This window comes from Larimichthys crocea, chromosome VI (genome assembly GCF_000972845.2).
Source record: "Larimichthys crocea isolate SSNF chromosome VI, L_crocea_2.0, whole genome shotgun sequence".
Lineage (NCBI taxonomy): Eukaryota > Metazoa > Chordata > Actinopteri > Sciaenidae > Larimichthys > Larimichthys crocea.
In genome coordinates, this window is record NC_040016.1 from 289,567 (window position 1) to 359,769 (window position 70,203).

The 70,203-nt window shown below is 39.2% G+C and overlaps 8 protein-coding genes across 13 annotated transcripts in view; 2 read left to right on the forward strand and 6 right to left on the reverse strand.

The window, feature by feature from the left end:
* LOC104938780 (uromodulin) overlaps positions 1–6,856 on the forward strand; it is a 21,899-nt gene extending 15,043 nt beyond the window's left edge. Inside the window, exons 14-15 of the mRNA XM_027278848.1 lie at positions 4,690–4,782; positions 6,056–6,856. Coding sequence (XP_027134649.1) covers positions 4,690–4,782 — 93 coding nt within the window. The 3' untranslated portion in view covers positions 6,056–6,856. The remainder of the gene's footprint in view (positions 1–4,689; positions 4,783–6,055) is intronic.
* A 2,796-nt stretch (positions 6,857–9,652) lies between these two features.
* Positions 9,653–32,528, reverse strand: pxk (PX domain containing serine/threonine kinase). Of its 4 annotated transcripts, XM_019268344.2 has the most exons (19): positions 32,223–32,528; positions 29,185–29,235; positions 28,953–29,000; positions 27,082–27,268; positions 26,381–26,458; positions 25,749–25,822; positions 25,144–25,218; positions 24,255–24,359; positions 24,019–24,120; positions 23,753–23,914; positions 23,441–23,558; positions 23,252–23,330; positions 22,836–22,884; positions 22,626–22,703; positions 21,900–21,986; positions 21,371–21,434; positions 20,907–20,966; positions 19,468–19,496; positions 13,767–13,905 (listed from the first exon to the last, which is right to left on the reverse strand). In XM_019268344.2, exons 1-18 carry the CDS (start codon positions 32,322–32,324, stop codon positions 19,480–19,482), a joined length of 1,536 nt encoding a protein of 511 aa, XP_019123889.1. In that variant the 5' UTR covers positions 32,325–32,528; the 3' UTR covers positions 13,767–13,905; positions 19,468–19,479. The 4 variants fall into 4 exon arrangements, with proteins under 4 accessions (XP_019123884.1, XP_019123889.1, XP_027134961.1 ...); XM_019268339.2 differs by lacking the exon at positions 19,468–19,496 and having other exon boundaries at positions 9,653–13,905; XM_027279160.1 differs by lacking the exon at positions 13,767–13,905 and having other exon boundaries at positions 18,722–19,496.
* Positions 32,529–33,750: 1,222 nt separating this feature from the next.
* Positions 33,751–34,505, reverse strand: LOC113743987 (hydroxyacyl-thioester dehydratase type 2, mitochondrial). Its single transcript, XM_027279884.1, has one exon. The coding sequence runs from the start codon at positions 34,474–34,476 to the stop codon at positions 34,000–34,002; it is 477 nt and encodes a 158-aa protein (XP_027135685.1). The 5' UTR covers positions 34,477–34,505; the 3' UTR covers positions 33,751–33,999.
* On the reverse strand, positions 34,431–38,533 carry rpp14 (ribonuclease P/MRP 14 subunit). The gene is made up of 6 exons (XM_010756965.3): positions 38,408–38,533; positions 37,181–37,343; positions 36,855–36,939; positions 36,427–36,503; positions 36,265–36,343; positions 34,431–34,569 (listed from the first exon to the last, which is right to left on the reverse strand). Exons 2-6 carry the CDS (start codon positions 37,270–37,272, stop codon positions 34,513–34,515), a joined length of 390 nt encoding a protein of 129 aa, XP_010755267.1. The 5' UTR covers positions 37,273–37,343; positions 38,408–38,533; the 3' UTR covers positions 34,431–34,512.
* Positions 38,534–39,166: 633 nt separating this feature from the next.
* On the reverse strand, positions 39,167–47,468 carry LOC104940345 (abhydrolase domain containing 6, acylglycerol lipase). The gene is made up of 9 exons (XM_010756933.3): positions 47,359–47,468; positions 44,965–45,073; positions 43,159–43,318; positions 42,399–42,512; positions 41,608–41,740; positions 41,339–41,496; positions 41,167–41,221; positions 40,898–40,998; positions 39,167–39,952 (listed from the first exon to the last, which is right to left on the reverse strand). Exons 1-9 carry the CDS (start codon positions 47,450–47,452, stop codon positions 39,776–39,778), a joined length of 1,101 nt encoding a protein of 366 aa, XP_010755235.2. The 5' UTR covers positions 47,453–47,468; the 3' UTR covers positions 39,167–39,775.
* Positions 47,469–51,665: 4,197 nt separating this feature from the next.
* On the reverse strand, positions 51,666–68,135 carry lmcd1 (LIM and cysteine-rich domains 1). 3 transcript variants are annotated; one of them, XM_027279232.1, is made up of 8 exons: positions 64,476–65,664; positions 64,143–64,338; positions 58,270–58,355; positions 57,043–57,298; positions 55,050–55,199; positions 54,713–54,964; positions 53,864–54,082; positions 51,667–53,743 (listed from the first exon to the last, which is right to left on the reverse strand). In XM_027279232.1, exons 2-8 carry the CDS (start codon positions 64,167–64,169, stop codon positions 53,633–53,635), a joined length of 1,101 nt encoding a protein of 366 aa, XP_027135033.1. In that variant the 5' UTR covers positions 64,170–64,338; positions 64,476–65,664; the 3' UTR covers positions 51,667–53,632. The 3 variants fall into 3 exon arrangements, with proteins under 3 accessions (XP_027135034.1, XP_027135033.1, XP_019123794.2); XM_027279233.1 differs by lacking the exons at positions 64,143–64,338; positions 64,476–65,664 and adding an exon at positions 68,044–68,135 and having other exon boundaries at positions 51,666–53,743; XM_019268249.2 differs by having other exon boundaries at positions 64,143–65,664.
* Positions 66,299–69,877, forward strand: LOC104940310 (nuclear factor 7, ovary). The gene is made up of 2 exons (XM_027279231.1): positions 66,299–66,652; positions 66,747–69,877. The coding sequence occupies exon 2, from the start codon at positions 66,749–66,751 to the stop codon at positions 68,144–68,146; it is 1,398 nt and encodes a 465-aa protein (XP_027135032.1). The 5' UTR covers positions 66,299–66,652; positions 66,747–66,748; the 3' UTR covers positions 68,147–69,877.
* The window catches only part of gmppb (GDP-mannose pyrophosphorylase B), a 7,971-nt gene continuing 6,740 nt past the window's right edge, over positions 68,973–70,203 (reverse strand). Inside the window, exon 10 of the mRNA XM_010756902.3 lies at positions 68,973–70,203. This exon is cut by the window's right edge and continues 830 nt beyond it. The gene's annotated coding sequence lies outside the window, so the exon portion shown is untranslated.

Here is a 70,203-nt window from a genome sequence, read left to right on the forward strand (position 1 = left end):
ATGTAGAGATGACAGAACATGATAGGGTGTACCTGCTATTAGTAGATTAAAAAATGAAATCAAGTGCATATTAAGTGTATATTGAAACAACAGACAAGACACTTAGCAAAGTTGCATTGGAGATGAATTCATTCAATTCAATTCAATCAAGACATTTATCAATGTGTTAGCTGTGGAACACAAGTGAACTGGAATTATAAACAAACAAAAAAAATTCCTGACTAAAATGTTTTGACTAAAATACCCTGTGTTCACGTTTGACTAAAACTAGACTAAAATTTTGAGAATTTTAGTCGACTAAATATGACTAACAAAATGATTTGTGAACAAAGTGCTAGACTAAGAATGAACTTTGAAACAAGATTAAGACTAAGACTAATTAAAATGGGTGACAAAATTAACACTGATACAAAGGGCTATTTCTGCATTACTACATTTATTCATTTCTTTGTTTTTGTGCCTGTATGCTAATTAAGGAGGGAGCTGTAATTCAGTCTGAAGTAACTCATTGGGTTTTCTTTCATGTCTGACTCCTTGTGACCTTTCAGATGAACAATGAAACCAAACTATCAACAAGAATGGCGTCATCCTGGAGAGCACCGGTGGGAAGTGATGGACTTCACCTGTCCGTTTGTTATTCCAGAAATAACCATCGATTTTTCAATGGACATCAAAGTCAAAGGGATCCAGCAGGTAGGGTCCAACAACATGTCGTGGCACAGTATATCGCAAGACACAAAATGTGGCAGTCCTTTTAGCGTCCTCTTCTGTGGGGTGTATAACATTCGTCATTCAGACCTTCATGTAAACCAAACTTCTGATCCCTATGATAAAGTAAAACTTTGTTGTTAAAATAAGAATTTTTAAGATTATCATTATGATCACACTAATTTCCTTAAATAAAACATCAAAAACCTTTTATATGTTGCCTGGTTGTGCCATTTTGCACCTTACAACATAACAGAATCAGGCTTTACCTGACTCAATGTGCTACCCAACTCCTGACAGGCTGTGGTCATCTTGTGACTTGATTACTGTAATGCCCTCCTGACTGGCCTCCCAGCCTGCACAAATCAATTCAATAGGTCACATGTTACCTCGCTGCTCATCAAGCCCTAGTGTCTCTAAATGCTATAAAGCTTGACTACAAAGTAGTCTCCAGTTCTGCATCCACCTACTTGAATGTCTTTATACAGACACCTCCTCCAATGAACGACGCCTGTACGCTTAGGACAATCCAAACTTTTCTCGTCTGTTGTTCCCCGTTGGTGGAACGTCCTACCAGTTCCTACCAGATCAAGGGTGTCCCTCTCTACCTTCAAACCTCCTGAAGACCCAGCTCTTCAGAGAGTACCTCCTCTCAGAGCACAACCAACAACTGGACATGCTAAATCTATACACTCTAGAACCAGTAGTACTTATTGCTGCAGTAACATGTCCTTGTCGCACTGTACCTAGATTGTTTCCCTGTTTTGTAAGTTGCTTTGGATAAGTACTATAAAGATATTAAACAATTCAAATTATCAATACATCAGCTAATGTATTGTTACAATCAAAGTGTCACATTTTAGTTTAGGAAGTGTACCCAATGCACATGAATGTGAACAAAGAGATAACTTTAATAACTTAGTGAATAGGAAAACACAAAATAACAAAAAGCGACGACTGAAATGTCCAGGCAAAAATAAACAAATCCATAAATCCAAGAAAGTCCAAATCCACAATATACATATATAAAAATACAGCAAGAAGTAAGGTAACACATGACACACGGAGAGGGGACAAAATAAAACAGGAAACACTAAACCATGATGAATATTTGACTTAATTCATCAGCCTGATACAAATACAACTCCATTGGGTGTTGCTTTGTGTGTGCAGTGTGAGTATAAGAAGAGCTGATGTGTTTGCGTTTCTTCTGCAGCACTTCAGTTGCATTGTTCCCTTGGAATTGGACCTACACTCTGACCATGAAGGCCTTCATCGACTCGAGACGTACACAGCCTGTGGATTCTAACACCTTGCTTATCTGAACCAGAGGGTCTGGTTTGAGTTGAAGGCGGACATCATAGATTATGAGAAGGTTGCTTTGGTGACGCAGTCTTGCTATGCAACCAACGAACCATTTGCCAATTCGAGCTGAGATACAACCTCATTGTAAATGGGTGGTGAGAGACACAGTCAAGTGTGGTTTTGTGGGTTTCCAATCAAGCACTTTCACTGCCGATTTTAGCACTTGTTTTCATTGCTGTGATAGTTGGATCTGGTTCAGAGGCATCATTTTATATAGGAAATAATGAATTAAATTATTATAGAGATACCCACCTTATGTACGCTAAATACAAAGCTCGGCCAGCACCGGAGAGCTCAGCACAGCGTTGTTTGGTTTGGTACAAAGGTAACATGTTCATCTTCCGCAACTCAAAGCTATATTAACAATTAAAAAATGATTTATAAAACTATAAATATACGCTTAATTGGGAGCTATGTGCCCAACTATCTTTGAGTCAAGAACAATCATTTCCTGGATTCTTAAGAGTGGTGGCACAAACCAGAGCTTAAAAGGAGTGTGAATATTGGACCTAAATTCATCAGCTGGATACAAATGTAACAATGGGATGTTGCTTTGTGTCTGCAGGTTGTCGAAGTCGCGAACTGTTGGTTATGTGTTTACAGCTTGTTGTACTGCCCCCAACCGGACAAAATCTGAACTATTTTTAAAAATTTGCATTAGAGAACACACTATTTGGTGGTCATAACCTCTCAACTAATCCTTCGTACTACTGATGTTCGAGTAGCTAGTGAATTTCTCAGATTTAGTTAGATATGGTCAACCTAAATGGTTTTATTAATGATTTGAAGTTTGAAGTCAGCTTCATAGAAAGTTTTATGCTGGATTCAGATATGATAAAGTGCGAAACCTTAAAACTACTACAGTTAGTGTTGTGTGTTTTTCTCTTTCTGGGCAGCTGTCCGAGCTCTGCTGACCAAACCGTGATCATTGAGAGCAACGGAGAGTCAGCATCCAACTACTTCTCCTTCAGAATGTTCCGTTCACTGGGAAAAATGCAAACGTCTACCTGCATTGCCACCTGAGCCTGTGTTTGAATGGAACAACTCCTGCATCCCGGTACTTTCCAAAAATACTCACACAGACACAAATACATGCAAGCTACCCTTCATCCTATCCTGTTAATGTGGACAGTATATGTATATGGATGTCTTATCTGTGACTCACCAACAGGTTTCTGAGGAGGCATTGTGAAGCTTAGCGTGGTGGCTCTGGCTGCACAATCTTGGCACAGTCCCAACTTTGCCTCTGGGAAATTAGCTATAGAGACCAAAACTGTTTTTGTACCAGGCTGTAAACATGTTTATTTCTGCTGTGAAGTTGGACATTTTAACATGGAGGCTTATGGAGATTGAACGTTCTGTAGCCAGCCTCAGTGACCATTTGACTACAGTTTTTTCACTACCACACAGGCTTCATTTCACAGCCTGGATTTAAGGCAAAACATCAGTTTTCAGATCACTCAGGCTGTGCTTTCATTGACAATACGATCAGTCAGCAGTGTCCACATTTGATACACTAAATGACCAAAAGTACAGTCTATAAGCAACCAAAAAGGAAAGGGTCTTCCACAAACAGCCATAAGGGTCTAAGCCAGGGGTGGGCAAACTTTGTGACTTGCGGGCCACATTGGGTTCTAAAATTTGACAGAGGGGCCGGGCCGGGCCGGGCCAATTTTCGTTTTTTCGTTTTTTGTCAAAAACAAAAAAACAATGGTTTCAGCTTGTGTCCATTATGCCCAGAAAACAGAATAATAAAAAGTACCTTGGTCCTCTGGCTGCGCCTGTGGCTTGAAAACAAACAGCATGCAGGAGAAACATGGCGTATGGACAGCGCAATCTAGAGCATGAAACGGGCCTTAGAAGTCAGGCCCGACCCGGCCCGGGCCGGTAGAATTCGACCCGAGCCCAGCCCGGCCCGTTTTGATTGACAGCTTTGTAGAGCCCGAACCCGTTTGCAGCCCGACGTTATTAAAATGTGCGCATATGGCATAACAGTCAAGAATGAGTCTAGCCTCCCTATTTGTGCTAAACACTAACAGTGATTCATCTTAATTTTAACATTTTAGTATGCAACTGGCATAAAAATCAATTTATTTATATTGAAATTTAACAATTGATGATGATAGAACATAGGGTGTACCTGCTATTAGTAGATTAAAAAAATGAAATCAAGTGCATATTAAGTGTGTATCGAAACAACAGACAAGACACTTAGCAAAGTTGCATTGAAGATGAATTCATTCAATTCAATTCAATCAAAACAATATGTTAGCTGTGGAACACAAGTGAACTGGAATTAATAAACAAAAAAATATTCCTGAAATAAATAGAAGAAGGCTAAAATGTTTTGACTAAAACTGGACTAAAATACCCTGTGTTCATGTTTGACTAAAACTAGACTAAAAATTTGAGACTTTTAGTCGACTAAAATATGACTAACAAAAATGATTTGTGAAAGACTAAAAGTAACTAAGAATGAACTTTGAAACAAGACTAAGACTAAGACTAAATTGAACTAAATTTCTTTTGGCGGTTTTAGTCCGTGAAAGTTGCTTCTAAAGTATGTACTGACTGAACCTCTCTTAATCTCTCTCTATGTCTTTAACATTAACATAGAACTGCAGCCAGGATAAGAGGAGACGTAGATCTGCCATGTATAAACATGAAGACATAAACTCAGCACTTCTCGCCATGGCCTGGAGTACTTAGGTAAGACACATCTCTGATGCTGAATAATGAGTTTCCCCTCCATTTCTACTGAAAACCTTACAAACAACAAATTATGGCATTTTTTATGTACAAGCAAGTTAAAACTTTGACAATATATGTGAACTGAGGGTTTATTTAAGACTTACAGGCTTGTTGTGGTAGTTTTAAGAGGCAAAACTGGGTGGGGGTCAAGGCCATCAACCGGGAGTCACTGGACAGATGAGTAAGATAAAATAAGAGTTACCATCTCCTCGGACATACATCCACCTGTTATCACATCACCAAAGCTCCATCCTTGACAACGTACATACATGATCCCACAGGAATGTGTAACCCCAGAAATGGCATTATCATGATCAAAACTATTTTCCACTGCTGTTTGAAGTACAGAGATTAGCAAAGAAGAGCTTTAGGGTGATTTGAATCCTGAGATGGAACAAATGGAACCCCTCAATCAACATCACTAACGCAACAGTGAAACACAAGGCTGTGTTCCTACTTTCTGAGAATGCAGCTGAAAGAAACAAAAGAAAACAATCTGAACTTTTTCCGCAATAGAAACTCAAATAATGGATCTATCAACAAATAACCCAGCTGCATCTTTTGCTGCAGTGCTGATTAATGATGATGTCAAACTGACAACCGTTAAGGCGTACTTCTTGTAGACTACCATGAAGCCAGAGCAGCGTATGGACCCCATCTGAGCTCTGGAAGGCTGAACTACCCCAGATCAACTTCATTATCTAAGTTAGTTTATATGAACTTTATTTAATCAGGCAATCTCATTGGGATTAGGATCTGTTTTGCAAGAGGTTTAGGAAGATTTTGCTAGTCCACCCAACCTTTTCTAGGGTCTTGCAGAAACATACAGCCCACTGTACCAGAAACAGATGTCTTGTCTAAAGGCCCTTGCTCCAGGAAGCATCGTGACCAGATTCTGAGGGCAAACATCTACACAAGGCAGCAAAAAAACTACACCTAATAGGGAAGACAATCGACTTTGTCAGGAAGGGGGAAATGTCCAAGATGTCAAAAACAGCAAGCCAATTAGTCCTACTGGAATTACAGAACTCCAAGTAGGTAAGTACCGGAGATGGAGATGAAGGTAGACGCAATGTGTGCCCACTGAGGTTGGTTACAAAGCCTGTCTACCCTATGTCTTGTTCTGAGTTTATCAGGGCATTTACAATTCTATTGTTTATCTTACAATCTTTAAAATGGAGGAGAAATGTTTTCCTGCTGTAATAACTTACTACAAGAGATGTGTTCTCAGGTTGTTTCCATGATGCCCGGTCAACAAGGTCTCGATCTCCAGAATTATTCCAGATCAAGAGTCCGGACGGCTGAATATCTTCGATAATACTACTTTTGATTCTCTGTTCTCACAAAGTTGTGATTTGGTGGAGGGCTCAATTCTACAATTTATACTTGAACTATCCTAATACTGCTATGGTGAAACTTGGTTGATGATCATTACCACTCTCATATTTGAAATTGGTCCAGTACATTTGGCTGCAAAGTACAATCCTTTAGAGTAATTCCACACCATCAGTGTACATTCACTGTTTTGCTACTGAAAAACTCAGTGTCTAGCAACATCAAGGGAAAGGTACAACAGAGATAGATTGTTTGTTAAAGTATGATAATTTTTGTTTACCATGATATCGCTCTGTTCAAACCCACCAGACTGCACTGGAAAAAAACAGTAATTTTACAATGCAGAATACTGAAGCTGCTTGTCTAATGCTGCCTTGATTGGTTACTTTGTGTTATTTTGTGACTGGTGAGTTTGAACTAAAATGTTAAAACATCATAGCGAGTCATGCAGTAACACAACACAAAAAAGTGTGTACACATTGCAGTGTATTTTATAACTGCAGCTGCTGGACCAATTTCAAAAATTGTTAATAAACATTCAGTCACTAAAATATGGTTGAAAAATACCTATGTTTCCTTATAAAGATGAAGAAGAGTGAGATGAGAAAATACATTAAATAGAGGCCTGGAGTCAAGATATTACAGAAGCGTATTGCATTCACTTGAAAAAAAATTAGACACCTTTTCTCGTAATTACGAGATAAGGAAAGGTGCCTCATTGGCCACTGCACTTCGGTAAAGTTAGAAAGATATTGGCACTTCCGCTTTCAGGATCAATAACTCTTAATTGAAACGTTGTTAAAACACAAAACACATATATTTTCAACCGTAGTAAGACAGACAACGAGCTACAACCTAATGTTTATCAAAACGAGCTACAACCTAATGTTCATCACAACGAGCCATCCTCGGAGCCACTCCAATAACATTAGTGTTTACTAGCACTTTTCATAATTTCTGGGAATTTTTATTTATGACAACTCCACCTGATTCTTGTTCTAAAATGGTGAAATGAAACCCCATTCTAAAAAAGGTAAGAAGGAGAGTGAGAGACAGAAATGAGGGAATGTCACTGGACAAATGCCCAAATGAATGTACTGGAGTTATCAGAAGACAAATGCCCAAATGAATGTACTGGAGTTATCAGAAAACAAATGAAATTGTTTTGATGAATTTTCTAAATTTGCATATGTCACCATACATTGTATATGATTTCAACATCACATTATTAGAAAATGGTACAGTAAAAGAACTTAAAAAACACCCCAGAAGTAGCTGGGAACATGTAGAACAATAAATCAGGTGGAGTTGTCAGAAAACAATTTAATTTGTTTATTTAATGACTTTTCTAAATCTGCATATGTATCTTAGAAGAGATTATTATTTGATTTCTGGGTTTCCGAGGTGCACTTGAAGGCACCATGAAGGCGCTTTACCGTACAAACCGATGTTGTGAAGTTATTGATTAATATTCCTAATAAAAATTCCCAGAAATTATAAAAATTCCTAGTAAACATTAGGTTGTAGCTCGTTGACTATCTTACTATGGTTGAAAATATATGTGTTTTGTGTTTTAACAACGTTTTAATTAAGAGTTATTGACCCCGGAAGTGCCAATATCTTTCTAACTTTACCAAAGTGCAGTGGCCAATGAGGCACCTTTCCTTATCTCGTAATTATGAGATCCTGATCTGTTTCCTGTTTTCAGGAAAGCTAAGCTTATCATATCTTGACTCCAGCAGTCAATGTGAAGGACACACATCAGCACAACTTTACAATTCTTTATATTTCCTTTTTTAAATATCATTCTGCCTTTTTTCACGTACAGCAGGCAGGAGGCCCAGCTTATGACAGGAAATCATTGATCACAAGCTGGGTTACAAGAAGGTCAGTGGAAAACGTACATAAGTCTGATCTGCATGGTCATCATTATTAACTGATTCCTGACTTAAATAATAACACAACTCAAACTGTGGCCCTTGTGACACCAAGACGTGCTGTTCTGCTGTATCACTTTTATATTCTTGTTTCTGTGCATGCAAAAAGAAAAAAAAAAAGAAAGAAAAAGGGGAAGATGGGAAAAAGAGTGAGTGTGTTATTGATGCATCTGTTCCTGACTTTAAAGTTCAAATGTGGTTGAAGGTTTTGATAGTTGACACAGAGTCTAGAGTCATACTACACATATAATGAAGCCACCACTGTGACCTGTGATCTTAAAGCAGATTTCTATGCAACACAACAGTTGCTCTTTTCTATGGTAACACACTTATTGTTTGATTAGTTATGAACATTTAATGATATAGAGAATATTAAAGAAAATTAGTATTTTTGAGATTTTTGCGTGTGCAATACTAATAATTAACTAATTATAGACAGTTGTACACGAGTATTCATTATGAGTAGTTAATTGTGATCATAAACTAGTTAATCGACAACTTTGCTAACAGTCAAAATCAAGTAAGGTCATCAATACAAGACATAGCAGCCAGCTAATATTACTTACTAGTCCAACAGCAGAAGCCCAGTTTGGCGTCTGTCTTTCAGCCTTTTATTTCACCAAGCCCTCCAACGACTAAAAGTCAGTCCCAGATTTACACGTCTGGCAGCTTTTTGCTCGCTCACTCTCTCCTTTTCTGTTCTTAGCTTCTTCCATCAACGTCCTCTTCAGAGCAGCTGGTGGACATCAGAGGGAAAACCAGATTCTTTCAGACATTTTCTCCATAAAATATGATGCAGTTTCACCAAAATCAGTGAAATAGTTGGTGGTGTGTGACTTAGTGCCGTAAAGTGTTACGTACTTCTTGTGGGTGAGAAGTATAGGAGAAAAATTTGCTTTAATACTAATATTAGTTTTTGGGGGGTTGAAAAAAACCTGAGAGTTCAGATAAAGTTTGAATCCTCAACTACAATACTGTAAATGCATGGAGCTTAAACTAATATTATGCTTCTTTTAATATACATATAGACGTCTCTGTGGATGTACTTGTAGAAAAGTTTATTGGGTGGCAGAGGACCTCCCAAATCTGCAACATATTCAGGCATGCAATTCAAATTCAAAAGTACATGTTAAAGATAACCCATTTAACATTTAAAATGCCAAAATCTAAAATAGAAATAATGTAAAATTCAATATACATTGTAATATGGATTTAATTTTTATTTATGCATTCACTGCATCATAATTAACTGGAAAACAAATGCTTAAACTGATATTCGTTAGGACTTTTCCATGCCACATAAAAATCAAATCACAACACGGAAAACAAAGTGAGGAGGTGTATTGTGTTTCAGCATTGCCCTGTGGAGGTCCACAATAAAACACAAATCACTGTCATGAGTTTTTACAAGGAGGAGCACAAGCTGTATTTCCTTTTTACGTGAATCAAAACACATTACAATGTGTACCTATTTTTATTTCTTTGAAATGTTTTTATTTAGGCATTTTAAATCTTCTGTATTACTAAGGTGCGTTCAAAAACAGTTCAGCACAAGCATTTTTACTCAATTTTTAATCAAATATTCATTTGATGTTACATTAATATTCATTAAATGTAAACAGGACATTTGTATCTAAGGGTGACACTGGGTCAAAACATTTGATGCATGTAGTGTGTGGTAACTGTAAATGACCTGGAGAGTGAAGAGTGATTTTTATACCAATTAACTTTTAATCCAGCATCCACCATCTCTGGGACTCTGAACGCACCTCAGGACTTGTCCTCCGCCCCTCGTGGGTAAAGTGCTGCAGAGAAACATTCTGACACAATTTAAGGACCATTCAATACGTGAAGACCATCACATTGGACCGGATTGCACTGAATAACAAAAAACAAACGATTTTAGCATTGGGCGGTCTTTTAAAAACACGCTCCGAGTGCTGAAACTTGGATTGTGGTGATCAGAGTCATCAGGAGTCAATCTGCTCCAATAGCAGCTCTGTCCGTCCACAGAGGCTAACACTTTAGCACACAGGATGTCAGGTAATCACAGGTGAGAAGGATTAATGCAAAAGTCAGGAAGTGACAACTGAGGCACAAAACTTGCGTGACAGAAAACTTTAACTGTGCAGATTAATTACAGCTTACTGCTGCTCCTCTGTTATGTCTGTTAACGAGTAAAGTAGATACTTATGGTGTTGCGTTTCTAACCTGAGAGTCCATGGTAGCTCACACCCACTTTTAAAGGAATAATTTGACAATTGATATCTCTCTCATATCCGTCTGCTACACATAAGGCTACAGCCAGTGAGTGACTTTAGAGTGTTGCAAGGCTTCACAAAGGTCCATTTAGTAGTTGTTCCAGAGCTTTCTATTGTATCACACCATCATCCTCAGCAAATGGAGTTGCCCAGTTGCTTTCGCCATGAAAAATAGAAATTTGAATCTGTATAATCCCATGACAACAAGACAGAACTCAGTCTACTGAGGAAGTTCATGTGATACAACCAAAAGCTCCAGAAAAGCTACTAAATAGACAGCATAGAGAGAAGAACAGTACATATTTACGAGGAAACCAAAACCCATGAATCTGACATTTAATCCCAATTTAAACTTTAAGGGTTTGATTATTTCGGATCATACCAAATCAATCGTTAAAAGTAGTTAGGGTTAATTGATTAATTAATGATTAGTTGAATGGCAGAAAAAAAACTGTTAATCTGATAATTGATTGGTCATTTGAAGCCTTTGTTTCATCTTGTTTAATGTCAGGATTCGCTGCTTTACATCATTGTAAACTTAATATCTTTAAACAGTTTGCCTTTAAATATCTGGTTATGTTCTGACATTTTGATATTTGAAAATAAATATTAGTTATTTATTTAAGGATGTTGCTCTGATCTACACAAACTCTTCTGCCAGTAATAACACCCTGTGTGCTAAAGTGTTAATATCTTCATCAGACAGAGCTTTATATATATATATATATCTATATATCTACGATGTGGTTACAGATATTGACACATACAATATTTTAAACAAAAAAAAGAGACATTCAGATTCCCGTAGGCACAAAGTTCCATATGGCACAATAACATAAAACATATCTAAGCTCTGCGATGACAGCAAACATTAAAATACAACAGAATTAAAACAAAAAGCAAAAAAAAAAATTAAAAAAATAAACAGGGATAAGCACAATAAGGGTCTGAAATGAACCTTCAACGGTAAACTGAGTTCAGTGGAACAAAGTTAAAAGTGACTGCAGATTCAGCACACATTCTCTGACTGATGTCAGTCTTTCCAGGCTACCAACAACTTCAGGTCACTTCTATGAAAGGTGTGAAACTTTTAGCAGAGAGATACATTTCATATAAATTACTTTATCATCTGTGAGCAAGGACTGTTTCAAAATCATTCCTTGGTGATGCTGTTAATGATACTCTGACATATAATCCTGTTAATGAGTCGAGCTGTTTGCAAATCTTATGGCCGTACTTTCATCAATACACCTTACCGTGGCTCATGATTACTCAAGGTTTGACTTGGAGATCCTTGAGTGCTGATTTGAGTCTTCATTGTTTAGGGGTTAGATCTAAACACCAGCTGACAAAACTGAATCAGAGCGAGAAGAATGAGTGAAGATGGAGGCTATGACATGCAGAAATTGAAGGTGGTCATCTGTTGCATTACGAGAAGTTGCTGCTCAACAGATTACAATGATTGTCGATTATAACGATTGTTCATTACAGACCCTGCAAGCAACTTTGAGTGAATTAAATTATGTTCAGTAAAACTAAAGGTAACTAGATGTTGACTGTTCTGTTGATTTTCAGAATGACACTAGCGGCTGCCTGGAAGGATGTGATCAGCAGTGATGTGATTTGAAGTTGATGGACCCAAACATGCGAAAGCAGCAGTGTGGGTCATGCATGTGGAATAATAAAGTTTTATTCTGGTGCAAAGGAGCAAAATCATCAAAATCTTACAAATCAGTAATGATGTTGTCTTTTCATCTCATGCCACATAAGCTGGTAGAGAGAAAAAATTACTTCAGATTTATTTCAGACCCTAAATACAATCAGAGCTGAGCTCGTCGCTGTAGATCCACGTTGCTCTGATCTGCGACAGTACAGACATCTGACTAGTATCTGTATCTCTTACAGGCTTTCACACCGAAAGTGCAAAGAGCAGCTGTACCCAGAGTGGCAAGCTGCATGCTTTTTTTTCTGCCACGTTTAGCAGCCAAAGTTCAACACACGTCGGATGGTATGCTCCTAATAATGTGAGGCAGAAGTGACAGGACGTTGACGATCGTTTCGCTGTAGAGAGGGACGGTGGAAAAGTTTTGTGCATCTCAGTTTTCCAGCAGTTTTGTACCCTCCAGTCCGATCAGGACATAAGTGAAAAGAAAAATTCAGGATGAGGATACCAGAATTTATATTGTGATTGTTTACATCTGATATAGCCGAATCATCCAGATTTAGCACAAATAAATTGAGAAAATTGGCAAAAGAAAATGCAAATCAATTTGGGAGCCTCAAGATTAACCCAGTTGGTGGTGCCAATTCTTCAGCTGCCACATGCCTCATGTACGTCAGATTTACTTGGCACTTTAGCCAAGAGTACTCATTTTCTAGCAATCTTCAGCGTTTCCACTCAGTTCTTTATGTGCAAAAAAAAAACAAAAAACAAAAGATGGATGGAGACACACTTTGTTTATAGCGTTGTGATTAGCTGCTTTGTAGGATTATGTGCTGTTCTTGATGTTGCACTCGTGCAAACTGTTTGCTCTCACATGTTTGGAAGTCTCACAATCTTACGTGGACTGCGGTTAAGTTTACAGATGGACGCATTTCAACAAATATCCCTCTTTATCAAGTCATTTGTGTCTGAAATTTGAGTCTTATTTTCTTAAAACAAGTGAAAATAAATCTGTAATTCAAACTCTAGAGCAATGAGTTATCCTGCTTTGATGCAGACATCCCCAGAAAATTCTTAAACTGAGGAATTTAAATTTTCACTTTTTTCAAGAAAATTGTTTTTGGACTTAATTATACAGAGAAATAACTTATTGATGATCACTGTTTTTCAGTATAGCTCTATTGATTTTCTGGAGTTGTTTCTTTGTCACTGTCATCCTGCAGTGAAACAGTCCCAGTAGAGCCTGAAGGCTACATGTCAAAGTTCAGAGATGAATTCAAAGAGGGAAAGCTTGAGGTTGATGCTCCAGGACTAGTTTCAGTACAGCGCCATAACAGAGTTTGCTCATCATCCAGTGGGATGAAGCATCCACAGTGGCTTCCGAAAGTCCAAATTTCAAACGTTCAACTGCCACTTTTACAAGACCAAAGAGCAGAAAAAAAGCCATCTGGCTGTCTGCTGAAGCAGCAGGTCCCGTCTATCCTCCACTCCTCTAACCACAGCAACAGATTTAAAAAAAATTAAAAGCAGGAAAAGCAATAAAAACTAAAATGGTACTTGGATTTTTGTTTGTTAGTGATTCCTTTTCACATCGCAAGAAGTGATGATGTGAACCAGCCCATACCACAGTGCAGAACCAGCGAGTCGCGTTGCCTTAGTGATAGTTTTCCTACGTTGTGGTTGGGCCGGGGTCAGATGATGGGTTTGCTGTGGTCGACGGTCTCTGCCTTCTTCAGTTTGCCCTTACTGAAGGTCTGGATGGAGCTCAGCAAGGCGCTGCGACCTCCTCCCACTCCATCAGAGGAGGACAGAGGAGGAGGAGGAGGACGACGACAGGAGGAGTCCAGCATAGGAGGGGGAGGAGGCGGAGGAGGGGGAGGAGCTCCTGGATGAAAGAGAGAAGAAAGAAAGAAGGGAGCGTTAGAGAATAACACCACTGGTAATACTCAGTCTCTTTAGGAGCTGGTTGCACAAAGATGTGTTATTCTGGTCTACTGATTCACGTGAGTCGTGAGTCTGATGAGAGTCAAATAAAACTCTCACGCTACTTTCACTTCAATTCAAGCACTTACAGAAGGCGCTTAACATCACAGCAACTCACTGGAAGACTACACATGGAGGAGAGGTGTTGACTGTCAGTAGTTTGAATATAGACTATTACTACTTTCTTATAAGGCACCCTTTAAAAAGGGTTTTAACTAATGGCTTAGTTAATAGATAACCTGCTGATGCTTTGTAGATCAGTTATAAGCCATCAATATGAACCATGTTGGGTTGCCAGGTTGTCAAATATACCTAATTTACAGTCATTAATAAAAAGCAATAGCTAAAAGTTAAGTCAAGTCGTCTGCAGTTATAAATGGGAATAAGTTTGATGTTTATAAATGCAAAATCCATTTATTAAGATCAAACCTGTTATCATTTATAACTGCAGATGCATCCAAACACTACTTTTTGTTTTGTTTTTTCAGGTTTAATGCTAGAGGACATTAACCAAATGTTTTTATTTTGGCACCATTAAAAATATACCAAATTAGCTATTAGCATTTTCTTCTTGTAATGTGTATCACTGGATTAATTTGATCCTTAAGAAACATAAAAACTTTCTCAGGCAAGTTCTGGGGATAAAACAAGCCCCTTTTTCTGTGATTTCTGAACCACTTTATGGAAGTTTATACACAATGGACATGGGAGATGTGAGTCACACTCAGATTTGAACATAGACATGATACACATTTTAAGATTGAGTGATCATCTATAACGCCTTCTGGAAGAGGTGTGTGTCACAGTTGTGATTAATGGCTTAGATCTGATTTATAAAGCTTAAGCTTATTAGCTTATTACCCATTATTAAAGCTATTAGTTACAACCTGTGAACCCTTTATAGAGGCTGACTTCATACACAATCAGAGTAATGGAGACACTGACCCTGGAAAGAGTTTCTTTGTGAAACCAGCACCTGCAGATCAGTTTCCAGGCTGAACTCAGTCCACCATCAGTTTCAATCCAACTTTACAGCCAGGACTTAAAAAAATTGGTTCGATAACCAAGAATACAGCGTCGAAAGGCCCAGTGTATCTTTAAGTAAATACATTTGTATATAGTTATTTTAAAAGGTGTTGTCATATAGTGATCAGTTTAAAAAATGTGTTTTTCGGTTTGTGTAATATTTTTAAAAACTACAGTACCCATGAGCCTCAGTAGCCAGGAATCTATTTATCCAAGTCCAACAAGGCTCGACTTCTAACTTCACCTCACAGCAGCAGAATCTGAAGCTCTCTGATTGGATATTTCTTACAGCAATGCCCTCTGGGACATGTATTTCACAGCTCTGTACTAAATGAGCTACTGCGACATGCTTTGATAGACACATGATGAACTGATGGTGAATTGAACTTAAACCTGGCATGTCACTTTCCGTTTGTGCCATTTTGCATCCCAGACCAGTGAAACCCGTGACCACAGTGAGAAACAAAATGTTGGGAAGCTTCAACATGTACGTAGGTGAAGCAGAGGCTTAAAGCTGCGACTGGAGTCCAGACTCCACATTCTGTCTGACTGCACAGTGAATTTTCTGCAACGTAATGAAAGGACATCCATCAGTGTGACAGATGACAGTGACCAAACCTGGAGAAACTCGTCACTGCAGGAGACAGTTAGGATGTTTTGAGCCGATATTTACTATCTAAAAATCTGTTTATGGCTGCAGATGTAATTTGTTTTTGTAGATTAACAAATGCAGTAGCACTAAAGTCTGCAGTTGCTGACGGATCATCTCCAGGATGGATGTGGAACAAACTTCCATTACGTTTAGCGGCTGCAGTTACCTTTAACATTTCGACTGAGACTCTTCGGTCACGCCCAAAGTTACATGTTCACTGAGACCTCTGTGATCAGATGTGTCAGATCAGAGCTCAGATACGGCCATTGTTTTACAATCTAATGTGAAAATCTGCACTCAAATCTGTGATCAAACTCTCACACAATATCAGAGTGATCTGTTCAAAATGGCCCCTGCAAAATTAAACTTGAGAAAAAAATAATAAAGGTGACTAAATGTTGACAGTGATCGATGAAACCAGCCTGAAAGGAAGGAAATCAATCTGAAAACAAATGATCTGGTCCCGTATTTATCATACAGTTCAGAATATCTTCTACGAGTCATGAAAATTAAACTAGTTACTAAAGTTAGTTAGTTCAGTCAAGCAAATTGAGATATTGGCAAAGCTTCCTACACTGACTTTCAGCAGGGACTCCTGTGGCTGTATGTGACATCTTTATGTGTAGACTTTTTGTGCCTAGGAAATTTATCTAATATATACAAAACTAAAACATCAAAATAACTGCACAGCTTCACAAATAAATATCCACTTAGTCAGCCTATGTACATAAATGTATGTGTCATTTAAAAGAGGAAGATGTTCACGATATCTATATTAATGTCACAGCTTTTTCTGCAATATTTTACACAAAGTGATGATGTGAAAGAAGTCTACTGTCAAGTTTCTATTTCAACTACATACCTTATTAACGGGCAGTATGTGTCATTTACGGGTGGGGAAATATTGTATTTCTGTTATATTACTAAAACAATGAGAACATATCTCTCAAATTTTTCAGAAGAAGAATATTCAGTAAATAAATGAATAAACTATTGCATGCCTGAAGCTTGTTTTTCCATAATTTCATGCTGAATGGTGGACAAATGAATGATTCTATTATCTGACACAGTAAGTCAGTGTTTTTTTTTAATATTACTGCTGAAATTGTTGGTTGTGACAGAATCACATGATCACACGTCATCATCACATTTTCTTTGCTATCAAAGCGAGGTTGTGAGGATCTTTTCTGGTCTAGATGGTAGCCACAGATTTGCAAACCTCTCATGAGAGTTGTGTGCTTTGTTTCCGCTTTGAAATATTCTTGTCTTGCTTGTCTAGTTTGAAATGCATATGCAGTTGTATGAGGGGAGAACCAAGGATAAGTTTTCTGTTTTGAAACTGTTAAGCTAGACAAAGGCTTCAGGAAATCAGGTGAGGTACTATAACTCACTCACTGAAAGATGGTCACGGTGGATAAATGACAATGACAGGGATTTGCATCAAGTGTAAAACCACCAACAAGTTGATGCTGGATTTTTATATTTAGACTTGGTTTACTTATGATTTTCTGATGGGAAGTTATTTTTGTTTTTTTCTAAATTATTTTCAGTTTCTTAGCCGCAGTTTGACTCGATTTAGGCTACAAGTTGGTTAGGTTTAGGAGATGGATTAAAATAACACGTCAATGGCACACAAACAGCAGCTTTCTCATAGAGAGCCCTACTTCTGACACATGCATAACTTACAGGTACAAATCTCATGAGAGTTTCATATATCTACATGACCTACAATGTCAGTTTCAAAAACTGTTTCATTTTCTGTCAAAGTAGTATCTTTCACTGCCTTCACTGAACATCTCTCCTCCCACAGAATGATCTGCTTGAACGCTATCTGCTAGTCACTACAACATTAGGACACATCCTGAGTGCTCCTAAGCATTAACGGATATAGTCGCTAAGAAAGTCAGTGAAATAATTTCAACCCTCGCCCTAAAAATTGTTCTAAAAATGTGGAGTTAGGACTGATTTTCTACTTGAAGAAGCTTGATAAATACAGGCCCAGATCTAAAAAAGGGTGAAAAGGGTCACAAATTGTAAAGAAACCAAAAATGGTTGAAATCTTTGTGGACAAAATATTATGTGAAAGTGAAACAAAACAATAGAAAATCTGTGTAGAAGATTTAGTCAACTGTAGAAAAGCTCTGTAAGACTGGGAGGAAAACCTACAGGTACAAAAGAAAGTATTAATGAACGTTCAAAGATCTGACACGTCTTCACTGTGACACCCCGCCCCAAACACAGATACACAAGCAGACAAAAACAAACAAAAAACAGACACAGACATGCTTTAACCGACTGACCGAGCAGACAGACAGAACTGACAGATCACAATCTCCAATGAGAACAGCAGGTCTGAATCAGGGAGGAGTTGGACTGTCACTGCAGATTGTGAGGTTTTCATTAAAGATGTGCGTACACCCCCCGATCCAGGCAAGCAGCAACTTCAGATCACATCAGGCGTCTTCACACTGACAGATTTCTACTTTCAGTCTACTTAGTTCGAAAAAGAGGAATTCATCAAATTAACAGTCCTCAAGCTGTTTAGTTTGAGAGACGATGTTGGTATCATCTTCTGCATTTGTTTTTTAAGTTTGAGATTGCTGAATGAGAAAAGTAGAACAGTGTCACCGTTATTTAGTTTGTTTATTTTCATACTGTAGGATGTCCCACTAAGTGTAACACTTAGATATGACACAAAATCAAAAAGACACCAAAACAAGCAAACAATTCTACGGGATCTGTATCAAGATTTATGTTATGTGTTTTTTGATGGAGCTGAGCTTTGAAAACAGAGTTGGTGCAAAGTTCCTCAAACATCCACTTGAGGCTTCAGAATGAGTCAGTCTCCATAAGTCCCCATGTTAAAATGTCCAACTTCACAGCTGAAATAAACGATCACAGCCTGGTACTAAAAAACTGTTTTGGTCTCTATAACTAAATTTCCCTGTTTATGACAACTGTACTGTTCAAAATTATATTGAGGCTTAAAGTTGTACATAATTAACAGTGTGGTCGCTTTGATTGACAGGTGGGTGTCATTATTCACAGATAGCTTATTTGAGCAACCATGTGTCATTCGGTCAGCCGATGATCTCGATCTTTGCCAATTTTTAGTTTAGCCAGGAGGTGGCTGCCAACATGGCGGCTGCCAAAGCCACAAGATTTTGAGCTCTAAAACAACTCTTCAGAAACCTACAGTATGGGTGACGTCACACATACGCTGTCCAAATGTTTTTACTGCCAGTGCTTTAAACCCGTTTTTCTATCTAGAAATCACAAACTCAAAATGACACTTGTCCAGACTGAAAGAATTCTGGGTGTCAACCTTCAATGGATCCATATACACAAACAACTTGTCTTCTGACTCTATCCACTTCTTAATTTCTTTTTTGTGTAGCCTTTTGTAACTTCTCTGGCTAGACATCTGATTCTACTCCACTTCTACTATGAATAAAAGATAAAGAAATCAGGTGTTCACTGAGGGGATCATCTGCTACTTTAAAGCCATTTAATGAAATAGTTTCTTTATTGTTATGCACTCATATGTACAGGTGTATGTGTACGCACACTATGACGTAACATTTAGAGTTGCGATGTAACTACTAAATTTGTTATTTCTTATAGAAGACAAATTTCTTTTTTGTTGAGTTTACTAGTAGCATGAAGCAGATCTCTGTGACCAGGAGCTTGCTGGGACGTCAGAGTGTACGACATCTTTTAAAAAACCACGAGAGACTTTCTTCTTCATCATCATCATCGACATTATAAATCGACATTTTACTTTACCCAACGACACGGTCAGAATGGTGCATGCTCTATGGTGGAGACAGCACAGGAAGAAGAGAGAGAGAGGGAGATGACAGTTATCTGTTCAGTGGACCAATCAGCATTTACACAGTATCACCAGGATAAAGAGGAGACGAGGGAAGAGAGAACAAGGAAAGAGGAGAACAAATAAGGAGAGAGGAGAGGAGACACTAATACCAGGATGGGAAACTGATGACACATTCATGTCAGCATGTAAAAACTTTGAGTCTGGTGATGTTCTGTATTTTTCTCATCATCAATAAATCCCATGAAAAAGACGAAAACCATCAAAGAATTGATCTAACTAACAAGTATTGTCTGTTTGGTCATCTGTGCCACAGATCCAGCTCCACTGGTGAAAACATCAGTGAGCTGCACATAGAGCACCAAATGTGTATTAATCCACCAATTAAAATAGTCCCCCAAAAATGCACTATTTACTTCAGCTTAGAAAACTGTAGAGCTGCAACGACTGCCTCCAAATCATTACAATCATGACACTTGGTACCTTTTTAAAGATGCATTGTGATTCTTATTCAACAAGTTTCTAATACACTGTTGTGATTTATTGCGATTTGTGTTTGTTTTTTTAATCCTAGTAAAGTACTGTTAGAAAAGTACATTTCCTGCTCACCAAACACTAGGCTTTAAAAATAACAAAAAATGACATGCAGTCTCTCTACTTAGTGATGGATTGATGCATGTACTGTATTTTCTGAGTTTGAGTTTTGACCCTTTAAGGTTGCTGTACCTGGTCAAGGTGTACTGTTGAAGCTACAGCAGCACAGACTGAGTTAGCAATATGAAGTCTGCAGCTATTTTATGTCAGCACACACGTTTAATGTTGAGCATGTGAACTAAAATGAATCATTTGTTACGATACTATTACAACATTGAAAAGATATCCATCAATTTTTAAGAGACAGGCTAACACATTGCTGGTTTGATCTTTTCATGGGTTTATTATCAATAAGAAAAATATTGCCAGACTTATATAAAATCAAACATCAGAGTTTCCCATCCTGCATACAGCTACAACAAAGTGAATAAGACGCACTGCTGTAACAGAGACAGATACCTGTCTGAAAACCAGGTAATCACATGACAAGAAAAGAGGTGAAGAGACAGACAGAGACAGACAGAGACAGACAGACAGGTCAAGTCAAATGATTAGTCTTCATAATCACACATGCAGATTTCAGATTATTGAGAGCAGAAATTCAGACTTAATGATAAAGATGCTGTTATTGATGTGAGCAGCATGCTGAGACACACCACAGCCTCAGCACGTTCTCAACACAAGGGAGGGCTACACAGTACAGACAGACAGACAGACAGACAGACAGACAGACAGACAGACAGGTAGGAGGAGAGAAAGACAAATAGTTGAACAGAAAGACAGACAGACAGAGGCATACCTGTGGTGGATGGGGGGGTGGGAGAGGAGGGGCATGTGGGAGGAGAACTGGCTCCAGAACCTGAAGACAGACAGAAAGAAATCTCCACCATTTTACTCATCTTAACAAATAAAAACACACGCCTGAAAAACCTGATAACAAGCTGACAATTAAGACTTTAACTAGCTCTCTAATTAGCTGACTAAATGTCTAACTCCTCAACGTATTAAACTAATAAGCTACACTCTACCTAGCTGTTACAGTATTTAGCTACCTTCTTGGAGCAATCATTAGACCTCTTTTGCTATGTTGTAAATCCTGTCAGACTAACAAAATAAATCAATAAAACAACACTAACTACTCAGGTAACCAAAACAACACCTATCAGGCTAACTAACTGATTAATTAGAAAGACTTGCTTGCTGGCTAACTAAATAACTAACGTGGTTAAGTATTTGTTGAGAGTAGTAACAGTTGTGACCTACCAGAGTTATTGTTGTTTCTGACAGAGACGTCTTCTTCATTTTCATACGCCGACTGTCTGGACTTCTGCAAAGACAAAAGAAAAACATTGTAAGACTTCTTTAAAGTTAACATGCATCACTCTGCTTACACAAGATGTGCCTTTCCTTGAAGACGCCTTTCATACACACTAAACTCAAAATGACACGCATTTAACACATGTAGTCCATTTGAGTTTTTGCAACAGCTAAAACATGTTTTCCATGTGGGTGCCTGTTGTCATTCTTATGTAACAACTTAGTTATCTTAATAACTTCTTTACAAAGTAATCATCATCATCTGACTAACAAAGACAAAACAATGCAAGCATATCTCATGAGTCTTAGTCACAGAGGTACAGGCGGTGTTTATTTTGAGCTGTAGTTGTTAAACTGACAAGCAACCAGCCAACATGTCTGTCATGCTGATGTTCAGATGACATGAGGTTTCCTTGTATTGTTGTGAGTGTGTGCATGTGAGTGTGGGGGAGAGAGAGAGAGACTCTGTACCAACCTTCCTCGCCAGAATCTTCCTCCTCTTCTTTTCCTCCTCTGAGCCGTGGTGAGACTGAGCTCTGGTCAGTCTCTTGTGCTGGTGGAGCTTCAATCAAACATTGATACACAACATTATCCTCCATACAAAGAGAAAACTTCATATTTATGAGCTGCATTATGCAATTGTTTCATAAAACCTGCACTGAAAATTGAGATTCCTTCACCCATTCATACACCGATGGCAGCAAGCTACCATGCAAGGTGGAATTTTGGATTTAATGTCTTGCTCAAGGAAACTTCAAAATGTGGATAGGAGGTATGTTATGTTATTTCTTATCCTGCACTCAAGTAAATTTGGTACAGCTGGTGACTGCTGGTCTAACTGCACCTTAAGAGGCAAAAACACACCACAGGTTCCTGAAGTCTGCATCCAGTGGCTGTTAGAGGAAGAGCATCTTAAAATAATTCCACATTGAAGTCAGCAGTGACTTTTTGTTTTGGCATCTTGAAAAGGTTATGGGAAACTTTGCTGCAAGGTTTTTCCACAGCCTTTTGTTCCCCACTAGAGGCAGCTAAAATTCATGTATCACGTCAACCTTATCAAGAAGGTCACTGATTTGAAATATAGAGGTTTGGGGATTGTTGATATACCATCGAAGGAAAGACATGACCTCCTAAATGTCTCCAGCTGAGCTGCTCAGCAATATAAAAGTGTGATCGATGTGAAATTAGAGTAGTGACGCACCACTCTCTGCTCCTCCTGCAGCCTCCTCTCCAGACTCTCCTTCGCCGTCTTCAGTGCCTCTTTTAGCCGGCTGGGAACCTGAAGGAGAGGAGAGGGTTTGAGATATTTAATATTTTTTCTTCATCCTTTTTAGTTAGCTTGTGAATATTTTGAAGCAAACTGTGTAAATGTGTGGACACCCTTAAAGTGATTTCAAACTGAGCCTCTCACCTTGATCTGGAGTTTTTCTGAGTGTTGGAGATGGACGTCACTAAACAGCCTGCAAAACACAAACTGTGACTCATCAGCAACAAAAAAAGCTGACGTATATATTAAATTGAATTTTATACATAAACCTGGCAACTGTCTTTGAGATTTATGCTGCCTTTCAGCCTTGAAGATTAACTAAACATCCAGTTGATGCTGGTCCCTGTCTATAGTGTTCATTGACAGGGCAGATGTTTAGGTATTAAGGTAATTTAAGTAAATACAAAACAAAATCTGAAAGATGATGACGATGGAGAGAAAAAAGGGGCATTTTCAGATTTTGTTGTCTGAGTATGAATGGGATATTTCAATTGTCTGGAGTACAAACACAAAACAGAATGAATAATAACAGGACAGCGGCTAAAAACCAGTGAACTCACGGTGTTTGCATGAGCGCTGACACCGTCGGCATCCCACTCTTACAGGCTTCTGTGGACAGAATGGACTGCAGCACTGACACTGAACACACACAGACAAAATAAATCAACAGATCAGCTTGGGAATAATACAGAAACTTGAGGATCTTTCAGTAAACTTGATGTTTTAGGTGTGTGTGTGAATATACTGACCCACAGCAGTGTAGGGGACAGTGGGGTACTGATCGATGGGGACACTGTCTGGTGGACGGCCGTATGTCATCTCGTACAGTAAATGTCCAAAGCAGAAGATGTCGATGCTCTCTGTGGACTGCAGATACACAACAGTATGTTAGTGTATTTACAGATCACTTGACTCTGTTGTTCACAGCAACACAGGCCAGTTTAGTGGTTCTCAAACTGTGGGGCAGGGCCCCTGGAGGGCACAGAGCCAGTGCAAGGGGGTGTATGAGATTTCTATAACAAAACATGAATTTTATCTAATTGAACTGAGTGTTTACGTACGTTGATCTTCCTGAGCTGAGTGAAGGCAGGTCGCAGCGCTGAGGGAACTCCCAGCATGCCGTTCTCTATGTCCATCAGTCGACACACGCCATCATCCACCATTACGTTGGACGCATGTAGGTGACCGAAAAACACTCCGCTATCATGGAGGAGCTTCAGGCCCTGCACACACAGATGAACAGCTCTAATAACAGGAACACTTTGTTGTGCGCGTGGTTTATTTCTTCATGTGATTTGTGTGCGTGTGCATTTGTCTGTGTGTATACCTCCAGGATCTGACGGCCGTACAGTTTGATGTGCTGCAGTTCGAGGCCCTGACTCTTCTTCGGGTTACAGTACTTCTTCAGGTAACTCTCTCTGGGTTTGACCTGCAGGGAGGAGAAACAGAACGACTTTCTACCAACGTTGAAAAGAGGTGAGGGGTGATTAGATGCTGTTCAGCCGCACGCACACGCACACGCACACGCACACGCACACACACACACACACACACACACAGTACCTTACAGATGTGGTCTCTCAGAGAGCCTCTCTCACTGAACGGCCGGATGAGCAGAGCTGAAGACTCACTGGTGCTGGAGAACAGCAGTGGACAGAGATACGGAGTCTGGGGGAGGAGGAGTTTGATTATTTCACAACATCTAATTAATTGAATATTAAAAATATTTATATTGATTTAAATATGTGATTTAAAGGTATCTTAAACACAGCAAACCATATAAAATCCACTAGAGTGTAAAACTGAGATGACTAAAGGTTCATCTTTTGTCTCTACTGTCTATCTGTGTGATAAACAAGCGGCAACCTTCTGGCCAGTGCGAAAGTGCTAAAAACTGCAGTTCCTCAAACAAACACTTGAGGCTGGCTACAGAATGAGTCGTCTCCATAAGGCCACGTTCAGACAGGGAAACCAGCAAATGGTGGTGGGGGGGTGGGAGGAGCTGAGGTGGGTTGCTGTGGGCATGTCTATACCTGCTGAATGAAACCGCTGTCAAACAATCAGGAAATAACTTTTTATTTCTCTGATTAATGACAGCTTTATCGAGGCCAGCGCTCACTCTCTGTGTTGTTACTCTATGTCTCTCTACAAAAGCGCTCTCCCTCTCTCTCTGTCCTTGTCTGAACGTCAAAGTCCCCATGTTAAAATATCCAACTTCACAGAAGAAATAAACATGTTTACAGCCTGGTAGAAAAAAACTGTTTTGGTCTCTACAGTTAGTTTCCTGTACTGAGGGTGAATTTTTATAGAACTCACCTTTTTTGGCTCATTTTATGTCATTATCACAAAGATGATACTTTTCTATGGCATGTGGATTTTTCACATTAACAGATGCTTCAAAAGTCAGATTCTGGTCTTAACACACACATACAGCCAGAGAGTGTGTACGTACAGAGAGGCTGGTTAGCAGCTTCATGGCTGACTGCAGGTCTTTGTCTGATAGGAACTTATCAGGACCCAGGTCCACCTACAACACACAAATACCAACACAAACAAACACACAGACAAGCGATTCGTTATTTTGATAATTTGATTTTCTCTTCAGGCCCTGTGATGAGCTGGTGACTTGTCCAGGGTATACACTGCCCAAAGCCTTAAGTCAGCTGGGATCAGCTCCAGCTCCATGCTGAACTTAAATTTAATCTGTACTTGACTCTGGGAATCACTCAGTACGACAAATGTTCCACCAACAGAGAGAAATCAAAGATAAAAAATCTTCTACAAATCTTCTTCTTCCTTTCTGCTGCTATAGGATATGAAATGTGTCAGTGAATGAATCATTTGCAAAATACTTTTTAAAAGAAACATTAACTTCATTTCCATCATTAGTTTGCAGACTTTAAATTTCAGATCTTACAGTCTTGAAAAGGAATCGTGAGTGTTGCTGTGGATTATAACTGCTCCGCTTGGTCACCCCCAAATTTACGACATAAAGGCATTCATTTCAAAAATGTTATAAGCGGAGTTGAGTGTCACTGTTGTGTCTCCTGCACTCACCCAGCTCAGCAGATACCTCTCCTTGGACTGCTCTTTGTTTTTGATTAAAAAATATTTCTTCCTGATCCTCCAGCCTGAAAAACAAACATCATGTCAACAAGAATAAAACAATACAGCTGATAACTTTACAATGTACCGTCTTATCTGTGTTTATGTCTGGTCATTTGTCTTCATGAACAAACCATCATTAGATCAATGATGATTAATGATGACAGCAGTTGGATGAAACAACAACACACTGTCTCTAAGCTCATCTGAAAAACAGTGCTCGTTAATCAACGTATTTACCTTCCTTCTAATCATTTGATTGTTTTAATTATACAAGATGAATATAATCTAACTGAAACTTAAGCTCCTAAAATGTGAAGATTTCCATCTTCTGTCACATTAAACATCTTGTTTGAACTGTTGACATCACTTCGTGCTTCTGGACTAATAAGGAAAATAACACATTAATCATTAATAAATTAAATTATCAGTAGTTAGCAGCCCTAATAATAAATATATGAATACTACAGAGCCAAAGTAAGCATCAGCTTACGTTCACATTTGTGCTAGCAGTTAGCATTAGCACTGCATACATTATTTTTTTAAAGGTAAAGAGCAGTTTTCAGTCAGATTCAGAGTCTTACCCATGTCTTTAAGGGGCTCCAGGACCTCCCACTTTGGGTCCGACCTGAAGAACATGGAGACCTGCTGCAGGGCAATCTCTAGAGAGAGACATACACATAAAACACACACAGACAGGCATACAGACACACAGAGAGACACACACATTATTTTCTTGCTTTTTGAGTTCATTTACTGTCTTTCAGGACAAAAGACAAAGGTAAGTGCTTTCAAACAATGAATGAGACTCTTTGTCTACGCCTGTTTATTGTTCAATATGAGATCATCCAGCTTTTGTAAAGTGAATCTTTGTTCACTGCTGAATGGGTTTCATATAATTCTGGTTTATCTGACACAAATAATTTTTTCCCTTCATGTGTTTTTTTTGTGTTTGCAGAGCTGGAAAACTTCCAACAACTGCCAACTAAAAAACACAAAACAAGAGTCGTCCACTAAATCATCCTCTCCCAGATGCAGAGCTGCTGCTGTGGTTTTATTTGTCACTATGAAGTCAAAAATAATAACAATAATAATAATAATAATAATAATAATAATAATAATAATAATGGATGGTGGCTGAATTCTCAACACTTCAAAATCAAAGTTTAAGGGTTTTTTTTTTAGATTAACATAACCATTAATGCATAACATAGCTTAATGTTACTTTCCACCTCCGAATAAGACAAACTGAAAATATTCTCTCAGTAAAGACGAGGGAACAAACCTGTGTAGTTCGCAGAGTAGTTGTTGGGGTCCAAGAACTTCTTGACAGTGAGGGAGCTGGAGAGGAGGGGGTGCTGGGTAATTGAGTCCAGATAGGTCTGCAATCCTCTTTGCCTCTCTGCTATGAACTCCCTGTCCATGTTTCCGATTAGCTTCTTGGGAGGAAGAGGGAGACTGATGCCACACACCTGGACAAAGACAGAGAGAGAGAATTCATCATACTTATGTTTGGTTTTCTTTCTGTTTCTGAATGTTTCATCCATTTACAAAGAAAGAGAGAGAAGCAGAACTGGGAAAACAAACAGACAGAACAGCAGCAAAGGTTTCCGACAGTTTTGCTGCATGTTGACTTAAGATCAGGGTCTGGACTCGAGGTCGGGGTCAGTGAGAGACCCCAAAAAGGAAATGAGCAGGCAAAAGCTCAGCAGAAAAACTGCTAACTTCCTGTTATCCAGGAATGATGAGACCTGACCTCAACCAGGACTCTGACATACATCCCAAAGTCAGAACACTTCCAGTCTGCTTGTTCCATCAATCTCTAAAAATGACATGCTGAATATCTTAAAAGGACCAATTGATGATTTGGTTCTGGCATGTGTGTCATTATACAATGATTTGATTTTTATAATATTTTTAGACTCACATTTTTGACATGTAACATAAACATTTTAGCTATTGGCTTTAACTTGATAAGATTCAGGATGTGCAGCACCAGAAATCTTAAAACAAGATAAAAGGACTCAAAACAAGAATAGTACCATTATTGTCTCTAGATAACAGAGATATTTACTTAAGACAACCTTGCATAATCAGCACAAGCTAATCCAAACCATAGTCTATAATAATCAGATTAGATCTCTCTTACTTTACTTTGCGTTTTTGTAGACAGCTTTTAACTGTAACCTTTGCTCACAAGTTTCAGATGTTTACGAGTTGTGAGCAGTTTTACATCTTAGCTTCTCCATATCATTTGAATGTTTGGTTTGAGGCCATAAAAACATCCAATATTTTACATAAACAGATGAATGTTCGCGTGAACTTTGTTTTTATTTCATTTTCTCTACCATTAATCTTCATGTCACCGCCGGCCTCAGTTGTTGGGAACGTTCACATGCCAGATCATTTTTCAAAATAATTCATCAGTTTTAGATTTCTTTCCAGGCAGCCACTCGTTTCAGTTCATTAATATGAAATTAACCTACAGAGACTTGAGAGTTCATCCATCAAAATCACAATATACTTTATTTTTGTGTTGGTTGTGGTATTGTTAAGCGGTAACTTAGGGTTAAGGTGAATGTCATGGCTTCAGTTAACGTGTGTACAAAATGTTATTGCTATCCATTCATAGTTTAAGATGCTTCAGTCTGAACCAAAGTGGTTGACTGACAGTATCATCACACAAGCCCCATGACTAGCATGACTACAAATGAATGACAAGATGAGCTGCGATGCAGCATGATCACACAGACTGAGAGTGCTGCAGTCCTTTGAGATGCAGTACAGTCTTAAATCCAATCCAAAACTAACATCTGACAGCACAGAAACGAACTGCAAACTACCCTCTGACAGCACAGAAATGAACTGCAAACTACCCTCTGACAGCACCGGCCGAGACTTCTGGGAAATCAGTGAGACAACAGCAAAAACCTTCAGCGTGTCGTAACAAACCGCAACTGAGATTTCCAAAAGAGGAAGGAAATTGGCTAAGATAAGGCTGGTATGTGTGTGTAAAAGTCAACTTCTAGAGTGGAAGATAACATACAGTGATTACTGTAAGAACAATGACAGGGGTTGAACACTCCTGACCACCCAAGGACACAAGTTACTTCAAATCAGAGTGATTGATGTGTGATGGAAAGACGTGGAACTCACCATCAGGCTAGTGTTGAGAACATCAAAGTCGCTGTAACGGCGAATCACCTGCAAAACACACACACCTGTCAGTTATCGACAAAACAGCTGTGATTGGTCAGTTACATCTTCTAACACATCCTCATTGGTCTAATGATCCGACTGGGACAATTTCATCAGTCAGTATTTCTGCCAAACAACCAGAATTGTGGATCGTAAAGCTGACACCAGAAGTTGTGATTGGTGCATTTACCTGCCAGCTATTCTCTGTAGACACGCCCCTCTGGACTCGGATGATGTACTCCTGAGAGACAAGAAACAACAGAGATGTCAAAACACTGTTTTTATTAAAAACTAAAACCCATCCATCCATTTTCTGTAAGTTAAGTTACAGGTAATAAGTTTATTTATTTTTAATTTTTAAAGAGAAAGACCATTGTAAAGAGTTGTCATTTTAGAAGATTAAATCATAAAATACAGTTTTTGCTTGAATTCACTGATCACATCAGCTGTTTAATTTCACAATAAAAGAAAAGAAAACTGGAAGTGTCATCACTTGATTTATGTGACTCATCTACCCAAATCTAAAAACAAAAAAGAAGGTGGTGCCGAGCAAAAGGCCACGCTGAACCTTCATCAGGAAAAGGATTCACATTTCGGGTGTGTTGACTTTCGGTTTCATTTCTAAATAAATGGTTCAGATAACTTGTGTTCAGCAGAGGATCTGTCTGCTCATGTCACCATGTTTACAGATCTCTCCGATGAAGCTGCTGTGTAAAACATTTTCATAACCGACAACAAATGATGGAGAAACTTCTGAAAACAAGAGCCGAGCTGTAAACATGGAATTTTCCTTTAATCTAATCCTCTCAGTCCTCTTACAGTCTAATACTTTCAGACAAACTCTCGTTTCTGCTGTAATCCTGCATTCAATCATTCATGTGTGCTGAGCAGCTTCACAGTCAGTGTGTAAACAGATGATGTCCTGACATCACCTCCTGTCTGGCTCTCATCTATTTGAATATTTCAGTGCAGCAACAGTGCGTGCTTTATATTAAAAGGTTATCATAACAGTTCCTCTCTTATTCATGACATCCACCCTATCCTGTGATGTTTCTAACTCTCCAACATGGCTGTCTAAAAGTGTTGTTGGAGATTTCCTTGTACTTCTTTTGAAAAATGACTCAGTGTGAGTTGGTCAAGCTGGTGAACATTAACCAGTGCTGATCTTTGGCTTGTGAAAGTTGTGAAAAACAGAAATGTTAAACCATAGGGAAGCAGAAGTACGCTGGACTGTTTACTGACCATATGAAGTAGATCAGGTGATTCACGCTGTCATATAAATGAGTGTTTCTGTTACATTCAGTCACGATAAGCTGCAGCCACGGTAATCCCCAGCCTCATGTTACTTTACATGTAAATGATCTCAATGAGTCCCACACAGTAAACTATAAAGACTGACATTTAGGGAAATAAAAGCAGCGACGTCAGCAGATGTCCTGAGTTAGAATATTGGAACTGGGATAATAGAGACAAATCAATACATATCTATTAAATTAAGAATGATAGTAGATTGTTTAATGTATTTTGGACATCCATTTTAACACTAATGGAGTCGACCTCACAATTTACTGTTGAACAAAGGTGTTACTCAGTCCTGGATTTTCTATAATTGGTGTTCCTCAAAATGTCAAGAATCAGTGCGACTTTGAATTAGGAAGAAAACCTGTCAGAAATAAATAAGAATTTAACCACTGCCTCCATCAACAACACACAGTTTTTGTTTATTTCATAGTAAATAAGGAGAAACATGTGGAGAGACCTTCAGACTTTCTTTCCTTCTAATCGATGACTTGTATTTTATTAGTAGGTGATGACTAGACCTCAACTACAAGCATGCTGACAGATGTCAGCTTTGTCCTGCACACAGCATGTGGAGGCCTGTCCTTGCAGTGTCTCATTCATTTCAGAGCTGCTTACATGTTTTGGAAAGTCACCTGACAGACTGTGCATCTGCAATAATGTAGTTTTAAATGTGAACACAACCAACACAGAGAGATGATGATTTATCACAAACATATAAATATATAATATGTTAAATAAATATGTCTAAGTCCCTCTCCCCCTGGGATGCGTTGTTCTGTCTTACAACAACAACAACGCTCGGATGGCTGACATGCCAAGCTAACTGTTTAGCTCAGCTGATCACAGCCAGGGTGTCAACAACAACCCACTGCTGATGCGCCCATTATCGGACAAACGGCGGGCGTCCTAATAACATGCCAGTCACATTGTTTATCATCATCCTTAACGACACACACGAGTCCAATGTCCAATTTCAGCAGAAAGTAACGCTTCACGGAGGACTGACGATGTTTGGATAGATGCCAAACCAAACTCCATTATAAAATCTGAATATTTATTGTTTGTGTAGCTTACAGCAGAGGTGTGATATTTCTAATAAGACTTTTTATAACTATCTCTCTTTAATTCGGCATAGATCAGATACAAAACGAAGCATCTGCTTCAATAAAAACATCATAATTTATGCCCGTCTGATGAGTCCTAAAATGTAAGCAGAAACCTGTCAATAAAGGGTGACAAATAAAAACTATGATTTTATTACAGGGATTTCATTAAAGGAGTGTATGCCGAAGGTTACAGAAGATCTTAACACATTCAAAAAGGTCATATATGTTGTTTTATATCGAGTATCTGGTATTAATATTGAAATAAATTAATAAAACAATATATTTTTAAATGGGATTCGCAACAGTGGTCTTCATACAACAGATAACCGACGTTTCTAAAGGCTTTGAGCGTGTTATTTCTGCTCCCGGGCCTCCAATCAGACTGTGTCAATACTCACTGTCATTACAAATCCTTTTATATCAGCAGTTTACTCAGTACCTCCAGGAAATTGCTTAATCAGTGACAGTGCTTTAGATGCAGGGTCAGCAACCCTAAAAAAAAACGCTGTATCACGTTAAAACACATTGTCATCTGACTGACAGTGCTATATAGTTGTGTCTTTATTGGGCACTTTGGTCGTCAGAGGCGGTTTGTGGTTGATGTCTGCAGGAGAGGAGGAAATTAAAGCTACAATATCAGTGTCCGATAATGGAACCGGTGACGCAGCGATCCATTTAACGCCCCCTTAAATGTACTTTATCCACACACACCATCAGTGGCGTATCCGTCAGACTACAGTGAACCACAGATGGACGTGTTACGGTTAAACCTGCAGCTTGTTAACCGGTTAAATGTCGTCTATTTCCAGTCAACACTCACCGTGTGGGACTGCAGGAGCTGGCTGGCTTCGATCACCGCCGTCAGGGGTACGGTGTCGTCCAGCAGTAGCCTGCCGGGGGACGGCTTCTCCAGGAAAGACATCCCGGAGGGGTAAACGGTGAACGTCTTGATGTGAGCGTCCGTCTGTCACTGACTGAAAGACACCGAGGCGGGGGAAAGACACCGAGGCGGAACCCCGCTGAGCGGAGGAGGAACACCAACAAGCGGAGAGAGGAGGAGGCGAGCTAGCTGCTAGCTGGTTATCTCTACTGTAACCAGGAAACGCTGCTCCGCTCTGACGTCATCACGCTGCTTCGTCATCATAATAAGAGGAGGGGACATCAAAAAAAATAAAAAATAAAAATAAAAAATAAGAGGAGGGGAAATATTTAAAAAAAAATAATAATAGGAGAGGAAATTAAAATAAATAAATAAAAAATAAGAGGAGGGTGTGAGCGTGCGTCTCTGCCTCCTGGTGGTAAGGAGGAGGAATTAATTGAGATTTTTCTGGCCCAGTAATGGATGGGAAAAAATGCAAAGATGAAATAATAAACAAATATAAAAAGTGATCATGAAATAAAAAAACAAAATGACAAATTAATTTCTTGTTCCAGAGGCTTTAGGTCACATTTTTATCAGTTGATGGAGCTGAGCTCAGCTTTGAAAACATAAATTTGGTGCAAAGTTCCTCAAACATCCACTTGAGGCTTCAGAATGAGTCAGTCTCCATAAGTCCCCATGTTAAAATGTCCAACTTCACTGCAGAAATAAACAGGTTTACAACCTGGTACAAAACAGTTTTGGTCTCTATAGTTAATTTTCATGGTTCATGGCAACTGTACCGAGGGTGAATTTTTATAGAACTCTGTTCAAATTATATTAAGGCTTAAAATTATGTAGATTTCGTCCACTTACCCAGGCCCAGCTGGGATACACTCCAGCCTCTTTGGGTTACAGAAAATGTATGGATAGATTGTCACATGCTCACTGTTCTCCAGCTTCAAACTGTCCTGCAGACACTTTTTCCCCCCATCAGAGGTAAATGGACTTGCCTTTCTAATCTTCTGACCACTCAAGTTGCTTTACACTACACAACTTTATTCATCTTTTTAAATTAATTTCACACAGTATTGGCTGCCATGCAAAATGCCTACTTCTATAAGTTGAGGATTTAATTGCATCCACACACATTCAAACAGATGGCACAAGCTTGGGGAGCAATTTGGGGTTCAGTATTTTGCCCCTTGACATGCAGGCTGGATGAGCTAGGAATTGAATCATCGCTCATCTGATTAGTGGACGACCTACTCTGTCCTGATAATGATTTCAGGATCATTCAAGACCACCAAAAACCAGTGTGACAATAGTTAAATAATAATTTTACAGGTGGTCAAACTAATTAGGCCCCTTCAAGTACATCTCTGTAGACAGAGGCAATGTAACCTAAGTGGACTGAAAAACACTACTGAACTTAGACTCTGACAAGATGTGAGTGTATGTGATTTAATTCAAAGAGAGAAAAAATAAATCAGCGTTTAACATTTTTATTCCACACAAATAAAATACAGAGCAGATCTTACAAATTCAACACACTAAGCAATAAGTCATAAAGTGTGACACCACTCTGTCCAAACGCACCTCTTAACAAAATAACAGCAAACAAACCAAATTATCTGGAACTAATTTATCCTGAGAGACTCAGCTGAGCGCCACACTGTGTGCTGCAGCGGCCGTTTTTAATCACTACAACTGTCACAACGCCGTCCTCTTACGTCTTCTACTGCTGCTCCTCAGGCATCATCACCATCACCTCGCCCTCCATCACCACCTTGTCCTTGACAGAGCACGTCACTGCAATGAAGGCAAATGACATCTTGATCTTGCGGACCTCTGCTTCGGCCAGCACCTCCTCGCCGATGTAGAGCGGTGCCGGGAAGCGGATCTCCTGGTACAGGAAGATGCAGCCGCGGCCGGGCATCTTGGTGCCGAGCACGGCAGAGATCAGGCCGTTGATGAGGACGCCGTGGACGATGGGCATCTCAAAAGAAGTAGTTTTGGCGTAGGTCGGGTCCAGGTGGAGGGGGTTGGTGTCACCCGTGAGCTCGGCGAACAGCTCCACGTCACGGGAGGAGAACGCTTTAGTCAGGGAGGCTCGCTGGCCAATGTGGAGCGGCCGGCAGGAGGGAAGAGCTGCTGTGATGGATGAGAGGCACAGCCGAGGTTTGTTAAAGATACTGCTCCACGTGAAACTCATCCTGAAGAAAATAACGCTCCTTCTCTTCTTCTTCTTTCAGTCCAGCTGCAGCTCACGACTATTTCCTGTCAGCGCAAGCAGGAACGGAGACACCTGAACACAAGAGAAAGATCATTGTCTTTTCATAGTTTGTACATTCAACACAAATACACAGAAAAACTCACCAACAGATTTATTGGTCAGCAGATATATCGGTATATGTGCTGATGCTTCTGGTGTGAAAATAGTTTATGTTAAATTAGTATAAATTGCAGTAATTGCTTTAGTTTTCCAGCACAGGGTGCTGTACTTATTAATATAGTAGCAATTAGTACTGAGTGAGACAAAGAAGCTCCCCACAATGTCACTAAAGAAATAGAAATATTACAAACATAAGCACTAACAAAAGGTAAAAACTTGCAATAAAACATAAAATAGCAAACACGTCAACTAAGCGGGATCCGCAGGGTAACACATTGTCACCGGGAATTTGGGCAGCATTCAAACACGAGTCGATGTTTGTGACTTCTAGACAGCAAATTTAGCTAAACATGACATGTTTCGATCAGCAAGGAAAACAGCAAAAGCTGCAGTATCAATCTCATAGATAACTTGATAGTACAGAATGTTTGGTCTAGCAGAGAGCAGCAGTGTAATCCAACAAAGTACTTTTACGACATGTACAGTACTTCAGTACAATTTAAAAGGGAATTTAGAGGTTCGGCTACTTTCAGCTACTTTAAACCTTCACTTCACATTTCAGAGAGAATACTGACCTTTTAAACCATAAAATATAAACTTGATCACATATACATTAGCCACATATACAGTGCTGTTCAAACGTTTGTGAACCTCTTGAGCATTTTGGAGTTCTATTGTTTCTCCCAGATTTCCCTATTTGATCAAACCATTCTTTTTTTTTATATTAAATAACAGGTGCAGGTTTATCAATTTAATATACTTAAAAAAAATCAATTGTGTAGTCAAGACTAAATTAAAAAGAGTTTTTGGTCAACTTATGTAGGTGCAAAAGGTTGTGAACCCTGAGCTGCACTGGTTAAAACAAGCAGTTAAGTAGAATCTGGTGGGACAAACTGGTGGCTAAATTAACCACTGAAATGGACCAATAGCATCATCGATGTTTAGGGCTGGAAATTCACTTTAGTCTTACCCGGGTGAACCCATACAGGTCAATCATGCAGAGAGAAAGCAAGATCTCAGAGGACCTCAGGAAGAGGGTGGTTACAGCACATTTGTCTGGGGGTACTTATGAAGTCGTCTCAAAAAGATTTGAGCTTCATCCTTCCAACGTGAGGCAGATCATCTACAAATGGAAAGCACTGAAAAATACTACAACTCTGCCTAGAAGTGGATGACCTTCTTAAATATCAGCAAGAGACACAAGAACATTGGTAATGGCAAATATCCTCCAAAGATGTGAGAGACTGATGAGTCACTATAGAAACCGTTTGGTTGAGGTTAGGAGATGCAACATCAGATTAACTGAAGGGGTTCACATACTTTTGCACCCATGAAATCTGATTTTGTGTTTTCTTAAATCAACCCCCTTTTTAAAAAAAGAAGAATCACAGTATAACCATTTTCTTTAGTTTGAGTCCATTATTTAGAATGTCAGTATTGTGAATTGGAGTATAACTTCTATAACATTTAATAAGGTTATTTTAGTATTTCTTTTACAATTTAAATCTGACAATCGCTGTAGGGTTTCACAAACTTTTGAGCAGCACTGTATCTGGACGTGAATCCCAGGCACTCTGGCTAGCTCTGGACACTGAGCTGATGTCTAACCTGCAGCACTCTGAAGGCACAGGCCTGGTTCTGGTAAAAGCCCAGCAGTGTCAGGGAGCTCCACAGCTTCACCAATCCCCTGAAAACACACAGAGACACATTTTAAAAACAAAAAACAAAAAAAACATCTAGTTTAGGAGAAGGTTTTTTTATTGACCTCACCTGCTGCCAACACGCAGAAAAGCAGTGAGGGTGTCTTCATCATATTTCAGCAGGTCAAAGGTCAGCGCTGCTCCCACCTGAAGCACGTAGATACACAAACGGATGGAAACAAAGAACGTTATCTCTACGTTTCCTTCTAACACAAAACAAAACCATAACCTCTTAAATCACAAAAACAACCTTAATTATTTAATCCAATCTTCTGATCATTTTGTCTATAAAATTGTACAAAATAGTGAAAATGTCATCATCATCATCATCATCACTCATGATTTCCTGTTGTTGCTAAGTTTTGTCTCCAATCTCCAAAGATAAGAAATTCACCACCAAATAAGTTGAAGAAAAGTTGAGGGGAGGAATATCTGCTATTTTTAACACCACAGTGTGTTCAGCTGTGGTGGGAATCGAACAGTCGACCCTGATCTCACCTCTCCGTACAGACTCTTTAGACCTGTGATGATGAACTGCTTCAGTTCAACTGCGCTCAGTCTGGTAGATGCATCTTCCAACACACTAAACACACACAGAAATATATAACGTGGGATGAAGTTATTGCAGTATTACTGTCATACACAGACACACATGTATACCATCTGTTTAGGGAGAAGAACCACAACATCGAGATAAAAAACGTTTAAATTAGACTTCAAGGAGCAACGACTAGAAAAAAGAATTATACATAAAGATACTTATATAAATTATCACCCCACTCTTGTGCTGAATAAACAGTATTTTTTTTGCCATGGTGACTTACAGGCAGACCTTCATGTAGTGGTACGGTGAAGCGTTCTTCGACACGACCCGTTGGTAAACTGGAAGTTCGTCCTTCTTGTCGGCGTGTCTCATTCTACTAAAGCATCAGCGACTCGGACTCCAACAGGTAAGGGGCAGCAGGTCGATCAGCTGATTTCAAACCACTGAAGGTTACACAGACAAAGAGACATCAAGTCATGTGATTTTAAACTATGCGTGTCTGTTTGTTAGGTCTGTTTTTGTGCGTGAACATCATTAATAGAATATATCCGGCATTATGTTCTGTGAAAAACATATCAGACAACATATAATATGATGGTTTAGTGCTCGTCTAGAGTGTGTATCACATGGTTCAGTCAAGTAAATTGTGATAGCGGGTCTGTTGTTATGATGTTGATGCATTGTAATTATTTCATAAAAAACAGGATTCAATTTGCACAAGCCTGTAAAAGATGTGTATGAAGGTCTCCATATATACGTGATGAGTCTACTCTAGTTGTTATTATTTTTTTGTATTAACTTTGTTCATGAAAGTACACCAAGAAACAGAGAAAAGAAGAAAACTTATGAAATGGTTCCCAAAAGCTCCGCAACTTGTCTTAGTGCTGCAGTCTGTCCTCATTTTGACACGGGAGATTCATGAAGTGTAACATAGCACAGTCCAAAGACGTGAAATCAACAGGTTAACTGTGGAGTGAGTCTAAATCTCTCCATGTAGGTGCCAATGAGAAGTGGTAATTTGTCCAGTGTGGTGGACCCCTCCTCTGGAAGAGGCCCCAAACCCACGTGACACTGGTGAGGCTGTGTTTACACGAAACAGATCAAGAAAAAATAATATAAGTTCATAAAAAAGTTCATAATTTACAGCAAATAGCTAAAATATATTCTTAATAATTGAAATAATAATGATTTAAATGATTTATTTTAATGTCTAAATCCTGTTTGTACACATAAATAATAAACGTAGCTTGCAAGATAGCGGCTGAATATCTAAAATGTAATATTAATTAAACAGTTAGAGGATCTACATGTCTCACAGACTCAGAGAAATAAGACACTGTGCATGTCTGCACAGCCTGAAGCTAACACCAGCTAACAGGAGGTCAATCAGTCCCTCAGCTGAACAACTAAAGCTGAGCTGACTCGTGGCTGCTACACTGACAGTCAAGCTGCTGTTTGTTGTTGTTGAAATATGAAAAACAAAGTCAGACTTCAGCTTTTTACTCACCAACTGCAGCAACGTGGAGAGTTGACGGCGTGTTATGAACAACACTGCGACCGTGCAAACTTTGAACCAGTGCGCAGCTTGATCACAGGTCTGCGCATGCGCGGTCTTCACAGCTACGTATGTCAAAGAGGTGTTACACGGTAAGATGGATCACTCTGTCACATCAAATATACAGGAATCACAGCAGAGGGTAGACCCAGTTTGTTTGTGTCATGTAAATTGAAATTTGTAATGATGAAAACATTTGAGTCTAAGAAAATAAACAAAGTTCTTAAAGACAAAAAACAGAAGTCAGACTAAAATGTGGCAGGACTTTTGAAAATACATTATCATACATTACCACCAGAAATATGATACTTAAATTAAAAGTTAGCAATGGGAAATATAGGTCAAAAGAATCTATTCTTATCTCATAATTATGACATATTATAAGCTTATTGTACCTTCATCCTACCTAACATCTCATTTGTTTTCTTTTCCTGGCAGTATAAAAGTAAAAAGTAATAATAGATATATCTTTTAATAAAAGCATACATTATGTCTCTATACACTTATTTTAAATATTATGAATAAAAAGTGGACATGCACACACTGTATGTCACCCTAAATAATAATACTATCCTCTGTATGTACACACAAACCTATTAAATGATAAATACTGTATATATGACTGAATACATAACATAATAACATATATCATGACACATATTGTTTTTATTTTATCCAAACTGTATGTGAAAATTGTACACTACAACCGTCTTTCTATCAAAATTGAATTTTTATTTTTATTCATCTTAAAATAATAAAAGAAAATAAGTAAGTAAGTAATAATAGGTCATTCAGAATTTAACATAATATTTGGTTTATTGGACCAAATTACACACTTCTGTATCATTTCTTCTGGAGGTGTGGTATTCTTCAATATATTATCTACTCTTTGGTATAATGTTTCACCGCCTAGTGTTCGTGGGGATATTACTACAGGTAAGAACACAATACTCAATCAATCAATCAATAAAATAATTACAATTTTCTTCAGATGATACATTCCTTTAGTTTATAGACAATCTTTGTACAGTTGAATTCATTCATTAGATCAGCTCAATTATTAAACTTTTAATGAATCGGAACTCGCTTACAGTACATTTTTAATTCTGAATGATTGTGCTTTTATAAGGTTAAATATGCAGCAGGAGACTTTACATGAAACATGAGACTGAAATACAGTGAAATGTGCAAAATATGGAATATTTTTAAATCAGCATTAACATTTAAAACAGAGACTGCCGCCTCCTGCATGCTGCAAACTGAACATGTAAAAACTTCAGGAATATCTGAGAGCCTGTTGTCATGGTTCAAAAGTTTTCTTCAGGAAAGTTTCTTATTTTCACCGTTGCCTGTCTGCACAGACAGGAAGTCCACGATCAGCTGTGCAGCCTTTCTGGGTCGCTCCAGCACCACAGAGTGACCACAGTTGTCCAACAGCTCCACCTGACAGTTTGGCAGTGCCGCCTGCAGCACCGTAGACCCCGACACGTCCACCACCTGAGAGAGTAAACAGTTTTATTAGAGGCTTGTTGGCAGACACTGCTGTGGCAATATCAAAATATTATAACAAAACTTGTGTACAGAGATTCCCATTCCTCAGAGATAAATCCTGAAGACTTTGTTGATCCTATAGCATCACCAAGAGGTTCACATTTGTTGTTTTGAGTGAAATGTGTCAATAATTATGGATGGCCTATGGCGATATTTGTCCACTGCCATGACGAAGTGTAATAACTCTGGTGATGCTTTTTTTCAGCCTCAAGTCATAATCAGGTTAATATTTTTAATTTATCTTAAGTTGTTGAGTGTTTAGTTTTGTTAGCGTGCAAACACGTTAAATGGTAACACAAGGTTGAGGTCATGATGGTGGGACGGTTAGGCTGAGGATCCAAACCTGGACAGTGGGGGAAAGTAGCTAACTACATTTTTTTCAGGTACTGTACTTACGTATGAATGTGAGATACTTTTACTTCACAACATTTCAAAGGAAAATACTGTATGTTTACTCCACTACATTTATATATTTCACAGTTATAGTTGTTTACCTTACAGAACTATAACATTTGGGTCCTTCTCACATGTTAATGTATAAATGATAATTCTGTATAGGGAATACTTTTGTTTTTTTATCTTATTTTTTCTTGCCAATAATTTTACTGAAGTAAAATTAGGAATGAAGGACTTTTATTCGTAATGGGAGTATTTGTACATTTTAGTATTTCTACTTTTACTAAAGTAAATTATCTTATCTAATATATCCTTCCATCACTTCCTTCTGGTTTGAACCAGGTTACATGGAGCATGGTGGTCACATGTTGAGTGTTACCTGAAACATGCAATGTCAAATAATTGTTGCTGTACTCAGTAAATTTGTCTTAAACATCAGTATGTTGTTGTGTCTTTTCGAGATTTTTAATGACCGTCTGTGTGATTAATTCGTACCTGGTCTTCCTGCCCCCAGATGACCTGCACAGGTGATGTGATCAGATGCAGGTTTTCCTGCAGTGAGTGACGAGACTTCTCTCCAGCAATCTCCATGAACACTGAACAACACAACACAACACAAATTAATGAAGGTTTGTGATCCTTGTTCTAAAACTAATTACATCAACAAAGCACAAGCAGAGCAGTTATTAAAGTAGTGACTGTGAATGAAAGGACATCACAGAAAAAGAGAACGGCAGTGTTGTGATGGATATAAGAACACTGACCTTCTTTGTAAAATCCATTGTTGGGCAACCTGTTAGCGAGGAGACCCCGTAGGACCTGACGACAAACACACAAACACACCATGAGTATTCTTAAAGTATTGATGGAGGAATGGAATGAAGTTGTGGGAAGCATTAAAATGTCTTAATCTGTTTTTTAGACACAGCTTTGTACCGGCCGGGGGAAGCTGAGCGAGTTGCAGAGGCAGAGACTCAGCATGTCCTCCAGCTCCTGAAGGGTGGTGGGGATCAGAGGGATTGACTCCTCCTGCGGACTGTTCTCCAGCTTCTTCAGACGACTGATGAACTCAGAGTCTTTAGGATAAACAAGACCTGGAGGACAGGGGAGGAGGAGGGTCATTCTGCTTCATGAAACAGTATCAGGTTTGAATCCTGGAGGTAAAAACTGAAACATCATGGAAAGCAGATGTCAGCTGAGTTTACCTGCCGGGCAAATCAAGGTGGCTCCAGACAGGTAGGCAGCGTAGCGGGCAGCGTACACCCCTGCAACGTTGCCACCCATCGATGTCCCAATCACGTGGAAGGGTCTTTTATCCAGACCGATACTCTGCACAAACTGCACACAAAAATACAGAGAGGTGTTATTCAATTGATCCTCCTCCACCACAGGTTTTGGTTGTGGCACACTGGTACCAAAGCTAACCACCTCACAATGATACCAAAACGTTAGGAAGCTGCACAAACTATGTGTAACTCCACCTAAAACTGCAAACTATTTGTACTACTGTTTGTGTACGAACTAAACAAACAAGATATTTGTTTAACTTTGGACAGGCTAGCAGTTTCAACTTACTTCCAGTCTTTATGCTAAGATAAGATAAGCTAACCACACCCTAATTCCAGCTCCATACATCACACACAGACTAGAGATTGAGCAATGTGTGTTTTTCCCAGAACAATTTCTTTAAGTAACTATCAACATATCAACAGTAACTAAGGTGACCGGCTCACAGGGTTCACTCAATTTGCAAAGCAAGGTTAAGTTAGATATTTGTCATATGCACATTTACAGTGAAGCATCTTGTTCTCAGGCTCTCATATGTATGAGCGAGCAGCCGGTGCCAAGGACAGACTTGATGATCAGGACAATATTGTGTTGACATTATTGTCCAAACCTGGTGTTAGAAACCTGGAAAGGTTTATGTCTCTGCTCCAATGGGGGTCCCTCAATCTGTATTATATTACAGTGTGTTATCATCACCACTCATACAGACCTGGTGGATTCGGGCAACCTGGCCCTCGATGCTGTAGTCCTCTGCCCCGGTGCGACTCGTCCCCTCGTGCCCCGGCATGTCCACACACACCAGATGCTGGTTTCTGGGGAGGTACTGGAGGATAAAACAAAGACACCCAACTGAAAACAAAATGAAGATGCACTCAAAGCAGACAGCATGGAGACTAAATACTGAGTGTGCTGTATATATTGTATACATTGATCTGTTTTGTGTACTTCCATACTTACACTTGCTATTTTGAATGCATAAGTGCATGCATGAGTTACAGAAAAAATTAGTGTACTGTGACTACCTGGTGCACTCATGACGGTCAAAAGTACACACTTCTCACACTTCTGGTCGCCATTTTGGCTACGTATCAGAAAGGCAGGGACTATTGTCACTGTCATCATTATAGTTTCTTAACAGTACTTGTTTGTTTTAATTTGTTTACTGGTTTGCGAGTACTTTTTATTTATGATTTTTTTGAAAAAAAAATTGATAATAACGCATTTTCTATTTAATTATCAACTTTGTCCTAATTCTGTCCTTGGTTTTAACTATTTAATAATACAAAAGGAAACATCACAAAAAACACTTAAGAATTCATGAAAATGAATTGAGATTTAGCAATTCAATGACGCATCCACCTTATTTATTGAAAAGTATCGGTATCGGTATTGGCGATACTGGCCCGTATTTACTTGGTATCAGATCGATACCAAAATATTCAGTGTTGCACACCACTAATCTGTGTTACCTTGATGACAGGTAGCCACATGTCCTTATTCGCAGAGAAGCCATGCAGTAGTAGAAGTGATGGCGTAGTGCCCCCTGGTGTCCCCCGGGTGGAATAACAGAAGCGGTAACTTCCACTGTGAGAGTAGCGGACCACCAGTCCCAGCTTGTGACGCGTGAACCTGGAGGATCAAAGCAATCATTTGTAGTTATTCTGTGCATATATCATCTGAATATGTTTGCCTAATGTGTTCAACAATTGTATTTAAGTCCCACTAGCATCCCAGAGGATCCACTGCTCATTGTTATGGCCCACACTAACCACCTCCATCTCAACTCTCGAAAATTTACAGAGTTCCTGATGGACAGTAAAATAAACTGGTGCCAACTGTAGCTAGTAGTTAGTGTTTGTACCACAAGGAAGAAGAGGTGAATGCTGACGGGGAGCGGAGCCAGTGTCATGACAGAACAGGAGCTGGGCAAGCAGGCAATGTAACTGGGCTCAGCAGCCTAAATATAAAAATCGAAGTGGGAGAGGACATAGGAAGCTAAGAAGAGAAAATGAGAAAGTGAGCGAGCAAGAAGCTGCCGGACAAGAGTAAATCTCGGACTGACTTTTAGTCATTGGTAAGAGCTTTGGTGAAATAAAAGGCTGAAAGACAGATGCTGAGCCGGGCTTCTTGCTGTTGGACTAGTAAGTAATATTAGATGGCTGCTATAATTTGTGTTGTTGCACCTGCTTGATGTTGGGCCGTTAGCAAAGTTGTCAACTCGCTAGTTTTTGGATAAAAATACAATATGTTTCCCTGAGTAGAGATATTGATCCACACTATTCACATAGTAAGTCATATCTGAAAAACTCCAATATACATATAAGGTATGCATTCAGGCTTTCACAATAGCTGCTTAACCTCTTGTGAACTTGTGAAAGTCACGTGAAGACCATGTGCTACTTTTGTGCTGCTCAAGTTTTGTTTCTGTTTCTTCTTGTTAGTCATGTTGTTATTATTCAACCTAAATTAAATCCTTGTCTTATCTCATGTAAAGTTTTGGTGTTTTAAAACATTTTATTCATTATTGAGCCGCTAACAAACAGGCCATTACATGACAGTGACTCAGCACAGTGTGTGTGAGTGAAATAATCTGCTAAGTGACCTTTGTGATTTTTTTTAAAGCTTAGACAAAGTCCAGTAGGCAAGGCCACACAGAGAGTCCTGTTTCTTCACAATAAAAGCATATTTTGGAGACAGTAACATTACAGCACAAAGCAGCCATTCTGTCACAAAATTATTTAAAGAATTTTCAATGCAATTTTGAATTGATCGTATCCCTTTTAAGTCGCTTTGGATACAAGCGTCAGCAAAAATTACCAAATATAAATGTAAATATGTTTCAAATCTGTTCAGTAGTTGTGGAAAATCTTTTGAAAATTTTGTACATTTTCTCACATTGTTTGTAAAAAGGCTGTGTGTGTGTGTAAGGGTGTACCCTAACCTCTTGCCCAGTGTCAGCTGGGATTGGCTCCAGCCTCCAAACCCTGATAAGGATAAGTGGCTACAGAAAATGGTTGGATAGATGCTTTTCAAGCAGCAATGAATTGTAGTGGTATAACCAGTATCATCTTAAACACTGGTTAACAAACACCAAACCAGTTTAACAAGTCTGTTAGGACAGCAGTAGTATGAGCCCGAAGGGACTTGGCTTGGAAACTTGGGGGTTGCTGGTTCAAGTCTATCATGACATAGCAGCTTTGTGTGTGTGTGTGGTTGTATTTCAGGTCTATATATGTGAAAAACGTTGGTGTCTGTGGTGGAGTGTGGTCTCTTACCAGTTGTACGCCTTGATGAGCGCTCCAGGCCAGAACAGGACGGAGGTGATGAATGTGAGGATGGGGATGACCACAATACCCCCTGATATTATTATCAGCTCCATCACTCCTTTTAAAATAAAACACACAAACAGAAATTGTTATTTCCATCAGATCAGTTTCTGAATTGTGGATGCTGAGTCAGCATTGCTGACCCACTGCTCAATCGGTCCGGCTGCTACTAACTTCAGAGCAGTGAGTCCAGCAAAACCAGTAAGTGTCACTGAATATAGACCAGTGATCAAATGAATAAAGATGTGCAGTTCAGATGAGCTAAAAGGCAGATTAATCAAACCATTAAATGAATACATAAATACTGTCAACAGTATGATCAGTTTTGTCTTTAGCCTAGCTTAGCACAAAGACTGGAATCAGAGGGAAACTGCTAGAGTCAGTCAGATCATTTTTCTTACACAGTGGCACCCTAGCAAGTTAATAGTGAATTTTGTGTAGTTAAACATGAAACTTGTGTGGAAATAATATTAGAGCACTGCAGCATAGAGGTATCTCTCCAACAACCGACCACACAGCTGGCTACACTGCATGAAGGAGTACAGAGCTAAGAAATGCAAACTGTATTACCATGGTTTATACAAAACTATACTCATTGCGTGATAAGATACTTCACTGTTCAGAGTACATTTGAAGCTCCAGTTAGGCACTGTTCTTGTTGCAGAGGACGTCTCTGCAAAAATCCAGACAATAAACGACTGTTTGAACTCGCTGCCTCTCAAAAAATGTCTCAAAAATCTGAAGACAGCAATTCTATTTTAATTATTTTGCTATCCAATGTTTAATAGAGGTGGTCGAATCATTTCAAATATCGATATAATATAATAATATATTAAATTAATAAAGAAAGACAAGATACCTGTATGAAGCTATTTATAAAGCTGCAGCTGGCAGTAGGTCAGCCTGTAGGGTGGGTGGCTTAAGTCCAGCATGTGTGACAGTATGGTGTGGACTGTAGCTGGAGAGGTTAGAGTTCACCTCCTGGGCACTGCTGAGGTGCCCTGGAGCAAGGTATCAAACCTCTAACTACTCCAAGGGCACCACTAAAAAAACTACTAGCCTCCTCCTCTCGTCTCTTTTAAAAAGTGATGAGTGGATTGTTTTGTATTTCAGAGACAAAGATGAGTTTACTGCAGGCATCCATGTTTTTCATGCGTCCCAGAACAGATGTACTGAGATGCATTTAAAACAGAAGTTGGGAAAAACCCAGCCATAGCATTAGTCCTACTCAGATTGTGAAAACAGTCTTCTATGACTCTTGAGAAATTTTGTCTGAAAAAATAACCCACATGAAGTCATAGCGAGTTATTTTCAGTGTGTTATTAAGACTTTTAAACAGGAAGCCGGTTTTACAGAGAGAAGGAGAAACTTCTTGAAAAGTTATGACTCATTTTAACCATTTAACATGAACACTATCTACATGTAAATCTATTTAATATCAGTTTTTGTACAAAATAATATGTTTTACAGTTGGTTTGTGCACAGCTCACATACAATAAGTCATATCATAATCATATATATGTGTACACATGGAGACTACAGTTGATTTTGAATGATGGACACACAACTTGCACTCTTATCTGAATAAGATTACACATTTTTGCACAAAGTTACTGCACAGAGAGTTCATGTGTATATGCTTACATGGTTACCATATGTTCTTCCATCCTCAGATTTTATTCTATTTATACTGTAGTTATTATAAACCTATCTGCCCCATGCCTTTTGTAAATATGCCTGTCTGTATATGTGTGTTTTTAATGCTTATAACTGCAGATGCAACACAAGAAAGCACTTTGTACTATCTATCTATCTATCTATCTATCTATCTATCTATCTATCTATCTATCTATCTATCTATCTACAGTATCTATACATAATCCACAAAACTGGATCTAGAGGTGAGAACTGAAAGGCTGAACTTTGATAGTTTAAGCCAAAACAGACAGGTGCATTACAGAAACCTGAGTTTTGTGCTAAAGCTGCATCAATTATGTAAAAGTCGTCAGTAGCAAACAGGAGGTGTGTCAAAGTACCGGAGCGGAAAAGACTTCCCTTAAACCAGACTATCGCTGGTTTCCTGTTTTAGTTGTAGTAGACATGTTTATATTTGATCCTGAAGGTTCAGCTGTGCAGAGGATTTATTATATTATAGACATAACATTTCATAAACACGTATCCTGATGATGATGAGTCCTTCAAAGTGCTGAAGAAAAAATCTCAAACATGAACACAACACGGATATTGTAGGTTATATAATCAGTTACTTCAGATGAAGTGAGCTTATATTAATTGTCGTTATAATTAATGTTTATGTTGAGCTGTGTAAGAGTCGCATCGTACCTGTCAGGATCCTGTCACAGAAAGCTGTCCTCCATTCAGTAGCTCCTCCTCCTCCACTTTCACCCAAATTACCCAACAGCCAACAGCCTTTCATCTGGATTTAAAGGCAAAGTACCATGAAAGCACCGTGCTGCCTTTAGGCACTGTCGTATATCTGAGAAGTGCAAGTGAAACACCTTCCACACGAGGGCGCCACCATCTCAGGTCCGTCTTTTGTATCCACACAGCTTCAGACCATTCAGGTAGAAATATCTGTAGAGCTCAACTACAAATACAAAAACAAGTTCAAGTGAATTATCATATATAGGATAAACATTTATTTTCCATAACTGATTTTTCTTATGAGAGTCATCAGGGCTGGAGCCAATCCCAGCTGACATTGGGCAAGAAGTGGGGTACACCATGGATAGGTAGACAATTAATCACATGGCTGACACATAGAGACAAACAATTATTCATACCTATGTGCAGTTTAAAGTCACCAATTAACCTGCATGTCTGACTATGAATTAGAATAAAATGTATTGGCAAGTAGGTTGTAAGTTTGTAAAATCAGTTAATGCAGATTTAATTATTACCTATTTAACCATAAATACTTGAAGGAGTGCTTCAGATTTGATCAGATTTGCTTTTCTTGTGGTTAATTCTTTGATAAGTGGTTGATGGTTGAGCATTTCTCAGTTTGCTTATTTGTTGTTAAAGTTGTTTTACCTTTCTGTTACTTTGCTTTTTGTTTTGTTATATTTGAGTGTTGATGGTGCAACAGGTGAAGCTGGACATTTACTTTATATCATTTTACTTTTCTTGCATATATACACTACTCACAAAATATTCGGCTTTCTGTGCACCTAAAATGCACCATAACCTTTACAGGTGAACTTAATTTGACCTTCTCTAAACTTTTGAAAGCACATGTCCAACTGTTCAGTGTTTCAGTACTTATTGCATAACATGCTGTTCTCTAACAATGTGATTAACCGCAAAAACTGTCTGATCAGAATCAACCACTGAATGTTCTGGTTCAATGACAATTTGTATTTCAACAGACCTCTTCATCGTGCTGTTCACATTTTGACATCATGAAGACAACACCTAACAATCAATCAACCACATTTTGACATCATGAAGACAACACCTAACAATCAATCAACAGTACAGTACCCACCACTGTTGTTCCAATAAATTGTTTGAGATGAAGAAATTACCATTTCATGGTTCTGCTTAAATGCCCTACTTTCATGATATAATATTACTGTTACATGAACTTTTTACATTTTCTGTAGATTTCACCTGAAAGTCGAATATCCCTAACTTTTTGTGAGTAGTGTAGTTATGTCTATATCTCCTTGGGAGGTCATGGAGAAAAAAGGTCTTATTGTTTCAGCTCTGGTTTCATTTCACAATCCTGAAAAAATATCTTGTTGTTCTGAAGCACGTTTAGCTAAAACCTCTGATTTACTCCCATTAATAATAATAAAAAAGCAAACAAACATCAGCAGTTGTCTAAATATTTCAATAAAGGCAGCCCATCACTGTGGACACACAGGGTGTGACTTTTAAATTGTTAATAAATTGGAATGGCTTTTGTGCAATGTTTCTAAATGTAAAAAGATTTCAGCACCTCAGATAATCTGTGTGTAGGATCAGAGGAAATGCTGAACTCATTTCTGTAAACGCCCACAGATCATGCTGGATGCTGTTAAAGGCCATAAAACTCTGCAAAGCAAATAAATTTGTCTCAGTTCGGGACTAAAAATATCCTTTTCTGGTTTTTCTTTCATGGTTCAGGAAGCTGCTGTCAGACGGTCAGCTGGGTGACATAATTGCTCAGGAATGCTGGCCTAGAAACCACAAGAAATACTTTACATTCCTGCTGGGAGTAGGTCAGCACACACAGACACACACACACATAAATTAATGAAGGTTTGTGATCCTCGTTCTAAAAATAATTGTGTGAAACTCTGTTTCAAAGCTGTGAAACTTTTCGCTCCAGCTGGATGAATTCTGGATCTGATCTCATCTGAGTCTGAATCACCTGATTTCTTTCTCTGAAACGTGCAGTCATTACATTTAACTAATGATTTTTGGATCCAAATCTTATTCGGCATTTACAAGACAACTTGCATTTAAAATTAAATGCAAGTTGGATAATGAAATGAGTTTGGTATAAAACTTGATTATGCAGACTTTGAAAGAATGTCAATATTTTTGCTTGCAGCCGCATTAAAGATTATTAGTTATTGTTTATTATTGCTATTATTGCTGTCAGCTATTAATGATGTCATCATTGATGAATAAAAACTGCTGACAGTTTAACTGTTGAAAATAAAGGTAGTTTTGCTGATACTGTTCGTCAAAACTTTCACAACATACTGGTAAAACAATGGTGATGATGTGTCAAATTTTCAGCATGAATTCATAAGATTATAATCAGTTTGTAAACTTTGTAAACTTTTACATCCCGAGCCTCCTCCCCAAGGATTTACGTCAACCTGGAAAGGTATTATGCTACCACAATGTCAGATGGTGAGCCTTGTTGTGGAGAAATTGCTGAAGTCAAAGGTCAATGGTGAAGTCAGGAGGGAAGAAAGTGTTCAGGAGCCTCTGATGTCTTATGCTGTATTATTTATTGACGCTTGATCAAGGAGAACTAGAGACACTCTCAAGGTACACCTGAAGTGCTTGAGTCGGTCTCGCATTCTGATGAACTCATGCTGGTGGTCACACTTTAAACCCTCATAGATGACGCTACAAATACTTTACGCCCAAAATAGTCAAAGGGAATGCATTTACCCACGTTCGTGTTCACCTTCAACACATTCTAGTCTGGAGACACTGTTGTCTGTTCATGCTAATGGAACGTCAAAAATTAGCTACCTATTATGTCTAGGAATGCAGCAACAGGCCTCTTCGACCCTGGACACCACAGTGTTGAGATATGGTGGCACCCAGTCAAAGACAAACAATTAATACTGCAGAGGACCACAAGGCTCACACGTGACCTCGTGTAACCCAAAAAGAGAAAATTCCATAACAAGCCTAAATGGCTGGAGCAAAAGGTAATATCAAGCAGCTGTTGTGGAAAAGAAAAACAAATCCACCAGAGAGATAGGAGTGGCCAAATCAACCGTCTGGTACATTCAATCTGGTACTGGTGACATCTGTGATGCAAAAAGGCCTGGTCGTCCACGGAAGACAAAAGTGGTGGATGATCAAAGACCTTAACAACATCAAGCCAAGTGAAGAAGACTCTCCAGGAACAAGGCATACTATTATCCAAATCCACCATATAGAAAAGACTTCATCTCAGCAAATACAGAGGATTCACCACAAGCTGCAAACCATTCATAAACCTTTAAGAATAGAAAAGACAGATTAGACTTTGCCAAAAAACATTTACAGCCCAGATCTGGAGAGCATTGTCTGGACAGATAAAAGGGTTAGGGTTAGGGCATATGTGGCTTCCAATGGCACTGGGTCATTGGTGTTTACTGATGATGTGACAGAAGACAGACAAAGTTGATTGGATGGCGCTTCACTCCACAGATGGACAATGACCAAAAGCAACCCAGGAGTTTCTTATGGCAAATGATTGTAATAATCTGCAATGGCCAAGTCAATCACCTGATCTCCACCTGATCAAGCATGCATATCACTTGCTGAAAACAAAACTTAAGGCAGAAGCTACAATTGCAGACAGCTGCAATAAAGGCCTGCAAAAGCATCACAAAGAAGGAAACACAGTGTTTGGTGATGTCCATGTGCTCAGGCCTTCAAGTAGTCATTGCCTGCAAAGGATTCTCAACCAATTATTAAAAATAAATGTTTTATTTCTGAATATGTTAATTTGTCCAATTACATTAGAGACCCTGAAAAAAAGGGGATTGTATATAAAAATGGCTGTAATTCCTACACACATTCATTGAATTAAAGCTGAGAGTCTGCACTTCAGTTGCATGTCGGTTGTTTAATTTCAAATCCATTGTGGTGGCGTACAGAACCAAAATTATGAAAATTGTGTCACTGTCCAAATATTTTCTGACCTAACTCTACAAAACTGGATGTTGTTCTCAGGGTCTTCTTGGGCTAGGACTGCCCCAAGGCTGAGTGAAGAGGCGTCCACCTGAACCAGAAACCTTCGGTTGAAGTCTTTAAGGTGCTGAAGGCTGTTTTGCAATCATCTGACCAGGTTGCTGAGTCCTTTTGGTCCATGCTGGCCTCCTGTAAATTTGTATATTGAAAGCTGTAATCTGTAATTGAGTGATCTCCCCCCTCATCCATTTCTAAATAAAGACGACAGACAGAAAGTTCAATCAGAAGTAACTTTAATTCAAACACGATCAGTTGAAAAAATGTTTTCACTTTCTTTGACTTGTGATGATGCAAAAAACAAATGCCAAGACATGCAGCCATAGCCTAGTTCATCTTTATAAAAAATACCACCACTGCTGATACAAACACTCAAATATGACTTAAATCAATGCAAGCTCTGACCAAGTCCTGGTTACCTTAAAAGCAACAACATATGTGTCTTAGACAAGTGTCCGTGACTGTTTATTTACAGTATTTAACTGTAAACAGCATCAAACTTCTTTATTAAAAACATGAACTGTTACAGTTTTTCACACCAGCTGCTCAAGAAGGTCCAGAGCAGATTTGATAGAAATCTTTTATCCTATGTCATCTCACTTGGTTCATTTCAAAGGTTTATTACTTCATAACTAACTGAGCTAGGCTACTAGATTAGCGGCTTTCCCCCCACTTCCGGTTTTCATGCTAAACTAGGTTAAACACATCATATTAGACACACAGCTAGATTAAACTACTGCGCAATGCACTATGCTGCTATTATCTTGTCTGTCACAGATAACATCGTATTGAATAGTACTGTTGTCTATATGTTAGATATTCAGCCAATCACATCAAAGAAAGTTTTGGGTAAAATATTGTCTTTGTTGATTAAGAATGAGCGATTTGCTAACAGCAATCGATTCATAAGATAGACGTTATGATAGCTGTTTCATGAAGTTTATTTTATGGAATAAAAAGGAACACTAATTAGCTTCTGGCTATCTTGTTTTAGGGATTTTAAACAAAACTTTGCAGCTATTAAGCTGTTAAATGTTAGTAAAATAGAGAATTTTAACAGGAATAAAGCAGCGTTTGGCAGCACCAGAGATCCATGTTTAGTGTTGACTGCCAAAACACATCAAGCAGAAAGGAAAATGAAGAAAATGTAAAATTCATACTTTCTATTTGTACAACAAACACACATCCCATCTTCAATGGCAGGTAATAAAAAGGCATAAAACCTACTGTAAAATCTACCAAAGAAAAAGACGTCTACTATTAATTACTAATTAGTTACATGCATTTTCCAGCCTTCTACCTGTCCAGTTCTTTATGGTTTAGGTCAATTATTTCTACCTGACATAAAGTGAAATCTATTTGAACCTGACATGTTATGCATTAATTACAATTCAATGTTTAGTTAAATCTTTTAGGATAAGTCAATTTCTATTGAAAATATTCCCTTTGCACTTGCACATCATTTAAGAAAATAAAACTTTAAAGGTTACAATTACAAGTTTTTCAAGCTGCTCTTTTTAAAGATCAAGAATGAACCTTCAGGTTCAACTTTTGAGCCAACACAGGACAGAAAGTAACAAATAAAAGTGCTCAGAAAACTTTGAAAAATGTGCAGTTCAATGACAGCTGCTGAAGAAGGCTGGTTGAAAGCTCTGGAACCTGCTTGTGTGGTTCACAGAGGACTTTGAGTCACACATCTTTTAAAAAAAATCTGTTTGTTAATCATTTATTTCTCATTTCATTTGTTTCCTGGACTGTCAGGTCTGGGCCTTCATCCTGTAATCTGCTGTTTGCTGCCTGAAACCAGCACATCTGGCTACAGTCACTGTCAGTACTAAGTGCTAATAAATCAGCCAAATGTTTGTTGAAGTACTTTAAACACTTTTGTGTCTACTAAACATTTTCTTAAGTACTTGAAATACCAGTAGGCTCAACTGAACAAATCTCTGAGTACTTCAGTGTCAGCTAGATGGCTTAAATATTTTAAACATCGATATATCAACTGGTGTTGAGTACTTTAAATACTACAAGTCAACTAAACATAATTTAAGCTCTACTTATTTGGTATTATTTATCAGGTACTTAATTCTTTTGTTTTTTCGTTATGACATATTAATATTTTTTGTCCTTATCTTGTTTCACTGACTCTTAAAACCATGTTGTGTTTAAGTCTATGTTGTGTGTCTCAGTGCTGACAGGGTGTATCCAGGTTTTGCCCACACTTCCAGCAGCAGTAATGATTTTGATGCCACGTCCGTCCATCTTCTGCCGTGTAGAAAGACTGGCAGAAGATCAACTGAGGAAGGAGAACAAGACAAGGGTCAAAGGTGACATGAAAGAGGAGATAATTAACTTCATGATAGACAAACATCATCATTTTTATTGTTTTAGAAGTCCAGAAAAGATGTTGTCTCACCTCATCACAGCCAGAGCATCGTGGCCAGACCATCTGACAGTAGTGTCTTCCGCAGAACAACTTCTGATTGGACCAGAAGTAGACCAGGTCTGCCAATCCGTGGCCGCACTCTGAGCATACAAAGCAGGTGGGATGCCACAGGGCGCTATGGTAACCTGCACGTTCAGCATAAACAGCTGGGGTCTCCTTAGCAACCTCGCCTTGACAACCAGCACACCTCTAAAGAACAGAGAAAGAGAGACAACAGAGTATCAATGTGAAAGAAGGCCGTGTATCAAAATATTGGTGCAAACTACAGTGTGACATTATGAGGGAACTTTCATATACTGTGAGTGTCATCTCTGTAAACAGATATGAATCTGTAGACAAGGAACCAAGATTTTGGCCAAAATGCAATCTTGAAACTACTTAATTAGCTATTAGCCTGAGTTATCTGTATTCATTACAGATATATTTGGGGTTGGTCATCTATTACACCTGGGTCCCACCAGGTTCTACCATGAGTAAATCGGCTATGTAGTTAATAACAGTATCCCTTTTGGTTGTCTTTATGACCAAATGCACACTGCTGTTTCTCCACCGCTTCTAGGAAGCTTCCGAAACATGCCGTGGCGCTTCTGGTGGGATTACAATCATTGTCTAGAATTGTCACAGCCAGTGTTGGGATCCAGCAGAACATTAAGGGGTCCTAAATTCTGTAGAAGTGTAATTGAAAAACAGTTAACTGGCTATAACTCCAGTTCTACGTATGCTGATGTTTCTTGTCTGTCTGGCGCTTATTTAAAGCAAAATTGGGGTTTCTTGATACAGCAACTAATATTTAAACTTTCAAAAACCTTATTGACTTACATATTCAATCTTAGTGGTTTCATCCGTTCCATTAGTGGATCCAGTAGCTGAGCTGCTATTGGTTGAGCCGTGGCCCTGGTGCTCCACAGCATCCTTCTTGTTGCTGTTGCTGTTGCTGCGGTCCTTGGCCTCCTTTGCTGTCCTCTGAATGGCTGCTTCCCTCAGACCTCTGCCCTCTCCAGGTAAGGCCACCTCTCCGACTCCCAGCACTTCCTGTTTGTACTGCTTCACAAACAGCAGCATGGAGGTAATCTGCAACATGACACAGGAGATGTAAGTGCTCAGTCAGCTCCATGTTTTATACAGTCTAACAGTAATAAATAGTTTGGTCCTGTACCTCCTCCTCACTGGTCAGGCTCTGACACTTCATGGGGTCCTGATCGTAGACAGGAAGCTGACTGAAGAGCTGCCTGCGTCGCTCCGATGCTCCCTCTGTCCCCGAGACAGGACGTTGACTCTCTGGGATGAGCTCCATGTACTGCATGGCCTGAGAGGGGATGAGGGACATTTTCCTTGTTGTTATTTCTAGCGTGTAATTCATTGAAAAACTGATACATTTACTCATTCACATTTATCAGGCTGCAGATTCACAACAGTTAATTTGGTCATTATCAGATCAGTCTTTCACCTCAAGACAAATCTTTTTAGCATGGCCTCATCATTTACTGCTGAGCTTTAAAACCTCAGTCATCCCCTCTGATAACCCTGTGTTTACTTACTCAATGGACTTTTAACATTTCATTGTTACAGTTTTAAGGTCCTGGTCTCGAACTGGAATTATGTATATATATAAAATTATATAATAATATAAAAAAAGATTTTTTAACTGCTAATCTATTTATCTATTTCAGTTTTTAAGTTTAAGGTGGTGCAGGCTGGACTGAAACTGCAGATCAGAAACATATGGTGATGTTAGCAAGGCTGGGTTTAGGGTACTTTTAGTCAGTAGTGTTCAGATCTTTAACTTATGTAAAAGTAGTGGTAGCACAAGGAAAAATGTAAATACAGTTGCTGAAGCTAAATAGTTTACTAGAAGTATAGAGTGAAAAAATATTAGTAAAGTATTCTAAAAGTGAAAATAAAGCATTTAAATCGGATGATATGATACCAGCCCTTTCGTGTGATGTCTCTCATCTTTATTCATGGTGTTTTATTTAGTTTAGCTCATCGCTCCTCTTGTTTCAGACTCTTCACCTCCTCCCTGTGTGTTCCCCACCATCATGATCCGCCCTGATTACTTCCATCTGTACCTGTTTCCTCTCTGGTGTATTGAGTCTGTGCGTTCTCTCGTCTCTTTGCCAGTTCATCTTGTTCTTTGTGTCAAGCGTTCAAGTATTTTTTCTAGTGTTAGCTTTGCTAAATAGCTTCCTCACCCTGCCTTTTGTACTCCACTTAGAAATGATTAACAACATAACACTGAAGGAACATTGGCTGATCTACTAAATTAAACAATTAAACTAAATCAAACTAAATTATAGTAGAATAAAGATCAACTTTAGATCATTATTTGGCCCTGAAACAGACCTTTAGCACAGAGGTAAATAATAAAGTTTGTGTTCATATCCAATATGCTCTGCCTGTTTATCTTATGCCTTTGTTTATCCATGATGCTGCTGATCAGTTTTCATATCATCTCGGCTAAGTGAACACTCTCTAAAGTAAACAAATCAGAAGACCATGATGTCACATTGTAGTGACGTATGATGTATGAATGACATACAGTCTGTGTTTCAGTTGTCATTACACCGCCCAGGTGTTGACAGTGACACATCTGTCTGTTGTCAGATGACTGCACCAGAGTAAGACAGTGACTAACAGTCACTCTCAGACTCTATGAGCTGCGTTGTAGCAGAATGCGATAGTGCTGCATGAAACAAACAACATGCTGAAGATGTGGAGATCTCGTCCCAGTGTTGGATCTGAATCTGGATCTGTCTCTACAAGTCCAACCACAGTAATGTCCCCCGTGACTCCCCCCAGTGCTCAATAATCTCTGTCATCCTCATAATTATAGGCTGTGAAACCTGAAACATACTCGAGTCTGTTTTTAATGGAAACCAGACGCCATAGACAGCTCGACACATAGAGAGAGCTGCAGAAACGAGAGTAAAATAAACTAATGAGTAAAGTGGTAAATGCCAGCGGTAAACCTTTAGGATGGGGATACAACTGGAGATTGGGTTTTAATTTAAACATTTGCTGTTGTTACAAATTAAAAGATTAAATTGATTAATACCTGATTTATTTTGTGTGATTGTAAAAACTTGTGACTTTACAGGCTGCAGCTTCATACGAACAACCAACCTCCTGTACTTCACACTGATCCTCACCAGTGTCTGGTTGAGGCCGGCTGGTGCCCAATCGTACGTTGTGGTGTTGAAGGTCGGGTCTTTACGCGACACCACCGGATTGGTCACAATCATGCGGTTCCTCTTGTACAAGCGAAGGCCGCCACCTCCTTTAATCTTTGTTGTCAAATGGGCGCAGGGTGAATCTGTGAGCAGGCGTCCCATTCGCTGGTCATCTTCGACATCACTTCCAGGAGCATGGTCGATTGTGCTGCAGCCGCAGGCAATGCAGGCTTTCCTGCACAGTGGATAGGTCAAGAAAATGGGCATTGAATGATGATACGTCAAACAAATTTGTGGAATTAAAGGCTGTGTTGGCAGATTTGGTACTTTTCTGCCTACTTGGGCAACAGAGTTGTATCTTTGTAACATCTCTCAGTCAGAATATGGACCCTGGATGCCTAAAAAAATCTCCCTCTTTGCAACTCAGTTACAGTGTATCACAGCTGAAATCAAACCAGACAGAGCTTTAAGTCAGCGGTTTTAATCTGGATACCACCAGGCACGGTTTCATACCAAACATTTTTGTGAACTTTCTCAGATTTGTTTGGTTTTTCGGTGGTTTATGTGCTTCTACCATGAGTAAGTCATCTACATAGTTACATTGATTCCCACTTGTCTGTTTTTAGGATCAGAAATCTGCACAGGGTGTTTTATTTTGAAAATTAACCAGGTTCTCTATGCTGTTTCTGTGTCTGACTTCCGGCCAACTTGATCATAGTGTTAATCAAAAATACAACAGCTGTGGAGTGGAGAGCTGCTTCGGGTGCATTGTCTGATGATCACGATCTGCTCTCTCTTCTGCAGCTGAAATGCATCATGGCCAGGCCTTGTGGGATTGAGGTCAACAATCTTGCAACGTACCATGGCACAAATTTGTACCTCAAAGTTCACCAAGATTTATGTGCATGCGAGCTGAATTCCTCTAAATAGAGGCATCACAACTAATAGAAGTCACTACTGTAGCGAAAAGGGGAGGAACCCTCCCTGGCATCCTATTTGTTAGCAAGGTTGCTTGCTCACAGGTTACAACCAAAGTCAAATGTTCCTTGAAGTTTGTAAACCTGTGAGTGGTGCAGTGCTGGTTGACTCATCTTCAGTCAGTTGGCTATCCAGCATTTTTTCATTCTTTTTATTGTTTTTCTTTTTGTTGCATTTCAAGAAACAGAAACAATAATAAAAAAACAAACAAACAGAGAAGAGTTATACCTCCAAGAATGTGGCTGAAATCCAGAGCAGCTGCCATCACATACGAGACACACCGCTGCTCCTCCTGCACTCTGTTTTATAGACATCTGACAAGAGACACAGTAAAAACACAATGACGTTATACATTCACATCATTTATATGACGCGGATCCTGTGAGGTAAAGTCCATTCCAGTTGTGTCAAAGATAGGAGGTCACAAAAGCCTGACCAGAGCTAGAACTAAAGACTATTTAGACCAGGAAAACAATAAGTAATAAAAATACAAAATAAACTGTATTACAGAATTACAGAGCTGTTTAAAAAAAAAACAACTAAATATTCGTGACCTGGTTTTAAAGACATCTTTGGTTAAAACCAGCAGGCTTCAGGCTCAGGGCCACAGACACAGCAGGCTAGTTTTTCAAGGCAGTTTCTACATTAGATTAGATTGAAGTAAACAAAATCCTGATGAGCCATACCTGCCACTGAGCATTAAAGTTCATCCTTGACTTTGAAATCATAAATTTCTTGTCATAGTTTGCTGTAGCTTTCAGCCAACTTCATCTGCTGATGAGATGCAAATAAAAGCTCTGGGAAATGCCAGCATGTCAACCAAAACTACTACAAATTTAACATTGAAGTAGGGAGCCAGAACCGAACAGGTGTTTGTTTGCAGAGAAGCCTGAGGTGGCAATGATGTTGATTCTTCCGACATGAAAGGAAGTGTTGGACGAGAAAAAGGAGTTGTTGCTTTGAACTTTTGAGTGTGGGAAGACGAGAAAGGAGTGAACACACACACACACACATGCAGGGTGGATGATCTCATTGGTCCACCCAGTTACATCATCACAGTACAAATAAACTCTTATCATATCGTCCTAACACTTAATTTTTCAATCCCTCCTCCTCCTCTTCAGCCCTAGGAGTCTTTTTTCCTCTCTTATCTGTTCACACTGTCTCACTCTCAGGTTTTGTCACAATGAACAAATAATAGTTGTTGAACTAACAAATGTAAGTTTTTTTAAATTAATTAATTCGGAATTAAAGATCCACTTAGCAGCTTTTTTTTTCGCGGGCTTACAACTACATTTCTCAGATTTCAACAACAAGAGGAATATGCTAACACAATCAACTCCATCTACTGATGAAGGTTGTGAGATGTGGTTTTATGGAGAAAATGTTTTCTGGTTTTCCAGGTATTACACTATTATAACGCTTTAATATAGTGAGCTGTTAGTTTCTGGTTTGTTTTCAGTTGTGTGTGTGTGTACGCAATCAGAAACAACTCTGATTGGCAGGCAACCTAATGAATGCTCTGCTAAAATAACCTGCTGCTATTTGTCTTACAGAGAGACAGACTGTCCACCTGTCCATCTGTCACCAGGTATTAACAAGCCTATCTCTCTTCGGGGATACACGTAATATATCGTATATATAGAGAGAGACAAGTGTGTCCAAAGTGATGAACTGGCTGCAGGGATTTGCTGCCATTCAGACAGAAGAGCATTAGAGAGGTCAAACACTGATGCTGGCTCACAGTCGCCATTCCACTTCATCCCAAAGGTGTTGAACGGGGTTGATATCAGAGCTCTGTGCAAGCCAATCGAGGTTTTTCCAAACCAATCTTGGAAGATAATTTCTTTATGGACCTGGCTTTGTGTAGGGGGGCTTTGTCATGGTTTAAGTCTTTGTGCTATTCTTTATGTAGCTACCATTTATGTCACAGACATTATACATCCTTTGTATAGTAGCGACAACTAGAATTGTACCTGACTGTGCCATGAATCTTCTCATATAACTCTACACAAAGACAAAAAGGAAACTCCAGCTTCTGTTGTGTTGTTGCTCACATTTCTTATGTCACTAATGGGCTTCATTGACAGAGGGAGTGCGAGCAGTCATTTAGCTGTGACAGAGGACAGATGAGTGTATTTAGAGGTGTGAAGTGTGTAGGTGTGTGTGACAGTGAAGAGGCTGCTGATCGGTCTGTGTTGAAAAGGTCACAGTGATGACGGCTGGAATGGGAACAGCTGAAGAAGAACTTCATTACATCCCTCTGGAATACACATATGACCTACAGTGTGTTTGTTTTCATTGTTATGTTGTTACTGTGCTGACACCAGTTAAACCAACACTGTGTATAAATAGGTATTTTTGCAATTTAGAGTCCCCACTTTCAGAGCATAATCACTGTGTGGTAAACATGGACAGCAGTACATGTGTATTTGTTATTATTAAATTATTTATGATAAAAAACAAAACAAATAGCAACTCAACAACTGTGCTAACAGCCAAACATAAAGCAAAGTCAACAACACAGGACATATTTCACTAAGCTCTTACTAATGACTAAAAGTCAGTCCCAGATTTACTCTTGTCTGGCGGCTTCTTGTTTGTTCACCCTCTCATTTTCTCTTCTTAACCTCCATCCTTCGGGTTCTTCACCTCTGTCATTATGTCTATACTGGCCTGCTGAGCCTGGTTTCATTGCCTGCTCACCCAGCTCCTGTTCTAGCATGACACAAGTTCCACTCCCTTTCAGCATTTGCCCATGCTCCAGGCCTTAAAAACCTCCTCCTCCCACCCGATGAAATCCTGTGTGCCAGCAGTTTGATTAACAATGTCCTCACTGTCACTCTTAAGTGAGTCACAATAACAGCAGACGTGACTACTAAACTAAACCGATTACTCAACCTGCGTCACACAGGTAATGTTGTCATGGTGTTGTGTAATGAACCACAAAGTTTCTTTGTGGTTGCAAAAAACACAAAGTTTGGTTGTGCACATACAGTTAAATTAGTTTCTAAAGTTAGACTTTTTGTAATATTTTTGAGGGATTTTTTTTATGAGAGATGACAGGAAACAAGAGAAAGAGAGAGAAAGGTAGGGAATGATGTGCAACAAGATAAGCTGAAATTGAATTAATGGATATTTTGAAGCTTTTTTGTCCAGCACAAACGTCTCCTCTGTAGTAAGGTGATCACTGACAAGCCTAACACTAACTTTAATCGTTCTGATGGAGTTATCTTCACCACTGAGCGGCAAAGTATTATTAGATGCTCTGACTGAGAGTTTTTGCCAAATAATACACGTGAGTCAACGTGGAAATGCATTTTTTCAGAAAGAGGGAAAAGCATGGCAGCTCTATATTTAGGAGTCAGATAAGGCGAGTATGTTCGTAGCTGGATGAGATTCGACCGAGGCAGGCTAAGTCATTCTAAACATGTCGGGTATGTGAAGGGGAAAGTGCAGGAAACAAAGTCAGATAAGAAGCTGGAGCTTAAAGTCGACCTGCTGCAGTTAACATCCAGAGTTCAAAGCTTTGTCACATGGCATGCTGGATATTTCCTGTTGTTTTCTATTTAGAAAAATCACTCAATATGCAACAGATGATCTGGAATTTGGAGTAAAGCAACTGACACTGAGCGGAAGGGCAGAGATCATACTCTTTATATTTTCAAACTCTGTCCAGAAATGAAACTAAAAGTGCTCTCAGTGTTGGTGAAAGCTAAAACTGTCTTTGATTTTTGTCTTTGTTAAAAAACATATTAAATTTTAGAGCAAACGATTTTGTCTTTTATTTTGATAATTAACAAATTTTTTTCAACGTGAAAATCCAGATTCTCTCTCGTCATTTGTGAGGATTTTGCTGCTTTACCTCATTTTATTAAATTAAAGAGTTTTGAATATAAATGTTTATCAGACGAAATAGACAATTTAATTATGATTTTTACTCACAATTAATCTACTAACAGAAAATAACTGGCACATTAATCAGTGATGACGTGTGAAACTTTAGTTGCAGCCAACGTTTGTTTTGTTTGGTTACAGAGACGTGTCTACGCAATCCTGACACTCATTGTCTTTCTATGTGTGAGTGTGTGCGTGTGTGTGTGTGTTGGGAGTTATTTCCATCCTAGTGATGGCAGCTTTTCCAGCTCTGGGATATAAAGGGGGGCGGCACAGGGATCAAAACCCTGACAGGTGACACTGATCCATCAGGCAGGTCATCTGCCTCAGACTGATGTGACCTCTGGATGGACAACCAGAGGAGGAATTACAGGACAGATCTGTGGGAGACTGCCAGAGCAGACCCAGCGGGGGGATCAGGTCCTCGTGGTCCTGGATTAACTTCACTGACTGAATTAGAAATCTCCAGCTGTTTGAGATGAATTCATGTAAACTAGTACAAGAGATTCACTCAAAATGAATTAAACATATCTCTAACTGTAGAACATACTGTACATGTCAAAATAATCTGAATCAACTCCAAGAAAATGGCAATGATCCAGTGTTTCCACTCCTCTCTTCAGCTTTTATTAATGAGGAGGCTGACTGTTTTTTCAGCAGTGAGAGTTTATGGCAGGTCAGAGAACCAACTTGATTTATAAAAATGATCATGTTGACAAGAAGTCAACTGTTTTTTAAGGCAGAGCAACATCTCGACTTCACAGCATCATTGAAACTGACATCTCAGCCGGTGACTGTTCAAGCAAAAAAGTTCATTTTTAGTTTCTTTTTGGCCAAATCAACTCGAACAAATAAAGTCTTATCAACTGCAATGAAAAGATGAGAAAAGATTTTTCCAAAACATTTAAAAAACAGTTCAGCCGTGACAGCTAAGATGCCTTTTCTATCACAGACTTCTTTGGATCATAAGGAGTATCATGAGCATAGTCGATCAGTTTCTGCCAAAGAATTCAACATAATCATAATCAGAGGAACGTTCTGTGCTTTGTCCATAAAGTTTCTCTAACTGATGTTAAAGTGGAGCTAAATGAAGCATCGCTCATGTTGTTTCAATAAAGACTGAGGAACAGATAACAAACTGCATTCGACACAACTCATGATCCAATGATCACATCCAGGACATGCATGCATAATTTCCTGTCAATCCTATGTACGCAAAGTAAATCAAGTAACATTGGACTGAAAACTACATGATCATAATTGTATTTCTGGGTTGTTTATGTGTGTGAATGAAATGGTTTTGATTTCCAAACTTGCATGTCTCAAATTCATCCTTGAGGCACATATCAAGTATTTTGAGTTGAACTGAAATACTAGTAGTAGTTACTGCAGAAACAGCTAAAATTTGGTTTGATATTATAAAAGTTTTTTTTAGGATTACAACTTTCAGGTCAGGTGTTGAGCTCATTGATGCCTTTTTCTTAGAGCTTAGTGTGCGAGGTTACAAATGAAAACAGCAACATAGCTGACAGGGAGCACAGCCAGTGTGGTGGCAGAACTGGAGCTGAGCAAGCAGGCAACATAACTGGGATTAGCAGCCTCTATGGACATAATGGCAGAGGCAAAAAGACTGATGGTGATGTTGAAAGAGAAAGGGAGAGAATGACAAGAGTAAATCTGGGACTGATTTTTAGTCGTGGGTGAGAGCTTGAAAACGTGTGAAATAAAAGGCTGAAAGACAGACGCCGAGCTGGGCTTCTTGCTTTTGGACCAGTAAGTAATATTAGCTGATGTCTTGTGTTGGAAATAAAATAACTCGCTTCTTGAACAGAAACATGAATAAAAATGAACATAAACTCAAAGCTGAATGAATAATTAAGTGAGACAAAATGGCCATTCAATCTAATTAGCAGGCTATCTTAATGCAACAGTAGAACAGGGCAGATCTGTGAGAAGTTTCTGGGTACTTGTACAGAAAATATCATTCAAACGTAGAGGTGACTTTGACATGTTTGCGTGTATATACTGTATATCGAATGGCAAATAAGTTCACGTGAACTCGGTAAAGTCTCCTTAATCCGAGATAAAAGTTTCTCCAGATGCATCAACAGAAACATCAGACTTTCTGACCCTTTGACCCTTGACCTCCTCCATTACTGTCATTAATCTGGAAGTATCTATTAAAATAAATATATCTGTCCTACCTTCTCCATGGCTGAGCTCACATCCATGTTGTCAAGTGTGTGCCAGTGGTTTGACTCCTCTGTTCCTCAGCTCTCTCTGCCTCTGCTCCTCCAGAACAATGGGACTTTAAATTCCTCTCCTGTCGACCACACTTCCTCTCTCCCCGCCCACAGTCGCTCCTGCCGCCGCTCTGCTCCGCCAGCTCTCCACAGACCACTGCAATTTAACTGTCTAGACTTTCATCCCATTCGTGGTGACAAACATCATATAAAGTTCTTTAGTTTCTACTTGGTTCTTTACTCCACTTTCAAACTTTCTTTCCCTCAAATAAACTCACCAACAACAAATCTAACTTTTCTCCTCCTCAGCTGTGGCTTCTTTTCTGTTTTCCTTCCACTCTTCCCTTCTGATTTGTCCTGTTGCCAGCTCTCCTTCTCCACCCTCTGCAACATGAACTCACCAGGTCTTCACCTCCTGATTTTGCTCCAACACGCCCCTGAAGGGAAACTGATAAGTTTTCCAACACTTTCTGCCTTACAGTAAAATAGCAGCTCCCTCATTCGCCTCTGTTTTATGACTCTGTTGCACACTGAGTTCACCCTGCGTTGCTAAATATTACAGGTACCTCCTATGTTACAGCTGCAGACCATGTAGCAGTCATGAGTGAGATTTATGGTCTTACAAACAGCAGCTGTACTGTTGCTTTCTGCTGCAGAACAGCAGACCAGGCTGTGAATTCAGTCCTGGTCTTCAGCAGACTGCAAAGGACTACCTGGAGCAGTGAGGCCTGACTGGACTGTTTGTGTTTTTAATCTGAGACAAAGACAGAGAGAGCCCTGAGGGATTCCCTACTCACTCTCTGCCAGCCAATCAGAGTGAGTCTGAAAAACTTCTCAGCCAATAGGAATGTAAGGGATTCCTCCTCCTCCTACTCATTCTGCACATTTTTAGTTTGTGTGGCTCAAAAGAATGAAGACCACAAAACCAGGCAGGGCCAAACTGGGTTAAACTGAGCCAGACAGGGCCGAAAGGTATTAAACAAGCCAGCCAGTCCATAGAGGCTAACCAAAACCAGTGGGACCAACAGGGCTACACAGACCAAGGCAGTCTTAAAGAGGGATAAGGTGATTTAGGCAGAACTAAACTTAACTAAACAGGGCTAGATAAGACCAAGAGGGATCAATAGAGCCAAGCAGGACACCCAGATTCAAACAAAGCCAGGACAGGACAAAAGTCTTTTGGTCATTGGTGAGAGCTTGGTGAAATAAAAGGCTGAAAGAGAGACACAGAGCTGTCCGGCTAGTAAGTAATATTAGCTGGCTGCTATGTCTTGTGTTGTTGACCTTGCTTGTTGTTTGGCTGTTGGAATTGAAATTACACTCTGCAATTGCACTCTAAATTACAAAAATACCAATTTATACTCAATGTTGCTTTAAGGCACGGCCACATGCATTTTTTGCTACAGAAAGGTGTTTCTTTCCCAATGTCATCAGTCCTGGTAACTGTTAGAGCAACACTGTGTAACGTTTCTACTATAAAATAACAGATTTTAAATAATGTTGATGTTACACTAACCTGTAATCAGGTGAATGGTGTTTTTGTCATTCGTACGTCTGTTCTCACACTATGTAACTTTGTGCTCCGGGTACAATCACCCACAAGAAGTTCGTAATGCTTTAGGGCACTAAGTCACACACTATTTCACTGATTTCTGTGAAATTGGTTCATATTTTATGGAGAAACTGTTTTCTGGTTTTCCCTCTGATGTCCTCCAGCTGCTCTGCCTCAACTCTCTCTCTCTCTCTGTGATTTACAGAGTTTCCTGATGGACAGTAAAGTGAACTGCTGACAACTGTAGCTGCTGTTAGCTAATGTTAGCTTAATTTGTTAGCTGTGCTTCCTGGACTGGGAGCTCAGGGGAGTGCTAGTGTTTGTACCACAGGCGTTTTGGACCACCAGAAGCATGGGTGAATGCTGAACAGGAGCAGAGCTGGTGTTGTGCTAGAACAGGAGCTGGGTGATCAGGCAATGTATAATGACAGAGGAGAAGAAACCCACAAATGAAGGTTAAGAAGAGAAAAGGAGAGTGAGCGAGCAAGAGGCCACCAGACAAGAGTAAATCTGGGACTGACTTTTAGTCGTTGGTGAGAGCTTTGTGAAATAAAAGGCTGAATGACAGACGCCAAGCTGTTAGACTAGTAAGTAATATTAGCTGGCTGCTAATATAATGATACATTTACACGTACAGCTGTCCTTGTTTATGACAGTGGTATTGGGACACTACTATGTAATATTGCTTTAAGGCATGGTCACATGCATCATATTATTGTACGTACTACATGTGTTCCTCTTTCTACAGATGTGGACATCAGTCATGTGACATTGCTTCTTTATTTTCAGTGTCTACCAAATCAATCTGAGGATTTCTGCAGGAACTTTCTGCCACAGAAAGAACAAAATGCACCGATACCAATGGGATTACTGTGGGTCTGGATTTCACGTGAACCTGCTGCTGATTCCACATTATAAAGTGTGGATTTAGAGGAGCTACAACTCAAAGTGAAAGTTTACTTTCTTCTCTAACTGGCTGACTTCTGCTTTTGTTTTGTTCTGCCTAAAACTAGAAATGTCTACTCAATCTGAAAAGGATCTTTCCTGTCCCGTCTGCCATGACATCTTCAAGGATCCTGTTATTCTGTCGTGTAGCCACAGCTTCTGTAAAGACTGTCTGCAGAGATGGTGGAGGGGGAAACAAACACACAAGTGTCCACTCTGTAAGAAGATATCTTTGTTGAGTGATCCACCTTGTAACCTGGCATTAAAGAACCTGTGTGAGACCTTCTTGCTGGGGGGAGATCAGAGAGCTTCAGAGGCTCTCTGCAGTCTGCACTCCGAGAAGCTCAAACTCTTTGGCATTTTGGATCATCGGCAACCGGTGTGTCTCGTCTGCAGAGATTCAGAAACACACACTGACCACAGATTCAAACCCATCAAGGAATTTGCACTGGATCACAGAAAGGTGCTTCAGAAATCCCTGAAGCTCTTACAGGAGAAACTGAAGCTCTATGAACAAGTTAAAGGAAACTGTGATCAGACAGCAGAGCACATAAAGGTCCAGGCCCAACACACAGAGAGGCAGATTAAGGAGCAGTTTGAGAAGCTTCACAAGTTTCTAGAGGAGGAAGAGGAGACGAGGATCTCTGCTCTGAGGGAGGAAGAGGAGCAGAAGAGTCAGATGATGAAGGAGAAGATGGAGTCTCTAAGCAGAGAGATAGCAGCTCTTTCAGACACAGTCAGAGCCACAGAGGAGGAGCTGAAAGCTGAAGATGTTGCATTCCTGCTGAACTATAAGGCTACAGTGGAAAGAGTCCAGCAGCGCCCCCTGCTGGATAATCCAAAGCTGCCCTCAGGAGCTCTCATAGACAAGGCCAAACATCTAGGCAACCTGGTCTTCCACGTCTGGAACAAGATGAAGGACATGGTCTCCTACACTGCTGTGATTCTGGATCCAAACACTGCCAACCCAAAACTGCTCCTGTCTGATGATATGACCAGCGTGAGACATGGAGAGAGACAGAAACTTCCTGAAAACCCAGAGAGGATTGAAATGCACCCCTGTGTCCTGAGCTCTGACGGCTTTACCTCAGGCACTCACAGCTGGGCTGTTGAGGTTAAAAATGATACATTTTGGGCTTTAGGTGTCCTACAGGAGTCTGTCCGGAGAAAGGAACAAATACTGACTGGATACTGGGAAATATGTCTCCTTGATGGAAAATACATGGCAGTCTCTCCACCTCAGCCAAGTAAAGTTCTTTCAGTGAAGAAGCTCCAGAGGATCCGAGTTCATCTGGACTGGAACAAAGGGAAACTGTCATTCTACGACCTTGATACGAACTCACACATACACACCTTCAAACACACCTTCACTGACAGGCTGTTTGCACACATCAGCAGCTGGAATGACCGCCCACTGAAGATACTGTCTGAGACAGTCTCTGTAACAACAAAACAGATCCAGCATTAACAGACTTATGGCCTGGTTTCCAGTATTAGCTAAGCATGCTGTATATTATAACTACATGTTTGCAGAGATTTTGAAACAGAAAAAAATGTTTTATCTCATTTGAAACTGTTGATTGTTAAAGGAACAATATTTAAGATACTGACTGTATAAAATAAATATATATGTGAAAAAAACATGCTATGTTCATGACCAGATACATGGTAAAACAAATGACCGTTAAATGAATGGACAGCCTATACATAATGTCAACCTGAGGTTTAGGAAGAATCATTTTGAAGACGTGGATCATCAGTGGACCTCAAGTGGGCAGAATGACGCCTGGGTGCTCAAATAAGTCATTTGTAAAGCCACCTACCTGTCAGTCAAAGTGACCACGCTGTCAATTATTTATCATCAAGCCTTAATATAATATAACAGGTGAGTTCTATAAAAATTCACCCTCAGTACAGTTGTCATGAACGGGGAAATTAGCTATAGAGACCAAAACAGTTTTTTGTACCAGGCTGTATTTGGACATTTTAACATGGGGACTTATGGAGACTGACTCACTTTTGTAGCTAGCCTCAAGTGGTCGTTTGAGGAACTGCAGCTATTGGCACTTCCATGTTGGCTTTACTGGCCCACCCTACTTGGTAAACATTCCTTCAGTTTGTAACAAAGACTTTCTATTTGTAGTCTCCAAGCTCAAACAGATAATATCCCAATGACATCACTGTGACATCATCAGGGTTATTTTCCTAATACACCTGTTTTCACGGGCTGAGGAGAACAAACCTTCACCAGTAAACTGACCTTTGGAGGGACAAGAAAGAAAGAGACGAGATGTGGATATGGTCAGTAGATTATATTATTCTCTTAAAAAAAGACTTCATTTCAAGAATCGACTTCATTCATTCACACAGTCAAAGTTTTAACATGTTCAGTGTTCATCACTAACTGCATAACAACATAGATCCACTGCATTCTGCCCATCAGTTTTGAGTTCAGAGATCAGTTTCGTTGAATATCTGGACAGACGGACACCTGACCTCACCTGCTGCATGTGTCCACGGTCAGTAACAAGTCAAATGTAGAAGACACATCAAAACCTCTGTGCATGGACACCTTTGGTGACAAGCTCATTAATTTGTTGAATTCATAACGTCTGATGTTAAATTTGGCAACATTAGTCTGTCGGTCCAACATGAAAGGATCACCATGAAATTTGGTTTGGAAATTCATGGTCCCCAAAGGATGAAGCCCAATAAGTTTAGTGATCCTCGGACAGTTTAGTTCACGACAAAGATACAATCCAATAGGTGGATGCTGGGTACAGCTGAGATTATTTAGTGTTTATGCTGATAAACATTGAGAGAGCTGGGTCTGAAATGGCCTAAAATGGCACCGTACAGAAGATTTTTGATTTGGAGATCAAAATTACTTTAACTGTTGCTACAACCTTGGGACGAATTTTACATTTTTAGCCCCACCAGTGTAAGTTGTTCGATATTTCATCTCATATCCTGGTTCAGTTTCCTGGTGTGTAATAAACGGGACTCAAAGTTTTAAATGTTTTGGATATTTTCCCAAAGGACAGATGCAATTGAATCTGAAAAATAAATCCACTTTATGTTCTGACAAACAAAGAGCAGTGCTTCATTGTCTTCAGTAACCACACCCAATGGTGATGTCATAGTGTGCCAGAGTACACCTGTACATCACCGCAGCAAGGTGAGAAGGTAACCCAGAGGAGGTCAGCAAAAAAAGATTTCCGAGGGTGTTAAGTTGGTCTTACTTAAATGTGGAACAATACATTATTATTTTAAAGAATATTTCAGACGCAGACCCGACTCAAATATACATACATATATGTGTAAACTGCAATTTGTTATAAAAGCCTGCTACATTTTGTTCAGAAATAACCAGTTTGGCATTGAAGTGCACAGTTTTCATGATAAAAATAAAGAACCAAAGCAACAAGACAACTACTCTATAACTGATTCAAGCTGCACTAATCATTATTAATAGATAAAAATGGATCAAATTACATTTACAACAAGACTAAAGTTGGATGATAA

What these genes read in the sequence shown, in the direction of transcription:
- pxk (XM_019268339.2), bottom strand. Translation starts at nt 32,324, where the DNA reads ATGTCTTTCCTGGAGAAGCCGTCCCCCGGCAGGCTACTGCTGGACGAC. An exon ending in ACGGCCGTCAGATCCTGGAG is followed by an intron (nt 23,915 to 24,018) that starts GTATACACACAG and finishes CTGTGTGTGCAG; the next exon opens with GGCCTGAAGCTCCTCCATGA. An exon ending in CTCAGCTCAGGAAGATCAAC is followed by an intron (nt 23,559 to 23,752) that starts GTACGTAAACAC and finishes GTGTATCTGCAG; the next exon opens with TCCACAGAGAGCATCGACAT.
- LOC113743987 (XM_027279884.1), bottom strand. Translation starts at nt 34,476, where the DNA reads ATGAGTTTCACGTGGAGCAGTATCTTTAACAAACCTCGGCTGTGCCTC.
- rpp14 (XM_010756965.3), bottom strand. Translation starts at nt 37,272, where the DNA reads ATGAGACACGCCGACAAGAAGGACGAACTTCCAGTTTACCAACGGGTC. An exon ending in CACTACATGAAGGTCTGCCT is followed by an intron (nt 36,940 to 37,180) that starts GTAAGTCACCAT and finishes GTGTGTGTTTAG; the next exon opens with TGTGTTGGAAGATGCATCTA. An exon ending in TTTCTGCGTGTTGGCAGCAG is followed by an intron (nt 36,344 to 36,426) that starts GTGAGGTCAATA and finishes GTGTGTTTTCAG; the next exon opens with GGGATTGGTGAAGCTGTGGA.
- LOC104940345 (XM_010756933.3), bottom strand. Translation starts at nt 47,452, where the DNA reads ATGAAAGGCTGTTGGCTGTTGGGTAATTTGGGTGAAAGTGGAGGAGGA. An exon ending in CACCTTGATTTGCCCGGCAG is followed by an intron (nt 41,497 to 41,607) that starts GTAAACTCAGCT and finishes CCTGTCCTCCAG; the next exon opens with GTCTTGTTTATCCTAAAGAC. An exon ending in CGCTCAGCTTCCCCCGGCCG is followed by an intron (nt 41,222 to 41,338) that starts GTACAAAGCTGT and finishes GTTTGTCGTCAG; the next exon opens with GTCCTACGGGGTCTCCTCGC.
- LOC104940310 (XM_027279231.1), top strand. Translation starts at nt 66,749, where the DNA reads ATGTCTACTCAATCTGAAAAGGATCTTTCCTGTCCCGTCTGCCATGAC.
- lmcd1 (XM_027279233.1), bottom strand. Translation starts at nt 68,070, where the DNA reads ATGTGTGCAAACAGCCTGTCAGTGAAG. An exon ending in CCGGCCTCAACCAGACACTG is followed by an intron (nt 55,200 to 57,042) that starts GTGAGGATCAGT and finishes ATCCCCTCTCAG; the next exon opens with GCCATGCAGTACATGGAGCT. An exon ending in AAACCACTAAGATTGAATAT is followed by an intron (nt 54,083 to 54,712) that starts GTAAGTCAATAA and finishes TCTGTTCTTTAG; the next exon opens with AGGTGTGCTGGTTGTCAAGG.